The sequence below is a fragment of the Vigna angularis genome, chromosome 10 (assembly GCF_016808095.1).
Source record: "Vigna angularis cultivar LongXiaoDou No.4 chromosome 10, ASM1680809v1, whole genome shotgun sequence".
NCBI lineage: Eukaryota > Viridiplantae > Streptophyta > Magnoliopsida > Fabales > Fabaceae > Vigna > Vigna angularis.
Genome location: NC_068979.1, coordinates 27,484,807 through 27,544,083, shown reverse-complemented (window position 1 = coordinate 27,544,083; position 59,277 = coordinate 27,484,807). Strand labels below are relative to the sequence as shown.

Below are 59,277 nucleotides of genomic sequence, written 5' to 3'. Positions count from 1 at the left end.
AGACTTAGACTAGACTGTCTGGATATGATATGAATGTGAGCTATGACCGGTCATGCATTTGTGGTGGCCTCTATTACTCTGTAGAGCCATTGTCAATGACTTTCACCCTATCATATTCACAAGATTAGTCTGTATCACGTCTTAGACCATACCAGAAGCACATAGACTAAGACATTTTGTTACTTTCACCACATGTATCACTCCTCTCTAGTTGAGAATGAAGGATCATTAGAGTGTCAGGATAACCCCCAAAACTGAGCTCCCTACATTCATACCAAGAACACTTTGATACATTAAGAATTCTCCTTAAAACTCTTACAAACCTCACATTCATCCAATCATATGTTCCAAACCATACCACTGATCTTAACATAAACAATCATATCCTTTAACACCATGCACTAAAGAGAAAAGAAGTTAAAACACCCAATCAAACTTAGACTCACTCGCCCAACTCTAGAAATTGGATTCCTAGTGAGCACAGGCTCACCTAACGACCAGCCTCCACTCGCCCAACAAGAGCAAAAATAGCGAGCTCCACAAGCCTAACAAGCTGACTCGCTTAATCAATGAAATTCATTGTCAGAACCTTTAAATATTCACCCAATGAGTCCAGCCACTCTACATAACTCTGCATAACACCAATTTTATAGAATTTATACCCTTCCAACCTAACCGGACGTATTTTAGACACTCTTACCAACTTATACCACTTTATACCACTTCTATTTGGTGTTTTAAGCTACAATTAACATATCTAAAAATATGTAACCCATTTCTATTCTTCTATAATCTTAGTTTTAAAATTATGTAAATGCTTCAAATTTTTTAGTACTAATATATCTTTATTAAATTAATAATAAAAGTATATTTAAGAAAAGAAAAGATTAATTTTTTTACAAATATACCTGTATATTAAACTAATTATAATTTTATGTTTGAGAATAAAATTTAATTAAATTATTACCAGTGTCTCTTAATTTTTATTGATATTAAAAATGATATTTAAGGAGTTGAAACCTATTTTTTATAAATTATAAATTTGTTTAGGAAAAATAAAATAATTAGTTAATTTTATTCTCTTATAAATATTTTAATTTATATTTTTTTTCTTTTCAGACTTCTCATCGATTTATTTCACTATTTTTCAATCCCTGTTTCCTTCTATTTTAGAGTTGTTCTTTTGAAAATGGTTTTGGCATATTCAATTCCTTGAATATCATGAGTCTGTGTGTACTAATATTTTTTTTTGTTTTTTTTTTCTATTTGTGTTGATGTTGGTTTTATTCTATTTGTTATTTATAAACATAGTTAACTTCTAGAAAGTGTTAGATGTTATAAAACTTTTTTGAAAAGAAGTGTTAGATGTTATTGCGGGGATTAAAATGGTGTGTAGACATATAAACTTATTTTTTATACGGATTCATTTCAAACTGAATTATTTCTTGTTCTCTTTTGTTAAACTCTATTAAGGAATTCCATTAATTTTTAAAAAAGATTACAAATAAATTTCACCACTCCTAGTTTATAAAAGAGCATTACCACACTCTTATTTTTATATTAGTCCAATTGAATAGATCTTTTAATTTAAAGTGAATTAAACAAACAAATATTTTAATTCATTTCTAAATTTACAAAACCAAGAAAGTGTTTTTATAAGACAAATATAAATGATAACTCTCTTGAAAATGATACATTTTCAATACAAAGAATATTTGAAAACTTATAATAAATATTTTCTCTTTGAAGAAGAGTTGGACAATGTAAGCTTGAGAGAAAAAAAAGAGAGACTCCGTAAGAGTAAGAGATAATTATAGTTATTATTTTCTCTTCTCCCGATTATCTTTGTATAGGCAAACATGCTGCTTGTACGGATACGTCAAAGAGAAGACATTAAGGAAACATTCCTAGAATGTCTTTCTATTTATTAATGTTCTTCTGATCCAATGTAGAACTTTGAATAAAACTTTATCCTTCTTATAGTTTGCACAAATAAAGAGAATACAAGAGATATAAAAATATTATTTGTACATGTATTTAATATGTTGGACGTTCATTAGTCTCTTTAGAGTAATGTTTGACAATTCATTTTAATAGATGTTATTTCGTTAGACACTACTATTTAAACTTTAAAACAAGAGTTGTTAGGTAATCTTATCTTTTTAACATTTTTTCAGTTTGATTTATAAATTTTCTTAGTAATTATAACTTTTGCTTGGATTGAATCACATAATTATTAGTTAGGTTAATGTTTAGTTTTTTTTTATGAATAATGAAGATGAATTTTTTAATGAAATAAACAATGAAACCGAGTTGAAATTAAAAAAAATTAAGTAAAATTAATTATGACAATTTAATGAATAATCTTATATAAAAAAAAGGCTAAAAAATTTAATTTTAAATAAAAGGTCTTAAGTTTGTTTTGGACCTATCAGATCCTTTAGTCGTCCTGATAATATTTTTCTCATTTTCTTTACAAATCTTTATACAAATACTAATTTTTTTAAAAAAAATTTGTATCATTTTTCATGTTAAATTACATTGATTTCCGGTTTGCAAATCTGTTTTCACTGAGTTTCGATAGTTGGAATCAAACAGTGTTACATCTATGATCACAATACTTATCAAAACAGACAATAATATATCAGATTATTTCTATATTTTATTAAAATTATATAATTTAATGAGTTATTAAAAGAAGGTGAACGATATATACATATAAAATATATGCATGTAAAAGTTTAGAATTTAAATTAATTTATTTTTGTAATTATGTTATAGGTATGAAATTTCAATTTTCTGGATAACTATTTCATAAAGAACTTTAACTGTCCACATTTAAGGGAAGTATTTCTTTGCGGTTATATTATTATTTTTTATCCATAACTAATACTTTGTTTAGAAGTACCAAATCTAATACTTAGGTTTGAGTAATCAGTAGAAAAGGTTTTAATTTTTAGGTGAAAAAGTTTTATATGGAAAAAATGAATTTTATAGATATTTTCAAGACATAGAATCAGAATATTTGTATCATTTATTGTAAAATGTAAACTATACATTATAAACAAAATTTTACCTTTGTTCATATTTTTTTATAATCACTTTGTTCTTTAATTTTAAAATAAATTAGTTTTCTTTTGCCTTCTAAAGTGATTTAAAATATTATTTTTTAGTTTAAATTTAATGTTATCAATATATTTAAAATATCGAATAAAATAAAAAGCTCCAGTTTTTTATTCCGCAAGAATGACTGTGAGGAGGAGTTTACAAAAATTTACATATCTTTCTCCACCCAAAATTTAAACTGATTTGGAAATTACTTAAAAAATATAAATGAATAAACTGAATTTTTATACCAGTACCCACAAATTAAGGATATTTCCGTGATTTTTTCTCTTTCATCGTATTCGACCATCACGAACAACCCCTCTAAGTTACTCACTGCTCATTAATTTCAATGTCACAAAAACATGAACTATGCAAAAAAGGTTACCGAAAACTACCAAAGGAAAGTGAAAGAGAATTATAGGTTTCAGTGTCAATTATAATTTTAATTTCCATTTACGTTTTTCTCAGATCCGATTTTCAGTTTTCCCACTCAATCGCATTTCCACGCCAATGAAACTCCTTGAAAACCTTGCCATTTTTTATTTGCACTTTTTGATTTCCGTTTCGTAAGGGAAACGAAGTGAGGATGTTCAGATTGGAGCAGGAGAAGATCCGCAAACGAATTTGATTCTCAAATTGTTCTTCGAATTTCGATTGCGAAGGTGTTGCCATGGCCGAAGCTCTCTCGGTGATTCCGCCCGCCGTGCTTCGTAACCTCGCCGACAAGCTCTACGAGAAGCGCAAGAATGCAGCACTGGAGGTTGTTTTCTGTTAAAAAAAAATCGTGACTTTTGTTCTTTTTTTTCCCTCCTGTTTTCAATTTGGTAAGTTTTGAGTACATTGATGATTTTAAAGGTTTTGTGATATTACTATTATTATTATAGGTTGAGGGGATAGTGAAGCAGCTTGCTTCTGCTGGGGATCATGATAGGATAGTTGCTGTGATCAGTTTGTTGACTACTGAATTCACTTGTTCGCCCCAGGCAAATCACCGTAAGGTAGTGCTAATTATGTTTTTTTAATCTTTAATTTGGGTTAATTCTAGCTTGAATTTAATAACTTGAGCATTTTTTTTTAAATTTAATTTATTGAAGGGAGGGTTGATAAGCTTAGCTGCTGCCACTGTTGGGTTGACAATTGAAGCTGTTCAGCATCTCGAGGTAAGGGGATGCCCATCACTTGCTATTTTTGTCATATTAAATTACTCAAATTTCATTTTGGGTGGTGTACCTTAGAAGCTTGGTACTGTTCACTGGTTGGGATTAATTTCCTGTTACATGGGATTAAGGATTTCTCAAATAACCTTTTGATGCTCTTTAATTTTGGATTAATTTGATTTTATCTTGGTATTATGGGTATGGGTAATTTATTAAAAGGTAATGGTTTTATTTTCTGCCAATGGTTGAAATAAAAATAAGATACTTGTTACTTACTTTGACTTGATAAGTTATGTCAGAACTGTATGTATTTTCATCAGTTCAGACCTATGAATCAGAAGCTCTCTAGGGGATACCGTTTTCAAATTTGCTATATATGGCATAAAGTTAGTAACTTTTCAGCTTCGAAGGTGTTTACATTTTAGATGTATATCTATATCAGTAATTTTGGATATATGCAATAATATTCAGCAAAACTATTTGTCCTGTAATTCATAAGCAGATATGATGACCTTTTGCAGTAGTTTTAAACATTCTTTAGTCGGGATTTTTCTAGCATCTGTAGCACTAGGCACTTTGAAAACCGCAGCACTATGAAACTGCAATTTCAAGCATGCCACTGAATGAAATATAATAGGTGTAGCTTCACTGTAGTTATTGACATGAAACATCCTAATTACTTTTGAATGCTAGTTCTCTTTTTTATGGTTAAGCTGATCTTCCCATGGGTCAAAATTTTAGGATGAGGTTTAATAAACCAAAAGTTATTATTTAAACTAGAATGATGAAATTGATGTGTGTATACATTTTTGACAGCTAATTGTACCTCCTGTATTGAATTCCTTTGCCGATCAAGATAGCAGAGTTCGTTATTATGCTTGTGAAGCATTATACAACATAGCAAAGGTGGGGATCAATTCTGCTTACCTATATAAACCGTCAATACTCTAATGTACAATTCTCCAATGTCATCACGTTTTGATGCTAGGTTGTGAGAGGAGATTTTATTATATTCTTCAACCAGATCTTTGATGCCTTATGCAAGCTTTCTGCAGACTCAGATGCCAATGTACAAAGTGCTGCACATCTCTTAGACCGACTTGTAAAGGTATAATAAACTTCTCCTGAACTTGAACAATCCTTTGGCATATTTACTCGAGTGCATAGCTGTGCATATCATATGTTTTCTGAATATGTATTATTGATCTAATAATGATTTGAATTACTGTTCCTTTTGATCAACTAATGATTAAATGCTACTTTATTCAAACAGGATATTGTGACTGAAAGTGATCAGTTCAGGTGCACATCTTACATCTGTGCTGTATGTTTTTCTGCACGACTGTATCCTGTTGGGTTTTAAATTTCGAAAGAGCCATGAATACCTAGATTTCTGACTGATTTGTAATGCTTCATGCTCCCCCATTTTAATCTCCTGATTATCAGTATTGAAGAATTTATACCATTGCTGAGGGAGCGCATGAATGTTTTGAATCCATATGTTCGTCAGTTTTTGGTTGGATGGATTACTGTCTTGGACAGTGTCCCAGATATTGACATGCTGGGCTTTCTTCCTGATTTTCTTGATGGTAAGTGTATTGGTTGAAGAATCATTTTTTACATTTTTATTCTCTTGACAAACTCCATGTAAACTAGTTAATCTTCATCAACATCTCAGGTTTGTTTAATATGCTGAGTGATTCAAGTCATGAAATACGTCAGCAGGCTGATTCAGCTCTTTCGGAGTTTCTTCAAGAGATTAAAAATTCACCAGTAAGGCTTCTGACAATGTATCTTTTTTCCTTTTCATTTGAATATATTCAGATCGCAATTCTTTGCTTTGGGCCCTGTTTTTCTGCTTTTAGTTTCCTGGTTAGGGTTTACTACTGCCATTTTCTGCTTTTATATGTTTTCCATTGTTTAGGTTTCATTCATGTTGATTGTCTTTCCCCATCCTTGCATTTTTTAGGTTTCATCTATTTGCTCACTTCTTCCTGTGTTGTACAAGTGTGCACCATTTTCACCTAATATATTGAAACAAAAGCAACATGTTTTGTTTATTTGTCATTTTCTGACTCAAGCAGTGGTACTCTTAAAGTCTGTAGATTATGGTCGAATGGCTGAAATACTGGTACAAAGGGCAGGTTCTCCAGATGAATTTACTAGGTTAACAGCTATCACGTGGGTGAGTTGTGTTGCAATGTTTTGGCTTGTTTAACAAGTTTTTATTGTAATCAAACTTTTGTTTAGTGTTGACATCTTGTCAAAGTTATTATGAATTGTTGTTCATTATTATTTTCCTTAAACTGTGCTTTCTTGTTTTAACAGATAAATGAGTTTGTTAAACTTGGTGGAGATCAGCTTGTTCCATATTATGCTGACATTCTTGGAGCCATTTTGCCGTGCATATCTGATAAAGAAGAGAAAATTAGAGTGGTAGGCTTACTGGAGTTTTCACTCTTTCCCTGTCTTTACCATTTTTTTTTGGTAATTTACCTTTTTTATTCTCTGTTTTGTATGATGTTTAATTTTGGTGTTGCCTGCATTGGAAAGCAAGGATTTAGAACTCTTTTGTGGCTTATGTATAAGGTTGCTCGTGAAACCAATGAAGAGCTACGTGGAATCAAGGCTGATCCAGCTGACACATTTGATGTAGGAGCAATCCTGTCCATTGCTAGGAGGTGTAGTTTTTTCTGAAAATTGCTGCTTTTCAATTATGATTGAGGGCCTGTTTAGTTTAGCCGACTCTATTTTGCTCTGTTTATTCCGGAGAATGATTTTGGAAATGATTTGACTGGTTAGGCAACTATCTAGTGAATGGGAGGCTACTCGAATTGAAGCTTTGCACTGGATGTCGACCCTTTTATCCAGACACCGTAGTGAGGTGATTTGATTGAATTCAGCTTTTATTGTTATATTTTGAGGATACTATTATTATATGGAATGAATCTAGTCTCTTAATATGCTTATTTGGAATCTTTGTTATAGATCTCAATTCCACACCTGTTTGGATATTTCAGGAATCTTTAGAAACATTGTGTTGTTTATGTCTTGTACCATTATTAGGGTTTAGGGTCTAGAGGGCCTTGCCGCACATCTTACATCCCATTTATGGCACTCTCACTTTTTTCTTTGTTTATCACTCTTAAACTCTAAGAAACAGAGAAACATAGAGCTAAGACTGTATCACAAGATAGCACGAGGGCTTTATTTATATTTGATAAAAAGGAATCAGTAATACATGTATAATCAAGATATTCTTGATTATATTGGATCAGTTTCTTATTTTTATAACTACAGCAATCACTCAAAAAACACAAGTACCAACTTATTTTTTGGGCTGTGAAAGCATGATAGTTCTAAATAGTAGCTATGTTGTGTTGTCCGTGCGTCAAACATGTATTTGTGTTGGACACTTGACATATTTTTTCTTATTGCACAACAACACACAAATACGTATGAGGCGAACTTATTTTTTGGTGTTATGAAAGCACTATACATCTAAATATTGGCCATGATATATTATCCATTTTTCAAACGTGTAATCATGTTGGGCATGGCATGGAGACTCAAAACATCTTTACCTGCATTTTACAACTCTTATCACTTTTAGTTTTTACAACTTTTATACCAATAGAAATTGAAATACTACAATATTAAGATAAATTGTAACAGTTAATTAATTATGTTTAGAATAATTCAAGTTCATTTTTAGAATAAATCCTCTTGTGTTAAGAATTTTATTTTATGTTAATTTTAATTACGTTTATGGTTTTGTTAACCTTATCCCTTTGCTAATTTGAAGCAATTGCAGATGGAAAGTTGTTTGTTGGACAATAAAATATTTTTTATAGTAGATATACTAAATTAAAAATTATTTTCCTCCAAAGAGAAACCATCCACCTGTAATTGCTGAAATCAGTTATAAGGACTGATGCCAACAAAAACTGCTAATTTTATGCATATTATATATTGCCATGACCTGCATTGTTTTTATAAAATTTTGTCTCCATTTTGTGTTGTATCCTTGTCCATGTATGTCCCTTGCAGTACCTGAGCCTTCTAGTTTCACAATCTTTTCCTGTTCGTGTAAAAAATATTCCTCATTGACATCTCCCTTTTTGAATTATTACTTTTTCAATTTGTGTGAAATGTTTTTAATTGTGTTATTCTGTTATGTCTGTGCTCACTATTGGCTTTCGTTATCTGAATCAGGTTTTGATATTTCTGAATGACATATTTGATACCCTACTCAAAGCACTTTCAGATTCTTCTGATAAGGTAGCGTCCTGGTGATAACTTTTTTGTTTCTATTTCTTTTTCATCAAATCATAAAATTGATTTCTTGTAATCTTTGTGAAAATGTCTAATGAAGTTGTGTTTCTAACTGTACCTTTATAGTGTTAACCAACATAGATAAGTTATAGTGTGCATATATCATTTCAACTTGAACAATCACAATTAGTTGAGATGCTAAGTTGCTAACCACCCTAACTCAGGTGTGTGGTGTGACCTAGGATTTCTGTTCTCTAATGATCTCTCAAGCCCTTTATATACATAAGAAACAAAATAGTGCATTTTTGGTCCCAATTGTAAGAAAATAGACTCACTTTCAGGTGTATTAATAGTTAAACTCCTTTTATATCCCTAATTTATTGTGAGCTCTATTAGTAAAACACCAAGTCTTTCCCTAAACCCTAAACCTATGCAAGTGGATGTATTCATTGATGGGAGAAATTATATCTCAAGTTATGTATAGTGTTAGTAATTATGACGACTACTTAAAACCATTTAGTTGTGTGCATTTTTAGAGTAAATTAACTAAACCAATTTCGTTATTCTTGATGGATTAAGTATTTGTTCTTTATTCATATTAAGGGCTGAGGAGAGTATTATTTACGGGTCAAAACATTACAATTTGTTCTAGAGTAAATTATATTGGCATCCTTTGAGATTTTCTCAAATTAAACTGAGATCCTAGTTTTTATTTTTAAAATCTACAAAAGTATCCCCTTTGTTTTAAACAATTATATTTCTCTCCCTTTTGCATTATACACGCACCTCCTTAAGTTTTAGAATCATACTGTTGCAACCCCTAATAAGGGAGGTCATTGTAATGGTGAAAAAAGCAGGAGGTGAAAGTGTAATTTGAGAAAATCACAGGGGGTTCATTCTATCTTACTCAGACAAAAGAGATTGAGCAGTTTTCTTTTTTTGGTTGGGGAGACTTCAAATCCCTTTTTAGCTTCTCATCACAGTACATTCTCAGAACAAGACCATTCAGCACATACCCTACTGGAGGAAGGAGTAAATTATCATATGGCACTGCAAGCCATATTATAATGGGAAAACATGATGTTTGGTAATGCTTCAGTTACCTAGATAATGATTAAAAGCTGGCAGTTGCCCTTTCCCTTTCCATCCTCCAATGGTTCTCATGTCTAGTACTAGGCCATTGTGTATCATCATTTGTCTAAGATATACATTTTTCTAGAAAGAGAGAATGTGGATGATTATAAAATAAAATTGGAGAACATCAGAAGGATGAGTGCAAAACACTGTTGCTTTAAAATTCAAATTTTATTTTTCACTTTTTCATATGGGAAGCTTGTCAGTTACAACTCTGCTGCATAATTGCTGATTAGGAGCAGTAACTTCTAGCAAGATGTCCTTACAAATACTTTGAAGTGATTTTTTTTAATTGAAAAAATTGTGCGTTAAAATAAAGTGTATACTTGGTTTTCCTCGGAAGGCTGTATATATAAATATCTAGTATGTGCTGTCTTGACTGTTAAACAATATTTTAAATTTTTTATCAAATCATCCAGTTAAACTGGTTGAGATCGAATCAGCTATGTGTATGGTTTGAATATTATCTAGTTCAACCATAGTTTGATCATGATCTAACCGCAAATTTGTGGTTAAACCAATTGAGTAATTACTTGGAGTTGATCTGACCAATAGTTTGAACATTGTCAGGTTCTTTCTATCTTTTGTTTGATCTTTAAAAGATTGCTTGAGTTTTGACTGGATAAAAAAAAGTTGTAACTTTAGACTTTACCTTGAATGTTATTTGTGTAATTTGGGAAATTAATAATTCACTTGAATTGTCCTTGATTCATTTCACTTCGGTAATATTAAATAGGTTGTGCTTCTAGTTCTTGATGTTCATGCATGCATTGCAAGAGATCCCCTCCATTTCCGGCAGCTTGTTGCTTTTCTAGTGCACAGTTTCCAACTAGATAATTCCCTTTTGGAGAAGTAAGCTATTTTCTTTTATCCTATGAATTCTAGTTATAATTTCCTAAAATACGTTCTTACTACTAATATCCACTTTTTCATTCATTAAATTTTGTAATTTTATATTATAAATTCCAGGCGAGGTGCTTTGATAATTCGTCGCCTTTGTGTTCTTTTGAATGCTGAGAGAGTCTACCGGGAACTTTCTGCAATATTAGAAGGAGAATCTGATTTGGAATTTGCATCAATTATGGTTCAGGTTTGTGACTTTTCCAAGTGCTAAACACTACCTGCAGTGTATTTTCTTTGTTTTTATTGTGAAATTCGTTTGATTTTATTCAGTCTTACACATCTCACTGATGGAAAATGTGGATTTACTGAGCATTCATGCTTAATAGACAATACCCTTAATTTGATCCTCCAAAGTTGTCTGTTACCATAGTAAACCTTCAACAAATCAGATAAGTTTCTAAAGGATTTTCTTGGTTGCAAAATTAATCCCCAAAACTTCAAGTTGTTACTCAATCCCTCAGATATTTTTTTAACCCTGCTTTAATCATCCATAAAGACTGATATGGTGACGCTTTAGTTTTTTCCTTTAATATTCTTGTTTTGAACCACTTTAGTCCTCCATAATGACCAATATGATGACATTTTAGATCTCATGGGATTAGTTGGGTGATAGATTAGATCTTTGAAGCTCTAAATTGACAACAAAATGTTGAGGTCTAATATTTTGGTAATTTTGATTTTTAGTGACTGAATTACTGACCCAAATTTAAAAAAAAGTAATATGGTGACTCATAACTTTGGAGTACTAAATGGATGGATTTTACTTTTTAAAATAACATTGTTTTGTAATGGAATTTTAATCTTGAGATTTCAAAGATCAAAGCTTATGCTATTTGGCTGGAAAATGTTTTTGTTTTATTTTTTTCCAAAAATGTGCAATGTTGGCTTCAATCTATTTTATGGAATTGAAGTTAATAACTTATGTTAAGGTTAACTTCCTAGATGGTGTTGGGATGAACAGTTTTTGGATGCTATTTTCAATATTATTAATTTTTGTTGCTTGTTTCCTTTTCTGTTCCACTGTATTTCTTTTTCCTTTTCTTTAGTCTGAAGGTAAACTGTCCCATGTAATGAAGCAGTATTCATCTGCATTTATTTTTCCCCTTTCTAAAATATTTCAGGCTTTGAATTTGATCTTACTTACATCATCAGAATTATCTGAGATTCGAGATCTTTTGAAGCAATCACTTGTAACTCCTTCCGGGAAGGACCTATATGATGCTCTGTATGCCTCCTGGTGTCATTCTCCAATGGCAATTATAAGTCTATGCTTTTTAGCTCAGGTAGGTCTCTCTAATGAGATTCTGATTATATGCCCTCCAAGTTTCTTTCTTTCTCTAGCAAATGCACAAGTGCCTCACACACTCATTGTAAACAGTTTCTTTTTGTTGATACTATATAACATTTTAGTAAAATAAAAGTTGTCTTCCTGAACAGACCTACCAACATGCCAGTACTGTGATTCAGTCACTGGTGGAGGAGGATATTAATGTCAAACTTTTGGTCCAACTGGATAAATTGATCCGCTTGATGGAAACTCCTATCTTTGCCTATCTTCGATTGCAGGTGCATATTCAATACATTCAATGCATGTTTCGTATATTTTGTATCTTTTAATTCTTGGAATAACATATATTTTGTACTTGATCTGGTAAAATATGATAGATATGTAATAGAAACTGAGAAAAGTTTCAGATAGAGGAGAGAATGCAGACATAGAATCAATTGTTCATAAGATTGGTAAACTGAGAGTACAAGTATCAGTTACATAGTATAACATAACAGACAGAACAACTGGCTGACAAACTGAGCAACTGACTAAACTTATCTAAACGGATAGATTCTATATCTCTAATAACACGGAGTTGTTGAATGGTGGAATATGTTTATTATTTTTTTTTTGTTAAAATTTAAACAATTATGTTATTCCAATACCTGATGGTTTTTCATTAGGTTTCATTTATCTTATGACACTCCAAATACTAAATGGTTTTTGTTTGTATCAAACCTGCGTTGGCATTTATCATCCATAATATTACATCTGATGCGGTAAGTTTTTGTTTTTAACTTGAAAGGTGAAAGTTAACATATTATTAGGATGAGTTCCCTAAATGGGCAGTACTCATAATTTATCTCACACTGTTTATCCTGTATGTTGAGCATTCCATATAAAATACGGTAATTGTAACTCCTAAATATTATGGATTGAATACCAAAGGGTGCATACTCAAAAGGAGCCTTGCTGTTTTATTTATCAAATTTTAATTACAGATCCCATTTTTGGAGTTTATTTACCATGCTATACGCCACTCTAATAACTTATCACAATGGAAATTGCAATGTTGTCCATATAGCATTTTTTGTGATGTGGAACCCTTTGACTTAGTGTTTGGTTCCCCTTTAAGGGAAGGAAAAATATAATACATCAGTTGTTGTAATTTGAAAGCCTGGTTGTTTCTATAAACATAAAATCGTATATAGGAATTTTTAATATGGTTCTCAATCCCTTTGTAGGTGTCCTTTATTGACAGAGGCACCTTATACTATTCATGTGCTCTTCCTCGTGTAAAAGTCTTCCATTTCCTCCCTGTTTGATATGATTAATTTTCTCTTGCATGAGATTCTGGTAAGGGATAATTATGTTTTAAATGGTTTCTCTCATGCTCTGAAGTCATTGTTTTGCAGCTTCTTGAACCTGGAAGATATATTTGGTTATTCAAGGCATTGTATGGTCTTCTGATGTTGCTTCCTCAGGTATCTCTGCAAATATTTCTCTTACCTGTTGAGAAGTTGTAGTTTCCTTGTATATATAGGATGTGTTCAAATATCCTTCTAAACATAGTATCTTGGAGGATCCAAAGAGATACTGTATTTTACTGTATTTTTTTTTGCTTATTTCAATTTCTTTTTTTCCATGCATACGGATTTTGTTCCTTGATAATAGGATGACTGATAAAAATGTCATTCTTGTGATGCAAATTAATAAAAGACAGTATCTTTTTTCAACTTGGTAGCTGAGCTTGATCTTGGAGAGCTTTGTCATATCTTGGATGTTGGTTGGATTTAAACAAAATTTTTTGGACACTTGAATATGTTTAGTAATTACATTTTAATTGGGAAAAGAAGATTTGCACACCATGGTTGCAGTTTGCAAAAAACGAGACCTGTTTAAGATGGGTATACTAGCAGACTGTTTTCAGTGCATATTTGTTTTGTGGGTGCAGACTTAAATGAACAGGCCACTTCTACTCCCAGTGTTTAGGTCATGTGCCTACTTCCTGCAGGTCCCACTTGCCATTGACCACATTTATAGGGTTGCACACCATCTATTCCATTCAAAGGGCTGGTGTCAAGTAGTTCAGTTCCAAATTTGTCCTCGATCTACAACTTTTGTGACTTTGTTTTTAGTTGTGTTTTTGGGTATGCTATGTTTCTCAGTAATGGTTGACTGTTGCATCCTAATGATTTTCACTATGTGGTGGGTCGATATGTTTGTAATTATCTATAGTGGGGCAAAGGCCAATACATTCAAAAAATTTCTTAAGGACATTTGAGGTTTAGTCATATTGATGGAGGGGGTTCTCTCCCAAATCACCCAAAATTTGAGGGGTGGAACAGTGAAGATTCGCCTATAATGACCTGGGTGTGGTATTCTTTGGTTTTGGAAATAAGAAATAACTAAATGTTTTATCCTTTTGCACAAGAGATGTTGGATTGAGTGCAACCTTCTTTTTAGTTATATGTAACCGGCTTAGGCACATCTCTTTGTGTTTCTTATTAATAAATGCATAGCCCTGTGTGCTTTACACACATTAGGGATTCAACCTATGCCTCTGTTTTATTATAACATTTTTGAAGAAGGATTTTGTTGCATGCTAGCAGGAGTTTTGGTAAAACACAAGGTACTGGATAGGAATTTGGGTATTATGAGGTGCCTAAGTGTCACATCGAGTAGTATGAGATGCTAGCTAGAGTATTTAAATGGTTGGTTTTCCTCCCTTAACTATTAGCCTTTGAGGGTGGGCCTAAGTGCTTGGTATTTATTAGTCTTTGCGTATCATTGACTAGAGATATGATCAAATAATGATACATAATGGTTGTAAATCTCACCTTAACAAGTCAGTTTTGTGAGATTGAGTTAGACTTAAATTTTATTTTCTTAAGACTTATGTTGGTTAATCGCATCTAGGAAATGTTTTTGGCAGAAAATTTGGTGACTTGCTGGAGTGCAAAAGATAATCACTTGATCTTGTGTTGAAGTTGAGTGTCAACCTATGGCATAAGACATGTGAAGGGCTATGGATGGGGATCATTCTTGGTGATCTTAATTAAATTTGAGATCCCTGTGAAGTTATTTTGTGATAATAAGTCAATCATTGCACACAATCTAGTTCAACATAATGCAGCAAAACACGAAACATTGAACACTTTGTTAGAGAGAAGCTAGACAAGTGTATTATTGTTAAAAGTCATGTTCCTGTCAGATTCCAAGTGATTGATATTCTACTATGGGGCTTCGTACTATTATATTCCAGGAACTTATAGACAATCTGAGAGGTGTTGGAATAAACTTAAATGGGCTGTTTTATGGGTAATAAATGTGTTTGGGGTTTTGTGTGTTTACAATTGGAGTGCAAAGGTCAGGAGTTTTATTGTCATTAGTGTGTTGTGTTTTTGTAATAATTGTGTCTTGATAGTAGAGTTTAAAGCTTGGAGATGAAAAGCCAAACTGAAGTCTATATATTGTAATGATGTTTTCATGAATAATACACAAGACGTGAATCGGAATTACTCAGGTAGAAGCTTGTTGTCAACAAGAGGGATTGATATTCATTCACCAATTTGAGAGTGTCCTTAATGCTAAAGTATCAAAGGAGATTGAAGATATTGTACTTTATTTCCTTATTTTCAAATTTCCACATTTCATATTTTAATGTTTGAGAAAATGTAAATTAATAAAGGTAGTATCTTTTGTGTCAGTAGCATTTTTTCATAGAGATGTTTGTCATGTCGGTAAGAATTATGATTTTTATGATGACTACTATTGTTGAAGATATCGGTAAGAATTGTGATTTTTATGATGACTATTGTTGAAGATATCGTATTGTCTCTTAGACTAGATGATTTTCTGGAGTACATGCTTTGATGTTTATATATTAACTCTTTCAATACTATTTTGCAGCAAAGTGCCGCCTTTAAGATACTAAAAACTCGTTTGAAAGCTGTGCCTTCGTATTCAAATAGTGGTGAGCAATTGAAGAGAACATCTTCTGGGGATCCCTACCAATTTCATAGCGTGCCTGATGGATTTCGAACCATTGAGGATGGTGTTGTTGTAGCCGAAGATGGTGGGAGCTCACGTAATGGAATAAATTTTGCTGCAAGGCTACAACAATTTCAGCAAATGCAGCGCCAGCATCGTGTGCTTGCCAAAACACGGGCAAAGTCACGCAATATTTCCACTTCATCGACAAAGGTTGCTGACCTCTTCATTCTGCATGTTGATTTTGCTCTTTTTGTTTTCTTGTTTCACTTAAGTTATTATGTAAAAATTCATAGAAGAAAGAGAATATTGGAAATGACGGTGAAGAGGCGATGGTGCCTGCTTTATAATCTCTTGACATAGTATATTTTCCTTCGTGTATCATGTTTGTCATTATTTGAGCTGTTATGCAGGAGCCAAAAAGAGAGGAAGAACCAATAAGAGCCCAGTCTGTTGAACGTAATGTTCCTTCAAGATCATTTAAGAGAGGTCTAGGGAAGCTACGCTTATAATTTTAATATTTTGCTTCTGCTCATTGAGTCTTGTCTAGAGAGTATGTGTACTTTGAAGGGGTTCGGTTATGATCTGTAAAATTGTAAATCATAGTAAAACTGTTATAGAACATGATCTGTAAAATTGGGTGTTTATGATTCAAGATAAGCCTGGGCTTTTTTCCTTGGCTATTCTTTTGACTTTTGTACAACATGATACCCACGTGGTTCTGTTATTTTTTTTAATTATAACCACGTGGGCTAGAGGGAGATAATTTATATAGTAAAATAATTTATCTACCTGCTTATCAAACAAAATAAGGAATTAGCTACTTTCACGAAGAAACTGCACAATTAGGTAAAGTGTACTGTATATATAGTCATATACTTTTGTTTAATTTCATGACATCAAGTCTCTAATCTGGGTGAACAAATACAATTTTGTATTTGAGAAATCTTAAAAACAGTAAATTTTAAGTTTAATTTAATTTTATAAACTTGATTGAAGATATAAAATTTGTATTTATTTTTATATTATGATTTGATTTAGTCTTTTGTTGATATGTATGGATGATTTGGGTTTAACCAATAAACCTTTTACTAGGAGTATGGGTTTAAGCAATAAACCTTCTCTAGCTCATTTTCCGTAGATAGGTTCTACCTTTCCAGGAGGGGTGTTGCTCTCTCCAGCACCCTTTAAGTGTTTCTGATTTTTCCATTATTTTTTTTTATTTCAAAAAGATTCTATACCTTTTCATTATCTTTTTTTTTTATTTCAAAAATACCCTACACTTTTTCACTATCTTCAACAATATTTTTCTTTCTCTTTCTGCATTAATGGAGCATTCATATTACTTAGATTTAAACTTGTTATATATTACAAAATATAAAATTCAGAAGAAACTTCAATATTAGTGTTTCTACCACTTTCATTTTATAAACTTAAAAGTTAGATGCAAATACAAAATAATAAATATAATAATATTAATAGTAAATAATATATTATTATTATTATATACTAACTTTATAATGATGAAAAAACTAAATAAATTCCAAATCTTTAACAAATAACTTTTCTTTATATTTTAAGTATTTAATAATATTTTTATATTATTTATCTAATAAATTAAATACTTTATTCAAGTTATTTGAGTCAAACATGTCGGAAAGTTAAAACATAATATAATGTTAAAAATTATAGATATTAAATGTAAAAAAAAAACACACACACATATACATATAAACATTTTTCTAGAAAACAAAATTTTACCATTTATTTAGTAAGTTTGAGAAAAAAAATATATTGAACAGTGAAAATAAGATCGAATCAAATTTATTTAAAGAAAAGTGTAAATAAAATTTTGCAATATATCACAAGTTTAAATCTGAACCATGTGAATATTCCATTAATGTGGAGAGAGAAAGAGAAAGATTGTTGAATATAGTAATGAGGTGTAGAGTATTTTTGGAATAAAAGAAAATAGTGAGGAGGTGTAGATTATTTTTGGAATAAAAGAAAATAGTGAGAAAGTGTATATTATTTTTGAAATAAAAAAAAATAGTGAGAAACTACAGGAGTACTTGGGGCGGTGAAGAGAGCATCACCTTAACCTTACACCACCATTGAACTTATTTCACTTATTATACATCAATACTTACTCTGTTTTCATCTTCCGTTGCATTAATCATCGCGTGTTTGATTCAAATGAAAATTCCAATTCTTCACCAAGTGGTATAATAGTTGTGAGCTACCAAAGCTGGACTGTCACCAAATTGAAATTTGTGTTCCATCTCGAGAAATGCAGGGAGCTAAACAACACGGTCACAAAAACAAATTTATTGGTGCAGGGAAAATGAAGGTTAATGGTGTTTGAAGGTTGAAGAGTGGTGTGTGTGGTGGATTCTAGCTCAGAAGGCCGACCAATCAGGGAAGGAGAAGAACTCATTTTCGAAGTGACTTAAGAGCAAGGTTTTGGAGTGATCTCAATAACATAACATCTCATTGCATTCAAAAGTGATGTATAAGGTGATTTAAAACCATTGCATGAGAATGAGGCCCTACTAATCATCCGTCATCATTCACATATTAAATGACATGTAATCAAGATGTGTTTTCAATGCAAAAGTCGAAAAGAGCACAAAATACTATGAGTTCCTGCGCATTGTTGTTGAGCATGTCTTGATCAACTAAGGAGGATGCCATAAAGAATGGACGATTACATTTGATCCTCACTTGGAACAAGGGAGATGAGTAAGCCAAAGCTCGCCCAATGAGTTTATCTTAGCGCCTACTGAGCTCTCACTCAACAACATCTAAAGGCGCCCAACAAAGATGTTCCAAAGAGCATCCTTGGCCCCTTTCCCTTAAATAGGTTCTACCTTTTCAGGAATTACACCAACACATACTCTGTTTTCATCTTCCGCTTATTGGTTTAAGTAAGATTCCAATTCTTCATTATATACTCAGGAAAGATGTATTTAAACCATGAATGTTTGCTTCTTTTGTAGCAATTCTTTAGGTTAATTCATTCCCCAGCAATTCAAGTGGGGCACAGTATGTAAAAGCATTTTCTCTATCATCCAACTTGCATAATTGCTGAGATGATCATTGTTCACTTATTTACTTTTGATACTGACTTGACTTTATGAGCAACAAATATGATGAATAATTTGTGTTTGGGTCCTAAATTGTGTTATCTTTTTAATAATAATAGTCATGCAAAAATATTAACGCATTGATATTGGATTTCGATTCCAAGTGACTAATCCACAAATTTTCGATATCCAGTTTCTTTTTAAACAGTAATTAATTACAATTTTAGTTCTGTTTTTAAGCTTATATTTGATTTGTCCAAAACAATTTTGAGCTAACCTAATATCTATTTTTAATTTTAGTTAGCCCCTTCTAACTTTTCTTCCATTTCGAACTCTACTTTTCGTTCTCTTAACCAAATTTTTGAGGGGTTTATGATGGACTTAGGATATAAAATATATAAGCTAGATATTTAGTCCATATTTAATAGAATTTCAAGGATTTTGTAGAATGGAAATCAAGGTTTAGATAGGAATTTAATTTAGTATCCAATTTTTGTAAAACTTGACTTTTGGTTACTAAATTTTGACTTTAAGTTGAAATATGAAGAATGCCACTTTAAAAGTTGTGCATCCCCAAAGTGTCCTTATATCCGGATGACATCAAATCATATCCCACCATGTTGATCAATGAAGGAACACTTCTCTCTTAACCTTGATACATTATAGAGAATTAGCAATATTCCTCTACAGGTTATGTTCAATCAACCATGATTGTTATAACAAGTTTCAATAGCGAGCAAAATATCATTCCTAACTAAAGATTTATTATACACTTATATAATATAATGTTAACCATATATTCAAAGGCCTGTAACATTTTTTGAGGATCATGGGATTTCACTCGGAGATAAGTTTCTCGGTATTCTATATGCAAGAATCATTATTCAATAAGAACTAAAAACCTTAACTACCCTTTATTAAAATGTGAATTATATAAATCTTAACCTTTAATTTAGATTTTTGACATGATATATATGCGTGCGTGTGTGTACAAGTGATAGCTTTCTTGTCCAACGAAATTTTAAGACTCAGAATGACCAGATTAAGGTTCTAAACAACTTTCTGTCCATATCAACTTTATAGAAGAGAAACGTCACACAATTATGCATAATGCGTCATAAGTCAACAAATTAGAATCTAACACAAACCAAATTATGGAGCAGGCAAACCATTATAAAAAATCCAGAGCTGGATGTAAGCCTTAAACCGAACTTTCTTTTTATATTTTTATTTCCATGTACATAAATCTACAGCCGACTTCTGATAATCAGTCTCATGTATTAGCATATCCAACTGATATTCTTGTGTAAGGCTTGCTAGCTGAATCCTAGTGAGTTAACATTTCACTTTCCACATGGGTGGAAGGATATCAACTAAGTTAACAAACTCACTCACAGAGCATATATCTTCTCATGATCAGAATCATATTCCTCCGCATCTGATATGTTTACTGAGTAAGACCATGAGAAAGATTTGCTTCCACTTGGTCTCTTGACTAGTCTCTGAGAATCACCACGGAGTCCAAAACGTCGCCTAAAAACAAAGTAGCACAAGTATGCTAGAGTGCCAAGTAGAATTGGTGCTCCTAAAAGGGTGACACTTATAGCCAGCCATGTTTCATCTCCAACCACCACAAAGCATATAGCAAGAAATGCCCCACAAGTGCAAGCACATGCAGCCCACATTAGCTTATTAATCACTGACACAACCTGCCTTTGAGCCCTTGTATCCCAAGCCACCAAAGTGATTTGAACAACAACAACTGCAAGAGAAATGAAAAGAGCTGTTGCATTCAATAGGCAGAAAGCACTGAAGGCAACATCATGGGCTATGTTTGCCTCTCCTGCCTCCGGTTGCTTCTTTCGGTATTGACCGGGTAAGCTGAACAAGGCCATGAATGCTATTGAGCCAAAGAGAACAGATACTACTGTGACAGAATTGATGGTGTTCTGAACTGCCTCTCTATGAATTTTCTTCAATTCCTTGGCAATACTGGAAACTCGTCTGCGAGTCTTTTCATTCTGTATAAGCTGTGATTGCACCTCATGTTTGATATCACTCACAGCTCTTTTTAGTTCCATGGCTTCATTCACTTTCCCAATATGCCTGGCATGCTTGGCACCACATTCTGTAAGGGCCTCCTTGATTTCCAAAGCTGAATCTCCATATGGCAGTTTATCTGCCAAATCCAAGGCTGTTTCCTTCTGATTATTGATGGCATTGACATCTATAGCTGTGTAAGTTAACAAAAAGCTCACAATCTGAAATAAGAAGAACCATGTGTCAGTGGAGACAGCACAAATTCATTGCAAGAGAGGCAGGCTACAATTTTGAGAGGAAGAACAGCTGTACATGTATTTTGTCTATTATAACAGGGCAAATATGAACCTCATTTTGGATAACATGAACTGCGTATTTGGTTGTGTTATGTACACACAGTTGTCGAACAAATTGCACCAAATACAAATAAGTGATGTAGAAGCTACAGATTTCTGTTTGACTTGGGTCCAAAAGCGTTGAACACTTAACAAAACATGCACAAAGACAATTTGGAGATACACAAACGAGTTTGCATAGGGCATTCCTGAAAATCCAAGATTGGGAATGTGGTGCTATTTTATTGTTACTGTTTTACTATTTTACATCATCACAGGGTTAAAATCCCTTTCCGAGTCATCTATGACTGAGTTATCAATATATGTTTGAATTGCTTCTCCTTGAACTAGATTTTGCAACATATCACTGTTAGCACTCCTGAGTTCAGGGCATCAAGAATATATGTCCGGCTATTGCTAGCTGAAGCACCAACAATCACTTTAAAAGGTATAAACAAATTTTGAATACAAGTATCAGGTAGTTTACGGTTTCAAAAATGCTTGATACCGACAAATATCAGCATACGTCAAACTGAGCATTTATGCTCAAGAATAATGACCAAATGCAAGAATATATAGTGTGCAAGACAGCACTGCGACCTCATATTGTTTATGGTCAAGAAAACTAAGAAGCTAACATAATCATAACAACGCAAGATTGGATGGACCAATTTATACTAAAACTGAAGAAAGCTTGGAATAATGGAAATCAGCTATGGTTCAACTGACCTGTGAACGCACTTTCCTGGTAGCCATGTGAAGAGCAGTGTTTCCCTTCTTATCTCGTTCATTTAATATCGTAAGGTCTGCTTGTAATATCTCTTCCACCACTGAAGTACTTTGTCCTTTCACAGCCATATGCAGTGCAGTTTGACCCTTTTTATCTTTGATGCAGACTATTCCAGAATCACGGGTAATCAGTGCGTTTACAATGCGAAGGATGCCATACCTAGCAGCATTATGTAGTGCAGTTTTGCCATTTTTCCTTACTATCATCATTGAACTCACATCAACATCCAATATTGCATTCACTACATCCAAATGATCTTGAACAGCAGCCAAATATAGGGCACTAGTGTTAGAGGAGTTGCATATCTTACAAACCTCAGGCCAGGTACTCAAAATGTCTTTTACAATATCTGGACAAAGATTCAGACTCAAATATATCAGAATTGAAATCCTTATTTTCATCAACATGGCAGGGAAGTAAATTGCAATGTGATAATTCTCCCTTTGTCTCAATTTTTGTACTTTTTTTTGTTTCCCTCAGTACCTTGCACTCATAAATGAGACACTAATCTCAGTGTCAAAGATGGAGACCTCCCAACATAGGTTTTCTTTCCATTTTAGGACCTATAAATACTATAACAGAAATTGTAGCGAGGAATTTGATAGTGGTAAAACGTTTAGTAACACACTACAGATACTATCCTGAAATTTTAGAGGATGTGCTATAATTTGACCAATGACACTCATGGTGAACGTGATCAATTTAAAAGTATAACAAAAGAGAAAATAAAATCAATATCAAATAAGGCATATATGTAGCAATTCATGGTTCTAGTATAATATTTGATCTTTCAAGTTGATATGTTGAAAAAGGAAAGAAAGAAAAAATGGATCCTAGAAGGTGGAATATGAGGTCTGGAGGGTGTATACCATGAAGTTATGTATGGAAGCTGAAAAGGCAATTCTTAAACACTCCAATTCGCAACATTTGAGAATGGTTTGCCTTATTTTGGATAAATAAGTCTGACAAAACCTTTATGAAGCCCCAGGCTGATGCTAGTGATGTACTTATTTTTCATCCCTGGGAATCTTTACATTAGAAGGCTACAATTACCATGTTTGTTCAGAAAATTCCCCAATCAAAATTGATTATTGGGAATAAGTGCTATCATATTGGGATTAGGGTGCTGTTCACAGATTTATCAAAATACAAACTATAGATTTCAACCCTTTTGAATTCCCTCTAACATCAAAAGCTGCGAACCAAGAGAGCTAAATGCATTGATACCATCTAACAAAACTACCAATCTCATTCTTTTTTAAAAGGGTTTACAGTGAATTGATTCAACAATCCTTCAACAGCAAAATCCATAACCAACTCCAAGAAATGACACAAACCCAATTTAAAAGCCAAAAGGTAGAAATCGAAACTAAAGAACCAGAAGGAAAAACCTACCCAGATGGCCACGTTTGGCAGCGACGTGAAAGGCGTTCATGTCAGAGTTGGCCCTGATCTTCAGCACCTCCAAGTCACACAAACCAAGCAAGAAGCTGAACACCTCACGATGACCAATCTCAGCAGCTATATACAACAAAGTTTCCCCTGCATCGTTCTGCATAGTCATCAACTCCGAAATCACCCCTTCTGACGTGCCCTCACCCTTGCAATTCTTCAGCTGTTCCTTCAGCCCTTGAAGGTCCCCACATCGAACCGCGTTGAAAATGGCTTGGTGGGTTATGAAAGTCATCGCCTTGGTGTCCATAATATACTCCTCCTCCTCCTCCTCCACCTGCACCACCCAGGATTCAACTTTCACTTCTTCTCAACCTCGTTGCGTTGTGATGTGTTGCACTTTATGGGGTGAACCAAAATAGATAGATTTAGATAAAGAAGCAAACTTGAATGAAGAAGAGAAGAGAAGAGGGAGTATCTAAGTTTTGAAGAGACGAGAAGTTGGCAAAGACACGGATTTTTAGTATTATTTGGTATTTATTTGTTTGGTGGTGGAATGGTGGGGTCGTGTTGCACAGAAAATGCATGTGAGTGTGAGTGTTTTTTTGTTTATATAGTAAGCAGATTCATCCTCCATTATCAATGTCTACAGTCCCTCTTCCTTGTCCTCTTCTGGCTATTCGCTTCATCAAAATTGCATTTGCTTCTTCACTAAGCTGCTTTCACTGTCCATTTTCCACGAAACCTACCAGTAAGGCTGGCTGAACAGAAAAAATCCTAAATAAATTTGAGCATACTTTTTTTTATTATGAATTGGATTATCTTAGATAAATAAAATTGAACAAAAAAGATAATTGTGGTCAATAATAGATTAGAGTTTTATAAATATCTCACTCATTCTGAATTTATATTTTAATATTTATAAATACTTAAATATTTTAAATTTCATTTTGAACTATACTATTTTATTAATATTTAGTAGTAAGATATATAAAATCATAATTCATTATAATAGTTATTAATAAAATTATATATATTATTATTTTTAGTTAAAGATTCCTCGTATTTAAATCATTTATTTAAAACAAAAATATTTTTTTTTATTAAAATAACTTAATTTAATATAATTAAATTAAGTTTTATTCTATTTTCTTTCCTTGATGGTATATGTGTTTTCCAGTATGTTAATGAAAAGAATGACACCCTTCATCTTTGAATTCTGAATAAGAAATCAGCTCCTGAAGTATCATAAGATAATAGGATAGAAGCAAAGAAATCTGATTAAGCTTGTAGTAAAATTGTGTTGCAAATCTGATTCTAAATCTGGTTTTTGAATCTAATTTAGGTGTGAGAGATTTGTCAAGATGTTTATCTTTGATGGCTTGATTAAGCTTGCATTCTACTTTAGAATTAAAGAAGCGTGAGGCTATGTTCCATTCCTTCTTCAAAGCATTCTAAAGCCTAGTGCATCTATTTTCTAATTTCAATTCTGAAATCTAATTATACATATTTGAATGAATCATTTAAATATCTATATGAACCAAATCTTGTTGAAATGATGATTAAACGTGAGAAACAGATGGAGTAAGTAATGTTAACTTTGGAGAGTTAAAAGTAGAATAAATTATGTTTAGTTTTTTTGCCCTTTTGGTTTAATGGTTGAATAAAACTTTGTTTTTGCTTGGCAGGAAGTTGTGTAGCAGAGAGAAGTGGCTCAGAAGATTGCCCTTCAAGCTTTAATTGCAGCAGACTTGTATGTTCTTCAAATACGTCACTCATTTCTCAAAAATCAATTCTATTGTCACGTGCCACTTAGGTTCATAATTGTTTTAATTTTTTTATTATTTTCATTATTATTGTATACATATATCATATATCATATATAGATCATATTCTTTGTAATGTTTTATTATTTTCATTATTACTGTATACATATATCATATATAGATTATATTCTTTGTAATCAGATCATATTTCATTATTATTGTATACATATATATTATAAAGATGATATTAAAGATTTTTTATGGTAATTAAATAATTTTTGTAACATAAAAAAAAATTATTTCCAATACCAATGATTTTGTGAAAATTCCTGGAAGTATCGACAGATTTGGAAACTTTCGGTAACTATCGATGATTTTGTAAAAATCCCTATAAGTTTTGAAAATCTCAGTAATTACCAATAGTTTCACCTCTGCAAATGTCAATGATTTTGAAAACTTTAAAAAATAGTAGTAATTTTTTAAAATATCACTGGTAATTATTATCGGTGTTGTTTTTCACAACGGTTTTCAAATGTATTTAAATGAAATTAAAATAGTCCGTAATGTAAAAAGAAAAATCCTCATAAAATTGGACATTTTTGAAGTGAAAGGAAAAAATAAGATTTAGAAAAGTAGCTAATTATGTTGCGCTTATTTTTTAACTTTTTTTATGTTTTCAGTCATTACATTTAAAATTACATTAATTCTTTTAACTTTAATTTTATTGATTGTAACTGAAATTAATTTTCTTACAAATAATCATAACAGCATTTAAAAGTAAAACGTAATAAGAATTGACACCAATTTCATTGTAACCCAAAGGAAGCCTTTGTTAAAATATATAAAAGAAAGAATTTAATGTTGTATCAGAAAAGAAAAACTTAATTATGCTTTATTTCCTTTATAAATTTACGTACTTTAAATAAGATTTTTTTTATTGAATGTTATTTTTTTTATAATTGTCTTTTTGTTTCTAACTTCTAAATGTTAAAAAAAAAAAACAAAGTTAAACATTTAACATAACAAACATTTTAAACAAAAGCTAAGTTTAAAATATCAAATTTATAATAAAGCTAAACAAAAATCAGAAATAATTAATCTCCACTTGAGATACTAAAATTAGAGTGAGGAATGAATGAACAGAAATTATATATACTTTGACACTTCCCTAACTCCTACCCAGTTGACAATATACTTTTAGGGTATTATCCAAATTAGGAAAACTATTTTTTTAGATATAAAAGAAGAAAAGAATGAATATTTATAATGTTTGAAATAAAAAAAATAAAAAAAGAGGTAAAATATTATGACGCTAGAAGAAATTATGATGATTAACGTAGTGTTGACCTAACAACCCTGTTCCTGAAAAAGCTGGATTCACGCATAAATGGTTGTTAATATAGAAAAACAAACACTAGCCACTCCTCTTTGCTTTCCAATAATAACATTCACAGTTTCTCCTCTCTGCACAAGAAGGAGTTCTTTCTCTGATTTTCTTCGACGTTTGTTTCCACCACGCGTCCAAAAAAAAACATCATGGGCCTCAGATCTCTCTTCGGCAAGAAGAAAAAACTGCCCAAGACAACCTTGTCAAAGTCGTCATCGTCATCGTCCAAATCATCGTTATCCATGTCACTGCTTTCATCGCCGCTACCGCAACCACCGTCATCATTGTCACTGCTGCAAAATCATTCACGTGCCCCCATCACGGTGGAGTTGGAATATGTCTTCAGAAAGTTCGATGCAAACGGGGACGGGAGAATCTCGTCGTCGGAACTGGGGTCCATGATGAAGTGCCTCGGCCAACATGCCACCGAAGAGGAGGTTTTCAGAATGATCCAAGACGTTGATTGCGACGGCGATGGGCACATCAATTTGCAGGAGTTCATCGAGTTAAACACCAAGGGTGTGGACTCCGACGAGGTCCTTGAGAATCTCAAAGAAGCTTTCTCCATTTTCGACATCGACGGCAACGGCTCCATCACCGCGGAGGAGCTCCACATGGTCATGGCGAGCCTCGGCGATGAGTGCTCCATCGACGAGTGCCGCAGAATGATCGCCGGCGTCGACGGTGACGGCAACGGCATGATAAATTTCGAGGAGTTTAAGATCATGATGACAGGGAACACATAAATGAATGAACATAATCGACCCATCGAATCAAAAAAGGTTTTTTTTTGTTCAAAACTTTTGGTCTCAAAATTTTGTTTCTGTTCGTTCGCTTCTTTCTTTCTTTTTCCCTCGACAAATCAACGTGGATAGATGCGTGTGGGTGGGTGCGCGTGTTTCCTTAGTTGTTGTTTTTTTGTTTTTTATTCATCAATTTATTTCGAGGGAAATCAAAGAGGTGTAAGTGATTCGATTTTATGGTATCATTATTATATGCTGTTTCCTTCCTCTTTCAATATTTTAAACTCGATTTATTTTCCTGAGTAAATTAATAATACAAAATAATGAACAATATAGATGTGTAAAAGTTATTCCTTTTCATTGCGATAAGAAGAACATTTTTTTTGGTGTATTCGAAATTGGTTGATGTAATAATCTTCTGTGTGAATATGTACCAACTACTACTTAAAATGAATATGAATTTGAGTAGTAGTTGATCTTCTGGATGTAACATCGCATTTGAGGATTTAGTATGTGTACTATATGAAATATATCGATCGGAGTTAATGGACATTCATGGATAATTATCAAGTATTAATAGGTCAGATTACTCAACAAAAATCCCCGTTCAAAGCAGGAAGTCAGAAAAATGGCTCCTGCCTCAGGACCGCTTGGGGAGAAGTCAGAAAAATGGCTTCAGAAATTCCCACTCAAAGCAGGAAGTCAGAAAAATGACTCCTTCCTCAAGCCGCTCGAGGGAAGTCAGAAAAATGGCTTCAAAAATCCCCGCTCAACGTAGGAAGTTAGAGAATGACTCTTGCCTCAGAACTGCTCGGGGGAAGTCAGAAAAATGGCTTCAAAAATCCCGGCTCAACACAGGAAGTCAGAAAAATGACTCCTGCCTCAAGCCGCTCGGGGAAAAGTCAGAAAAATGGCTTCAGAATAAAGAACAGATCCAAAGAGAACTCCTAGAGTTTGCCGCTCAATACATAGAGCAATGAAGACTTAAAACATCGAAGATAGACTCCCTAAATACAACGTGAGCGATCTCTTTTAAAGTTCATAATAATCCCTACGCACCTCTTTTAATAAAGAGCTTGCTCGGACTTGGGGGGTTTTTGTACTATATGAAATATACCGATCTGAGTTAATGGTCATTCATGGGAAATTATCAAGTATTAATAGGTCATATTACCTTACGCTCTACAAATATACGGTATTAATTTGCCACAAACTCTATAAATAATACAACTGATGTCAGGTACAATCATCTTCTTCTATACTAATAAAATATAGACCTCTTTATGAAACATATCTGACTTGCGTCGGAGTGTCTTCTACAGGTCAACCACCAATCGGGAAAGATTACTTGAAGAGTTGGTCGATCGGAGCATAGCAACGAAGGACGACCTACCCTAGACAAATGTAACCGAAACAGTATGAAATTTGGACAAGTAAACATAAACCAATAATCTTCATTTCGTAGGGGATGAAATTGGACTTGATAAGCCTTATTTATGTTGTCGAGGTTGCAAATATGATTAGTAAATTCCATTAGTAGTATATGAGAATATGCACAAATAGACAAGGGAGACAATTTGCTTGAAAGTGAGCTAAGTGATGTGAATCCAGAAGCATGAATTTGTTTTACGAATCTATCTAGGTTGGAATGCTAATAAACAAGAAATTTGTAAAATTGTTTAAAACAAGAAAACGGAAATAGATAATGAAATTAAGCGAAAATTGAAAGATGTCACACTTCCAAGGATCTAAGAGTTTAAACACAAAAAGAAATGAAATACCTTCGATAAAACTCAGGGAACAAAGTTGCATGATATTTACCTATTAAAAAGTTCCACCAACTTAATGAGCTTACAATATTTGAAGCCTTCAATGAATGTTTCGAACGACCAAAAAACTTATTTGAGAATATAGCAAGATGTGTTCCTGACTCCATCAACATTAACAGGAGAACCAGTGCATTGGAAAATTGTCTTTTGATTAGTGTCTTAGACAGCTTGTAACTACCTTAGAAGTTCATTATATGATTTTTTCTAATCACCACACTTCATTGCAAGCGCTTTTTGTTTTTCTATCCATGCTTTTCTATAGTACACAAATACCTAAAATAAGTTTTGAGCTTTGCAATCAAACTTTTTATCGTAATTGATTTGTTGGTCCTTACAAAATTCAACATGATACACGCTATTTGATTTGAATCAAGATTGGTATGATCTTCAGAGAGTATTGTTGACAAAAAAGTGTGAGGCACTTTCTTTGTTTCCAAATAATGTTGTACTTTGTTATAGCATGCCCGTAAACGCTATCGATGAAATACCTGAAAATTACTAGAAGGGGGAGGAGGGTTGAATAATCTTAATGAAAATTTTTTTACAATCCTTCAGACATAGCACATTATCGAGCTTTGGAATTTTCTTTTAAAAACTTAAACGCTCAACTTGATAAATATGAATAAACGATAATGATTTTTGACATGCTATTCAAAATATATATCCTGCAGTGTTTTGTAAGAACTTCTTTATGAAAATTAAATGTTTTAGCTTGGAAGATTCTTGTGTTTAGAGGTAAAGCACAGGTGTAGGTTTTTGTAAGAGGACCGTTTGGATAAGAGAAGAGATAATTGCATAAGTGTTTTTATAGTGGTTCGCTCCAACTGAGCTACGTCTAGTCTCCTCCACAGAGGGTTCTACTAGAATCTTCATACGATTACACATGAGTATTAGCACCACTCTTGGTCTCTGAGTGCGAAAATGAAGGGTGGGGAATGAAGCTTAAGTGTCTCAATTTTGTTTTTCTATGCGCTCTCTCTTATTTTTCCTCGTCCCTCTTCTTTTTCATTTGTTTTTTTAACCTCAAACACCTTGGAAGGAGGTAAGGGATGGAGGATGAACTTATTTTCCTTATGGTGGAGGGTAATCTCATTGGTAAGGCCATTATGCATGATTTTCTCATTGGTAATCTCACAAATTATTTTATCTTTATAGTTCCCTATACAAAGCTTGACCTCCATTTGTTGGTTTACTCTTAAATCCCCTCCTTCATTGAGTCATTGAAGCTTATAAGGTCTTGGGTGGGGTTTGATAGTAAGGCTCAACTTTTCTACCAACCTTGTGCTACAACAATTGTAACACGACCCACTATCCACAATGAGAGAACATGTTTTATTGGAAATTTTACATCTTGTATGAAAGATGTTCTTTCTTTGGGTTAGGGTTTGAGGATGAGATTGGTTCTTGAGAATTTTTCTTATCATAAGAAGATCTCCTTCACAAGCAAAAGGAATCTTTTCCTTCACTTTCTTCCTCACTCTCACTTGTACACTCCCTTAAGATGATTGTTCTTTTTGTGGGGCATTGAGATGCAATATGTCCTCTCCTTAGACACATAAAACACTTAATGCCACTTGTGCTCTTAGAGGATGTTGATCCCTCTTTTGGTTTCTCAAACTTCCTAGGGGGTTCCTCTTTTTTCACTTGTTTTCCCTCCTTCTTGATGTCTCTCTTGACATTACAACTAGAGTGGATAGTTTTCAAACCTTTTCTCAAAAGTTGTTGCTTTACCTTAATGCAAATTTGTACCAAGTCATTTAAGTCTTGGTAGGACAACAATTTCACTTTATCTCTAATTTCAAGGTTGAGACCACTTAGAAACCTAGAAAATGTGGTCTCTTCCTTCTCTCTAAATCTCGCCTTCATCATGTAGAGCTCTATCTTTTGCCTATAACTTTTTATGCTCATGTCTTTTTGTTGGAGCCTTTGGAGTTTGTTCATTAGTTCTCTATGATAGTATGAGGGAATGTGCCTTCTTCTCATGGCACTATTCAAGTCATTCCAATAGGTGACTTGCGGAAAGTTAAAGAGTCTTCTTTCTCTTACAAGGAAGGTCCACCAATACATGGTATTTTCTTTGAAACTCAAAATGGATATGGTGACTTTTCTCTCCTCACTCACACATATAATGACTTTCAAAGAGTTGTTTTACTTTGATTTGCCAATCTAAGTACATACATTCTACATACCTTAGTGATGGTTGAGTGTATTTAAAACTTTTAATTTGAGTTTTGCGTGCATGCTTATTTAGGTTGCATTTTCCATCTTTTCTTATCATTTAAAGCTTGTTCCAATCACTGCATCTGCGTGAGCACGGTAAAATCTGATAAGCTGTTTTGATACCAGTAAAAGATGCTACAAAATTTGTGACTTTTAGGTTTGCATCATGTTCCTCCATTCACTCTGCATTCTAGCTTCGTTCCTTCCTTTAGCAAGGTAATCTAGGCTAGTTACATACATAACATCCATGTTACAATGTTCATAACCCAACATCGTGGCAGTCTGTTTTACATTATGTTTTTACTAATTTGAATTATGCATTTTAAGCATCCTAGTTCACCTCATCCCATGCATTTGCATTGCATTGATCACTTAAAATTCTTATTGCATAATAAAATAATTTCAATCTGCATTTCGCATTCACATTTGTAAAGTAAATAAGCTGTTAGGTTCCAGTGGTGTGTTAATATAGAGCATCATCCATCTTTCATTATCAATCCTAGGATTAGCATCCTGCACTTAATTAGTTCATTTGATAGCTTAAACTAGGTTCGCTATATGTTTTGCATTTCAAATTCATAATTCAACATTTGTCCTCTACATTGTCTAAAAAGAAAATTTATACATGTATTGCATAATAGAATACATTGTTATAGGCATTTAAGATTCTGCATTTACTATGATATTTTTGACCGTGCATGAATTTAAGTTTTAGATAGAGTCATTCATTCATTATTTTTTTTCTTTTTCCTCATTGCATTTTCTTAACAAGGTTAAGTATACAAAAATAAAGCTTAATATGTCCACGGATTGATTTTGAGTCTTTTCACTATTATACATTAATTAGGAGGATTTTCTTCGTTTGTTAGTCTTTTTGCGACTATAAAGCAAGTTAACAAGCACCCATTAAAGACACGTCAAGTTGTGTGTTAGTCAAGAAAAACTCACTCAAGAGAAAATTTAAAATAATAAAAATCTTGACTCTCTTCTCTAATCTCATAAGGAATCTCTCTGTTTCACATTCTCACTTTCACTACTACATCTCCTCAAAACTCACTCAAGACAAAATTTAAATAAGAACAAAAAAAGAAAAGTTTAAGTTTATTTATTGTTAATATGTTGATAATCATTATTAATTATACAAATAATTAGAAATTGTTTACTCAATTATTTATTCAAATGTTAATTTTCAACTTAAGTAATAATAATAATAATTATTATTATTATTGTAATTATTATTAGTATTATTATTATATTAATGATTGTTAATCAATTGTATTATTTACCTTTGTTTTGTTAAAATACAACTTAAATATATCTTTCATTTAGGATGTTTTAATTTGTATAACAAGTCATGATTAACCAAAAAGCATACTCAATATCAAAATAAAAAGCATACCGACTCCCATCCCTCATTGTGCTTTATTTCCTTCTTCTTATAATAAACATATAAGTACGCAAGAGGGTCATTATTTTATGATTTAAATATATTTTTAGTTAGGTAAAAATTATAAAATTTTAATTTTAGTTTCCATGATTTTTTTTAAAGAAGCTTTGGTTTAACCTTGGCAGATTCCAAAAGTTTTAAGTTTCAGAACCAAATTTAAATCAGTATTTTAATTTATAGAAGATAGATGATAACTAATAAAGTAGTAATTTTTATCACAATAAGTTTTTTTTTTATAAATTTATCTTTAAATATGAACTGAAACACTAATTTGCAAAGAAAGTAACTTTAATTATGATATATTTTCAACTATTAATTTATTTTGAAGAAAATAGTAACATTTAATTTAAAGATAAGATAAAGAAGATAAATAAATATATATATATATATATATATATATATATATATATATATATGTCTATATATATATATATATATATGTCTATATATATATATGTCTATATATATATACACACACACGAAAGATAATTTGAAATAAGTAAGAGATATTTCTTTTGTGAAAATAATGTTTCAAATATAATCTATAAATAAATAAAATTATTAGGAGAATAGTACGTAATTATTTATTTATTTTATTATATTTAAACTAAAAATAATAATTTACAATTACAGATTGCATAAAAAAATTTAAAATACTTCCTGTAGTTACTACAGTCATTAACAATAAGATTAAGATCCAATACAAGACTTGATAATTATATCTTATGCTGTGTCAACATTTGATACCTAAAAATATTTCACATCCCTTCTTAAATATATATTATTATTTTTCTATTTTAAAATATTTTAAACAACATCATATAATAATTTCAAATTTTAGAAGATCAAAATAAAAGAAAAGTATTCTACAAAACTAAAACCAAAATTTACTCATAAATGGTTAATTTCAAATTTGATGAAAGACAAAACTAAAACACATTTTTTGTATTTAAAAGTATAGTGATTATTTTATTTTAATTTAAAATTTTTATAACTAAAAGGATGCGTTCAACCATATGGACCACGTGTGAACGATGAGATTAGTTCCATTATTCTTTTCTGGCTTTTCTTATTGGCTATTTATTATTGATCCAAAATTGTGTATATATTTGTTCGTTATTTAGATTTATCCATAATTGTGTATATATAAAAGAAAACTTTATTTTTGGTAAAAATAAGGAAATAGATGAAATGTTTATTCATCATCCATAGTTTAATTTTTGTTTACAAAATGAAACATTTAAAAGTGAAAAATAACTCAAATAAGGAATGTATTAAGATAGATTAAAGTAAGAATAAGATTAAGATTAAGAAGACGCAATTTTATTTGAATATTTTCTTATTCCAAGTTGAAATTAAGATTTTTTTATTAAAATAGTAAATTTAATGTCAAAATTATAAAAATAGGTAATTTTTTTAAAAAAATATATATGAAAATAAGTAAGTCATACGAGGGTAAGACCACTTTAAATGAAAAAGTTGTATACTGTCCCCGCAATCTTCTTAATTAATTTATCATAATTGAAAATCATTCACAACTTAAACTTGGAAGTTGTTAAGAAAGTGCATGAATTTCATTTGGAAGTTGTCAAAAGGTACACAACTTCTAATTAAATTATATAAAATGCTCTGTCAAACTCTGCACATACTCCATCAAATTCTTGGTATGCTCAAAATATCCATTTTTATACTTCATAAGATAAGTTCGATTACAATACGTGTTTTACTTAAACTTATATATTCTATTAAATTAATTAGAAATCGTTAAAACTTTGATTATTTTAAAATTGATTACGGATTAAAAAACAAAAATCATATAAAAAAATATATAACTTCTTTATTTAAAATTTAAAATCGTGTAAAATAATGCAAAACTTACCTATCTTTATAACTTTTTCAAAATTTGTCTATTTCTAAATTTTTTTATCAAATTTGCCTACTTTTGTATTTTTTATTTAAAAAAAAACTAATATCAAAGATGGGTTCTAGGAATGTTGAGAATCCTACGTAATTGCAGACGCAAAAAAGTCCAAGATTAACACTTTTAAATACCGAAGCCAAACTTCAACAAACCACAACAGCATCCTCATCCACTTCACTCCACACTCATCTTCACTCTCACTCACTCACACAATGTTGCCACCTGCAGGAACCGTCGTGTTCAACACCGTCGGAAGGACCCAATACGGTTTCGACGTTTTCACCGTTGACCTTCACCACCACCTCCCTCCACCCCACGCCGCCACAGACCACCGCCTCACTGATGGTCTTTCAATTAATTTTAACGGCCAATTCATCAGTCCCCAAAACGACGTCATCTTCGTCTCCGAACGAACTGGATCGCCCCGTTTCTATGTTACCCGACCCGATAATAAACCCCAACCTCTGTTATTTCTCCCCAACGCCCTTTTCCTCGATCGCCCCATTTTTAGAAACGGAAAGCTCTACTTCGTTTCCACGCACGACCATCGCGATGACGTTTTTACTAGCTGGAGCGCCGTTTACTCCTCCGCCGTCGAGGAGGGCGCCATCGCCACAGTCACTAGACTCACCCCGATCGGCGAGGTGGACTACAGTCCCGCTTTATCCCTCACTGGGAAATTCCTTGCTGTCGCATCTTACCGCTCTCGCCGGTGGCAGAGCAACGATTTCCGCGAACTCCAAACGGAGATTGTGGTTTTCCCCGAGGCCGACCCTGGAAGACGAGTCACTGTGAGCGAACGTGGGAGCTGGCCAACGTGGTCGGGAGATTCAACGATTTTCTTCCACAAAATCGCCGAAGATGGATGGTGGAGCATCTTCCGCGTCAATTTAACCGATTCAGATGATATATCTGTATCGGAAAACTCGAACTCGCCTATTCGCGTGACACCACCGGGGTTGCACTGTTTTACTCCGGCAGCTTTCCACGACGGGAAGCGAATAGCAGTCGCAACTCGCCGGAAAGAGACCGGCTTCCGGCACGTCGAGATTTTCGATACCGAATCGCAAATGTTCCAACGAATCACTGAAGATATAAATCCTACTTTCCACCACTACAACCCGTTCGTCTCGTTGGACTCTCGCCAACTCGGGTACCATCGATTCAGAGGCGAGTCAACTCAGGGCGAGTCAAGCTACCCGCACCTCGATAAAGTTCTCTCTCCGGTTCACGATTTACAGTTACTCAGACTTAACGGTTCGTTTCCTAGCTTCTCCCCTGACGGCGATTTCATCGCTTTCAATCACAGCTTCGATGTTACGGGCGGAGTTAAAATCATTAGATCAAACGGTTCTAATCGCTGGACTTTACTCAAAGGGCGAACGTGCTTCCACAACGCGTGGAGCCCAACGGAAAAGAACGTGATATACACCTCCATAGGTCCAATCTTCGAGTCCGTTTCCAAAACGGTTCAAATCGGTCGTATTGAATTCGATCCGGCTCATTTAACAAACGACCGTGAAGAGGTTCCGTTCAAACTAACGATGCTCACGAGAGAGGAGACAGGGAACAACGCGTTTCCCTCGTGCTCCCCTGACGGAAAGAGTGTGGTGTTCCGGTCAGGGAGGTCGGGGAACAAGAATTTGTACATAGTTGATGGCGTTGAGGGGGAGTTCAACGGCGGGTTACGGAGGTTGACGGAGGGGCCGTGGATCGATACGATGCCGTGCTGGTCACCGAAAGGGGATTGGATAGCGTTCTCGTCGAACAGGCATGAGCCGGAGAACAGTGAGGTGTTTGGGATTTATTTGGTGAGGCCGGATGGGAGTGGGTTGCGGAGGGTGGAGGTGGCGAAAGGGGTGGAGGGTGAGAGGGAGAGGTTGAATCACGTGTGCTTCAGTGGCGACGGAGAATGGCTGGTGTTCACAGCGAACTTGGGTAGCGTGACGGCGGAGCCGATTGGGTTGCCGAACCAGTTTCAGCCGTATGGGGATCTGTACGTGGTGAAAGTGGATGGGAGTGGGTTGAGGAGGCTGACGTGTAATGCCTATGAGAATGGAACGCCCACGTGGCACCATGCGGAGTTAGTTCTGTGTGGTGAAAGTGACGGTGATGATGAAGATTGGGATAAATTGAAGGGTGAGTTTGCAGAACCACTTTGGATAACGTGTGACCTTTGATTTCTTTGTGTTCACCACTGTTGTACTGTATTGTAGTGCTAATGTTTCATGTCATGGGAAATAAATTTGGATTTCTTTTTTAACGTGTCGCAATGAGGAATTTACCTGTATGTCCTTGCTTTGAATTCAACATGCAAGATCATCTTTGAATGCCAATGACTTTTACTTTTACCTTGGACAACATAGTTTATAACTTCCGGTGATAATAATTTTTTTATAATATTTTAATATTATTTACGTGTTATTTTGTAATTGATTCATATTAGTGTTTATAATTATTATTGATTGTGAAATACTTTTTGTATCTTACCTAGTAAAGACCGAACGGTTAACATTCGGCACTGTTCGATCTATTCAAGCTCGTCCGATTCATCCGCTACACTCAACCAGATTAAAGATTGGGTTACAATTGGGTCAGCGTTTAAGTTATTGGGCCAATAGTCCAGCATATGATAAAATAATCAAGAATATCTAATTAAAGATATTGATAAGTTGTTTATCAATAACCAAGAGCTGAGGCTCTTCAAATCACATGTCTAACTTGAGCGTCAGAGTATCTTTTGCATGTACCTCCCCCTGGAGCACGAAGGCAACCGATCGGCCAAGACTGAAGTGACCGAATGGCCTAGACGGAAGTCGAGCGATCTAAACGAAAGGAGCAAGTGGAACTCATGATTCAAGCGTCAGAAAGGTTTGTGTCTCAGTTACAAAAATATTTACGAAAACATTTTTAAACCAATCACATAATGACACATAAATGATATTAAAATGTTATCAAAATTAGTACTGTAACGTGACAGAAGATTCTAACATCATGTTGTGCATAACTCATGCTCTCGAGATTATAATTGTGTTGATGTAGCACGATGAGAAATATTGGAGATAATCAATTATTCATAAACACAATTATTACATTCAAAAGCAACATAATTATGTATATACCTATAATAATTATGTAACTCTTTCCAACACAATAATCAATTATGTTTTTCAGTCTCTGTGTTGCATAAATTATTTGAAAGATGTGTCTATTATTGGTATGAGTGATTTTTGCAGAGATTGTAAAGGTCTTTTTTCTTTTATTAATTTGAAAAAGCTCTATTAATCTCACCATCTTTGATTAGGATATATTTACATGGTTTAAATACGTACACCACAAAAGAGTACGATAATAATGTCACTTAAAATTATAAATTTTAACGACTAAAAATCGTCAAATGAAATTTTAGATAATTAAAATAATTATCAAAGCTATATATGTCAAAAATAATTTATGATAGAAATGTTTTAACTACTGATACTTTTTATTAGAAAATAATAAAAATTCTATGAGTAAAAAACTACTATAAAATTATTCTTTTATAATCTTTTATTATATTGAAACAATTAATTTTTTTATAAAATGTATTATATTTTATTATCATTTAACAACACTTATTAAAACTTTAGAAGCGTGACAAATTATTTAAATTTATTTTATCTTTTCAATTATTATTTTGTTTACTAATTTTATAATAAATAATTAAATTATCTATTTTATTTAAAATTATGTTTTTAAGATGATAAAAACAGTATTAATAATTAAGATAAACATAAAATCATAATTAAATGTTTTAAGTTTTGTCCTAAATAAACATAATTCCACTTTGTAACCAAAATCAATTTACAAGATAAACTATATAACAAAACAATAAATGTAGACAAGATAAACTATATAACAAAACAATAAATAGAGACAAGGTTAGGGATGGCTAATGTTGAAGGAAAACTTTATCATGAGTAACAACACAAGAGAAGTGTGTAGTTTTAAAGTGAGTGGCATTATTTGATAACCACCAATATGTAAAGTATGTTCCTTTATACATATTGAAGAATGATAATAATAATAATACGATACAAGGTACAAGAATCTAGGAAATCATGGAAAAATTAGAAGCCCAAACCACTACAAGTGTGTAAGACAAATAAGTTATACTAGGAACTTTTAGTCTCTAAAAATAAAAGTAAAAGTGAAGGTACTGTGTACTGTTTGATGGCATACCCATTATAATTATATATAGCTAAATATTTTTTTAGAAGAATTGAAGTTATACACAAAAGATGGGTTTAGACTCTTTCTCTTGAGTCATCACGAGGCTTTTAGAGTAGGAATAATTTTGGGTCTTATATTTTGTATCAAGTAATCTAAAATTTTTTTAGACTTTGTATTATAGGTCAGGTAGTGTATGATTTAATTTGGGTCTTGTATTTTGGATTAAGTAGTATAGATTTTTTAAACCACTTAAGTCAACAAAGGTTAATGTTTACCCACGTCCATAATAGGTGATGACCAAGTGGTCAAAGTTTTTAACCTAACTTGGTGGACAAGAGTGTGAGACATCCCACATATGTGAGTATAACCATATATCATGCCCTCGTTGGAAAATAGTTTTCATAGTTAATCATGTCACCCTAAGAATGGAGAAGATTTTTCACAAGTAGTGGTTACACGTTTTGATAGTAACCTCCTCAAGCTAGGTTGAGCCAAAGCATGAAGAAATGTTATGGTGATGATGAAAGTGCAAAAACAATGGTGTAAACGGGGAAGGATGCACACAATTTTAGTGATTTAGTGATGGTGGGATGGTGTTTGGTGGTGCCCTTAGAGATGTTAGGTCAACTCTTAGAGGAAGGTGACCCGAGGAGACCATATGAGATGTTTTAGCCTTGACTTTAAAGACTTTAGAGACTAAGAGAATGACTCAATATTTTGACAATATTTCATTACTAATCTCAAAGTGAGAATACAAGAGTAGTGATACCTCTATTTATAGACTAAAAACTAAGTGTTATCTACTAAAAACTAAGTGTTATCTACTAAAACTTGGTGTTATCTACCAAGATTTAATTGTGCTTGTCATAGACATTGACAAAACACATAACTTAACAAATAAAAATTACACATCACCACAAGTAAAATAATTATTGAATCAATGAGTTCATATTCAAACCTATTCAAATAAAGACTTATAATTATTAAAATATTCCTATAAATATAACTGTATTTAAATTTTTGACTTTTACTTTTCACATTAATTATATTTTAACCACTTTTTGACTCTTAAGTATTGACTTGAGTATACGTAAGTAAATCAAGAATGAAAGACTCAAACATGTAAAAAAAAAAGAAACAAAAAATCAAAATGTCAATGTGAACTTGGATTTCGACGTCTATGAACTGTGGTTTCTTCTGAATTTGAGAGTTTCATATTGATTCTCGTGCTTTAGCAGAATTCTTCGTTCTAAGCTTCGACCATTTTCTGCTTCGAAAAATGTGAAGATAACAAGAATAGGGAAAGTTACTGGCACCCGCACGCGTTCTTGATGCAGTTCGTTCATGGTGAATAAGTTTTCCTAACAAAAAAATCAAGGTTTAATGTTTCAATAGGTCACTATTTTTGTTTAGAATTTGAAATAGGTCCTTTATTTTTTGGCGTCTCAATTAGGTCCTTATTTTTGTTAATTTGATGCAAATAAATTCTTTCCGTCAATTTCATCAAATGACGTTTAATGAATGTGTGACGTGGCTTGAGAACAGTATTGACACGTGTAAGGCCACGTCACATATTCATTAACGCTGTTTGATGAAATTGACGGAAAGGATTTATTTGCATCAAATTAACAAAAATAAGGACCTAATTGAGACGCCAAAAAATAAAGAGACCTATTTCAAATTCTGAACAAAAATAGTAACATATTGAAACATTAAACCAAAAATCAAACTTGAAAAACAAAACAATTAAATGTATATAACTAAAAAATTGTAGCGGTTAAAGAAACTATCAGAAATAAAAATATTTGTAGCAATTTATTGTAATAGCTAATAAAAATGCTTCTTTCGATTTCGAAAAGAGAATTGATCAAACTCTAAAATATCCATGAAACCTACCTATAGAACTCATTTAATTTGCAGGTTTAATTGTCAGACTAAAAAAATCTACAATTTGAAGGGTTCTAAATTTCAAGCCCTGTGTATGTACTTTGACTCAGGAACCCTAACCAAGATACCCACCAAAAACTGTGTATTCTTGGAACTTTCCTAAAATAAGAAGAAGATTACCTTTGAAGAATTCACAAATTGAATTCAAAATTCATAATGGGATACCCTTTGACAATTTGATGTTTAAGAATTTCAAAGAATCTTCCTTTGTGTAGGAGTCAAATTCGGGTGGATACGAATCATAATTTTCCAGATACATGAAAATTTATCTCATTCTTATTACATGTACTTACTGAGCATAATGGACTTTATAAACAAAAATGTACTTTTTCAGAGTTAAAAAATCGAAACATATATTAAGTATAATCTCTTACACAAATATCACAGTTAAAATATTCTTTTTTTTTTCTTTCCGTCGTTGGATCTATTAAAACTAAAGTTGTGAACTGAGTTTTGGCCTGACTTTTTAGTCTTTTAGACTTCGACAAGTTAAACCTTTTGATTGTCATTCTATTTTGAATTGTTTCATCTTGTCCGTCAAATTCATGCATCAGACACGAGTTGAGACGAATTCACTTATCAATACGTTTTTCTAAAATTACAAATTAAAATAAAAAATAATTTAAAAGATTAATTTTATGTATTATATTATTTAAATGATACAAATATATAATATGACAATGACTTAAATTATTAATACTTAGATATTAAGTTCTAATTATTTGGACTAATAGTTTGGGAGAGAATAATACAAAAATTGGAAGTGGGTTATAGTATGAATTAATAATATCAAAACTTGATTGTTGTTATCTTCCATGGGAGAACCAAATTGCAATGCAGTCCAAATTAATCGATTAGCTTCTTTTCCTAACTCTGATTCTGACAAAAATCAAATTGTCTCTAAGCTCGTGAAGATAAACTATAACTAATTATATTTAGATATAATAATTATGTTTAGGTTTTGGGGCACATAATTATGTGGAGTTTGAATAATACATGACAACAAGAATCTATCTGAAATATATGCATATGAACATTCAGAAACTACACTACAACATGCTCATGATTTATTTTCTTATCGGGTACTTGTTTTGGAATTATGCACTTGTTTTTTTTTTAAGACAATTTCATTACTTTTTTATTAGACGTTGTATGTAAAAAGAATTGAAACATGAATCCAGAGGCATCATCGTTTCAATCAAAAGAAGTATCTAGTCGTTTCAATCAAAAGAAATATCCAGTTTAGATTTTCATGCTTTAGGAATCATTGTGTGTTCATAATCTAGGTTTAGGTCCTTGTCCATTTAAAATTTTCAAAGTCAATGCTTGTTATTATAGTGGATCATTTTTAGCTTCTCCTTCTTATGTTGAATTACAAACTCAAATTAATGAATATTTTATCAATATTTGGTTGGTTCCTTTTATGATTGTTATGTATAATTTCTTTTACTTTTTAAATAATATTTTCTATTAGAGGTATTCACAACTGAATGAAATGAAGGCAATGATGACATTTATGTTGCAAACTTATTAGAATCAATTGTCTCCACAGTTTGTAGGGCTGAGCAAAAATAACTGATCTGTACTGTACTATAGTTAACTATACTATATTATACTTAAAAAAACTGATCCACTTTTACTAAAAGTTCAGTATACTATTTTATGGTTTAGTTTTTAAAAACTGAACTTATAACAGTTTCGGTTCAGTTAACTGTGAGAACTGTATCTACTCTTTTCTCTTCTCTAGTTCCAGTTCAATTGCTTCGTCTTGCTAAGAAAACGTTAATATTAATAAAAGAAATCGTTCAAATAAAAAATTAATAATGAATTTTTTAAGACAAAATTTTTTTATCACAAATTTTTATATTTTTTTATGAATAAACGTATATTACTTTTTAAATAATATTATTTTAAGTAATAAAAGTAAAATATATTTTTTTAAATTTAATTTTATTAAATGATTAAGTAATATAAATCATAAAAAAAAGAATATATAAAAAAATAATACTTTAAATATATTATATTCTTTAACATATTATTAAATATGTAAAAATATGTTAAAAAAACTTTTAATGATATTAAAATGTGTGTAAGCGCACACTAAAATAACTATTTATTTTAAAAATCAATTTACTTTAAAATAAATATCAATATTATTATTTTTAAATGATAGTATTTTACATACTAAAACTAAAATATATTTTTTAACATTAAATTTAATTAAATGAATATATAATGAAATATCATAAAAAAATAGTAATGTAGCAAAAATAATTAATATTATAGAAATATTATATTATAATAATTAATAAATATTAGTTTAATTTTTACATAATAAAATATAAATAATAAATAATTGATTAATAAAACAATTTACGAAAGAACAAAATAAATATAAATAAAAAATTATTTTAAAATAAAATAAGTAGATAAAAAGATAAAATAAATTATATACACATATAAAACAAAAAAATATAAATAAAAAATTAAAAAAATAAATATAAAAGTAAAATAATATTCATGACAAAATAAATATAAATAAAAAAATAAAAAATAAAATAAAATAAATAAATAAATAATAAAATAATTTCCATACACATATAATAATAAAATAAATATAAATAAAATAGAAAATAATAATATCAAATAATTAAAAAGTTAATTTGTAAGACACTTATGAATAAAATAAAATAAATATTAAAATAAATTTCAATTAAAAAGAACGTGTATTGTTATACTATTCAGTTTAAAAATTAGTACAATTCAGTTTAAAAACTAGTACAATTCAGTTTAAAAACCAGTACAATTCAGTTTAAAAACTAGTAGAATTCAGTTTAAAATTAGTATAGCTACCAGTTCAGTTTAAAATTAGTATAGTTAGTAGTTTAGTTTAGGTTATATTGTAGTTTAGTACAATTTAGTATAGTTCAGTTCAGTTTGATAAAACAAAAAATAGTTCAATTCAGTTTGTCTGAACTGTTTTACAATTCAGTTTAGACAAATTAGTTTTTAGTTCAGTACAGATTTTAGTAGTACAGTTCAGTTCTATTTGCCCACCCCTAACAGTTTGTCATATCTCAACCATCAACAGTAATAATTACTAAATTTATTTATTTGATTTTATTTTAAAATATATTACCAACTAACTATTATATTATATTGTAGGTATCTGATTAAGGAAGCGTATCAAACGATGAATGTAATGAAGAAGAAGAAATTATACAGTATTATTGAACATCTTTCTCATTAATTTTTAGTATTGAATAATATTTTTTTTATGTATGAACAATTAGTTATATGAACAATGTTAATATGTTGAAAAATTATGTAAAACAATAATATAATTTATTTTATATAATAATACTCAATTTTAGTTTCATATTATTTAATTGTTTGTAGTCACGATTTTCAAAACTTCGGTTAGTTTTGACAGAGAAAAATTGCGGCGATTAGTCAAAAATCACTGATAATTACTTACCAATATAGCTTTTTCCGACAATTTTCGTAACCACAGAAAATATATTTTCCAGGATTAAAACTACAGGTAATGTTAAAAATAACCCTTAACAAAATTATAGATTATAATTTCAAAAGAAAAAGTTTCTTATAGAATGTCTTCGTCTTTAACAAAAATAAATAAAAAAATTTATTTTGATGAAAGAAATAAATGTGAAAAAATTTATTAACAATAATTATTTTGCAACATGAATCTTTGAATTAACAATAATCCATGATTTTTATTATTTATCAAAAACACACGAATTTATAACAAAAATTAGTGTTAACTTTGGTAACATGAATTTAAATAAATATCAAATATATAATATATTAATTAATGTTGGTTTAATCTAATTTAAATAAACAATCAAATAAATAAAATTGCAATAACTTAAATAAATGTAAATATTAAAAGAAATAAAATTAATGTCAATGATAATCTTATTTATTTTAAAAATTATATTAAATAATTACTGTTAACTAAACTAACAATAACACAAATATTTTTATTTATTTTAAAAAATTAAAAAAAAGTTTGTATTAATACTTTTATTCATTAAAGTTACATTGTAAAAAAATATAAAATTACCAACTGAATTTTATCAATGGAAACAAATTCGTCGATGAATTGATGGTAATGCATGTTTCATTTATCGATGAAAATATTATCGATAAATTCGTCGATAATGCATATTTTATTTATCGACAAAAAATCCATCGGTAAATCTATTTGTAAAAAGAATGAGAAATTTTTCCTCTAAATCTTGTGACCAACATTATCTCTTCATCTTCATTTTCTAAAAAAAAACATGAATGTGTCTCTTTATCTCCATTTTCTCGCGGTCACAACATATAGAATCTTCATCTTCATCTCAAAAAACAGAACCATTAGCAACAACTCCAACCATGGCACAACCAGCAACATCTCATTGGATTTCTCATGACCACACCCTGCAACACCTCCAACCACCACCACCAGCCCAGATTAAACCTCTAACCGATACTGGTAGCTTTTGCGTTAGCACTCAGCGGAGACTGTAAGACCCATGAAAATATATATATATATATATATATATATATATATATATATATATATATATATATATATATATATATATATATATTTATAATAGTAAATTTTAGCATTTTATTAGTAATAATAATTTTAATGGATAGAAAAATGTAAATTTTTGTATATAAAATTATAGTAATTCTAGAGGGAGAGCTTCAAATTTTTGATAACATATTTAGGATTTTTTTTAGAAAAGTGAATAGTAAATAGTGAATAGGGAATAGTGAATAGTAAATAGTGAATAGTGAATAGTGAATGGTTAAAAAAAAAATAAATATATATATATATATATATATATATATATTAAAATAAATTGTGGAAGAGAACACTCCACGTAGAATTAATCATTCAGAGATAAGAATGGTGAATAAAAAAATAATTTTTGAATAGTAAAAATGAATAGTAAAAGTGAATAGTAAAAATGAATAGTAAAAATGAATAGTAAATTTTTTGGCTATAAATAGCCAAGGGGGGGAGGCTGAAGATTTACACCAAAATTCTAGAGAAATTGTGAGAGAAGAGAGTTGGAGGAAATTCTAGTTGAAGAGGGGAAATTCTGGAAGTTTCCGGAGAACGGTTTGAGAAGAGGAAACTAAGTCTGGAATAGAGGTAAGGGGAGCTAACTTTGAGTATTTCTTTTTGTATTATCTTGAGTCTAGAATATGCTATATTCTGTTTTTTTCTGATCTTAAATCTTGAATATGGAGTATTTTGTTTCTATATGATCTTGAAATTTAAATAAGAGTATGCTTTTGTGATGACATCCAAGTGTGATAATTGTAAAATGTGATATTGATTATGTTATGCCATTTGTATGTTATTAGTTGTTTATTTTTTTTCTATTTTGGAAGGATTAGAAATTGTCTAACCGGCTCTGCCAGATTCAATTTCTTGTTTCCCCAATCATTTTATTGCTTTCCTTATTTATTTTTATTGTATTTTGGAAGGATTATAAGTTGTCTAACAGGTTCTGCCAGATTCAACTTCTTGTTTCCCCAAACTATTTATTGCTTTACTTATTTATTTTATTGCATTTTTGGAAGGATTAGAAGTTGTCTAACCGGCTCTGCCAGATTCAACTTCTTGTTTCCCCAGACATGTTATTGTTCGTGTTATTTAATTATATTGTATTTTTGGATGGATTAGAAGTTGTCTAACCGGCTCTGCCAGATTCAACTTCTTGTTTTCCCAGAAATTTTATTGTTTTATCTATTTTTTTTATTGCATCTTTCTGGAAGGATGAGAAGTTGTCTAACCGGCTCTGCCAGATTCAACTTCTTGATTCCCCTAAATTTTTATATTAATTTGATGGTAATGAGAGCTAATTATTTTTGTATGAATTTATTTTATAAAATATTTGCATATGAATGTTGAACTGGTGTGCTCTTGTGAAACTATTTTATGACTTTTATTATATTGGGTATGATAACTGAAACTGTGAAATTGTACATGTTGTGATGTGATGAATTTAATCTGTTCTGAATGAGTTTGTTGGCTGAAATTGATCTTGTTGGAAGGTCTGAAGTAAGGGTTCTGAAATAGCTTATATATGGGTATTAAATAGATGTACAGATATTGTTTGAGGTTGCTATGAGAGGAAGTGAACACATTAAAAATTGGCATTTCAAATTTAGAGCATAAGAGAACATGGTAGATAATTTAAATAAATCAATTGTTAATTATTGAGGGCCTTTCTTTGTTGGTAGGATAGAGGAACCTTAAAAACCTGAGTTGGCACATCCCTGATCATAGAGCAGCCCTGGCCTGGTCCAGTCAGTTGTGACTAGTCATATGTGCTGGCGTCGAAGGTGAGTTTGATGCGTTCAGACATCTGGGTCCTCTCCGGTGACTAATTGGAGTAAAGAAAAATCTATACTAGGATGAAAATAAAATAAAACAAGTTGATTGTAGATGCATAATATTATCATGGTAAAAATTTCATATATATTTTATTACATTGAGCCCAGACTTTAATATGTAGTTCCTAAGATATGTTGATATATTTTGGTTGATCCATGATCTTTGTTTGGTGAAAATACGTTGAGTTATACTCGTTATGGGCAAAATGAGTTTATAATATGAAGCATGATATCTGGCAATATGTTTAATTTATTGATACCAAAACGGGTTATTATGAATTCATGATTAAAGAATGAACATGATTGAGTTAGGTGGATAAGAGGGTATGAATTGTTGGTTTTATGAAATGTTGGGGTGGATATGAGAAATCATTACTTATGAAATGATGTTACTACCGGGAGTAGTATGTTCGAGTTATACCATGAGAGTTTGGTATGAGCAAAGTAACACCTGAGGTTTATGAAAGCAGGCAGAAAGTGGTCTGACCATAAGGCTTTGACATAAACATATGATTCGTAAGTTTTATAAAAGCAGGCAGAGAGGGGTCTGACCATAAGGCTTCAGAAAGTAAGACATAGTATATAAGTGAGGCTTAAGGAAGCAGGCAGAGAGCGGTCTGACCATAAGGCTTCATGAGTAAGCATGGTACACTTGTAAGATTTATGGAAATGAGAAAGATGATTTTGATAATGATGAATTAATGACATCGAAATAATGATATTTTATCAATTGCAGAAATACATGATTATAATATTTTTATTACAAGTTTAATGATTTTATGATATGGTTGGCTTACCCTTATTTGTTTGTACTATGATCATATAACTCATGTTATATGTGATTAGAGAATGTTGCAGATGCGGTTGAAAAAGCTTAGAGATGAGAGAGATGCGGAGAAAAACTTTCAGGGATTTTTATAAAAAGAATAAATTTGTATTGGGAAGATTATGTTGTGTAAAATTTATAAGTTGAAATTTCAATGGTGAAGACTATATTGTTTAAAGTTTGTAAGTTTGGTATTGTACTTTGGAGTAATTGAAATAAAGTTTGATTGTTTATATGAGATATCAAATTAATTTAGTCTCTACTATCAGTAATACCCTTTAAAATATTTGGGTGTTAAACGCACCACGAAGTCACCAGAGAGTTTCCATCGCGCCATTAACACAAATGCAGATCCACGAACTTCACCATAGTTCAAGAACCACACACCTACATCTCCATCACTAGAATCTGTTTGCATAATGGAACCAACAACTTATCCGTTAGCTCGCGCACTTGAAACAAATTTGCATCATCAAACTGAAAATTAAAAAAATTAGGTAGTGAATGACAGTAGGGGTAGGCGGATTTGATTTTGTTGGCTTGAAAAAACAAAAATAAAAAAACTGAAACCCTAAAATAAAGAAAAAGAAGAATACATGAGGAAACCAGATCATAATATTTACTGACAATTTTTTTTATGATGAAATTTTTTTGTCGATAATTATCGATGATGTAAAATTTCATTAATAAATATTACCGATTGAATTATTACTAATGAATTTAGATCTATCGGTAATTCGTTAAAAAAAACTATTACTATCAATTTTTTTGATGTTTTTGACAAATTTTGATTGGTAATAATATTTTTTTAATGTGAGTGTAATATTATAATTAACTGATCCGACTTTATTTTTATTGTGAGTATAAATTAACTGACATACGTTTTACATATTATGAAATTAAATTTAAAATTAAATGTATATGGTTTTTTAGTTTAGAATAATAACAATTGTGTCCCAGAGACAACTTAACCAACTTGAATAACATATTTTGATCAATACTACCATTTTGAAAACTAATTTGACATTTTTCGTAATGCTACCCCATAACATGGACAACACTTGGAAGCCATATTGATACCTTTCAGTTGTAGAATGTCTTTTATTGAAAGCTTATTATTTAATAATTTCCAAATGATAATAGATTTTGAAAGATGGACATAAACATCCCGTATCATATTCCCACGTAAGATTAAGCCAAATTCAGACTCAATTATTAAGAAATGAACATTAAATTTACCCAATTTTACAAAATTAATTTAATAAGATAAATTTTATATCAACATAAGCCATAATTTTAGATAATGTGAAATCTGCAATATACTTTTTCTCGTTGATGTTTAAACATAATATTATATATTTGTGAATAGAGCTATCAAAATGGACAACCCAGCTCACCATGGGTTGGTCACTTTGTAAGCCAACTCAAACCGACTTACTAATTAACGAGTTGAAAAAATTCGAACTCGGTCTGACCGACCACGGGTTAGTGGGTTAAACCGGTTGGCTCATTGGGTCACTTAATTATAAGTTTTTTTAAAATAAAAAAAATTATAATTTTTTTAATTTAAATCTAAATAAAATTCACTTTAAAATGATGTTAAACTCCAAAGACAATTCAAAATAAAAAAAATATAACTTTTATATCACTTATCCATTTATAATATTAGAGTTTTGAATAGATAAATCTATAATATTTGTCTCTTAGAAACATCTTTTTTTATCCTCATCTACAATATAATAAAAAAAATGCTAATTAATAAAATAGAAACACAAAATAATAAATAATGAAATTAAATTAGGTGGGTTGGTAAGCCAACCCGGCTCACCACGGATTCAACTCGGTGAGCTGGGTTGAAAACTAACCCCCATAAAAAAGTTACATTTTTTCAAATCCAACCAAGCTCAAACCTATAGTGGGCCAAATTGACTCGCGGATTACAACCCATTTTGACTGAACTATTTGTTAATGGTTTATGTGGAGTGTGATAATGATAATATATAATAGTCTCAATAAATCTTGTTATAATAAATTTATAACATGATTTTGATATCATTTTAAAAAATAAATTTTAAATCTTAATTCAATATTATAAAATTGATTTAATTTTACTTATGATTAAATGATGAAAAATCATATTAATATCTTTTATCATTCATGTTTAAAAGTTTTAGATTAATTGATGTAAATTGAATGCTTATAATATTTTTAATTCATTGAGATACTTTGAAAAAAAAAGCGTGACAAAATTTTAAATTTTATAATTGCCTCAAATGGTGGTTAATAAAAATATTCTTAGAACATTTCTGTTGTCCTTGTCCAGGATTATAAGATTAAGACGCGTTTTACAATAATTGACAATAAATATGAACCATTAACTTAATTCTTAAGATCCTTGGAGAAAAAGTAATCATGATATTTGAATGAAAAAGGATCTTCAAAAAAAATTAAATTAAAACTTATGTTAAGACAATAATTGCTATTAAATTTCACATGAGATTTGAAATTAAAATAAATTTTACAACAATAAGCAAGAACCACTAAATGAGTTATTAAGATCCTTGAAAGAAAAGTAGACATGAGATTTGAGAAAGAAATAACATACTCCAAAAGTAAATTAAAACTCATGTTAAGATACTTGCACCGAAAATTCTCTTACACTACTTATTTTTTAATTTATTTTGATAAAAGGATAATTTATTTTCTCTTAGCAAATTTTAAAGTTTTGAAAGCATAATGGATCTACATTAATTACATTCCAATAAACTTTAATAAATATAAGAAATATCTTACTGACCAAAGTATGAAGTTGTTAAAAAATATAGGTGGCGTTCTACCAATGATATTATGGCATAACGTTGACATAATGTTTGAGGAATTTGACGTTTTCGTGTTTCATCAATCATTGCATGAGTTTTGGTTGGCGCCAAGATAAGTTAGTTTAGCCTTTGAAAACTTTCATAGTCAATTATGATAATAAATAAATAAGTAAAACATATAAAAATTATCTAAACTAAAATTTGATTGATCTCATGTTAAGATAATAAATTTTTAGATGTTTTATTATAATATATTTGACTTTCTCATTTCTATTAGATTATTCTCAAGTTTGAAATACAAAAAACATTATGAACTGATAATTAATGTTAAATGTTCCTATTTTTCTGTAAAGTGAGTCGTTCAACAAGGATGTCTAATGCTTCCTTCATCCACCAATGATGACAAACTTCTCGAGCTTCATCAACGCACATCTGCATAAACGATCATAACAAAAACAGAATTAGTAAGAAAGTTTAACTGTAATTTAAACAATCATTAATATTGTACGTTTAATTTTTCCAAGGTGCAATCTTAATTATGTTTCAATCATTGTTCACGATTTTTTTAATATGATGCCACCACTTAATTTTAATTGGTATGTGTAATTGTCATCATGCATGTTTTTTTTTTAATAAGAGAATGTTTTATTATTAAAAGATTTTGATGACATAACATAATTAGTTATTATAGTGATCAATTTGTTTATAGACTAAAAATTAAAATGATTTTTAAATTTATTTTTAAATTAATCATTATAATGAATTAGTTTCAAAATTGATATTAAAATTAACTATCACAATATTTTAATTATTTAATAAATTAATTTTTAAATTAGTTACTATTAGAGGCTAATTTAAAAATAAATTATTTTAATAATTAAAGTTTTGATAACTAATATCACTGACTAATTTAAATATCCGAATTCACTGTAATAGTGATAAATTTAAAAAGTAGATTTTCTTGTAATATATTTAATAAGCTATATATAATACACATTTTAGAAAGTGACTCATTCTCCAAGAAACTAAATTAACATCTTAGAAAATGATGCAACCATATGATGAGTGTATTAAACTAAGTGTTTCAGTATTATATATATTGTTTGAAAATGAATGGACCAATTCAATAACATAATATTTAATAATAACTGTTGGACATACCCATGTTCTTCTTCTAAGATCCTTTTCAGGCCACAAGTCAAGTTCTTCTTTGACTAACAAAGGAAACATGTGACCTTCATAGTATGTGCCATGTCTTTTGCTAACGAAGTTCCATTGACCCAATTCATGCTGCCATGTGAAATCAAACCAAATTTTCAGATTTCGCCTACAATTATTTCATCTAACAGAAGAAACTAATTTCACTTTATATAAAAAAATAAAACTTTATTTTTTTCAAAGAATTTTCATAAATTAAATTATGAAAAAAAATATTTAAATATCTCTAATATATTCAAAAGTACCTCAACTATTCCAGTAACTCCTGCTTCTTCTAAGGACTCCCTGTAAGCTGCTTCTTCTATAGATTCATCGAGTTCCCATCCTCCCTAAAATGCACAAATAACACATGTTAATTAATATTACTATACTTGAATTAATTAAGATGAGGCAAAAAAAAGAGCAATTATAGTACACACCAATTTTATTCATGCATGTGAAGAAAAATCACTGCCCAGTTGAAGAAACACACACACACAAAAAAAACCCTTCTACTTTTAAAGTAACAATCCTTTTCTCATAAGTGTATGCTTTAGAATTTGAAAATTATGCATTAGAATTTCAAAAAATAACTTTTATCTAAATCATCATCATAATCTTTCTTCAACTTCTTACAAAAATATCCCTTGTCAATTTAATATCTTTTGAAAAAAATCATTAGTATGTACTCAACTCTTAATATTAGAAGTAACAAAATATAACCTTAAACGATTAAATTTTTTTTTTCTGTTCAGATGTTATGTTTGGTTTCTGAAATATTTAGTCTATTTGTATAGATGTCCAAGAAACGAGAAAAAAGTACCTTTGGGAACATTAATGTTTGGCCTTTTTGTGAACTAACTACAAGCACCTCCAATTCATTGCTCAGATTGCCATCAATGTCTTCTTTATATCTGTAAGGTATGCAACTGCACAAGTAGACATCGAAAGCCAAAAGTAAGCAACAACACAATTAAGAAGAGACTATACTTAAGTTGATAACATAAGAAAAACAAAAGCCAACAAATAAACCAAACTTATCCAAAATGCAATGTCACCAAGAAGAAAAAAGAGTATCATGCATATATTCATCTGTTAATTAAAACCTAAAAATTTTTAGCTTTCGCTCATAAAAAACCACCCTTTTCGTTTTTTCTTCCAAAAGCTTGATTATGCTTCATTCCCTTTCACCTTTCCTTTTCAGGAAAAGAGAGAGAAACTTACCAAACACATGCAAACTTCAAATGAAGCCATGACAGAACAACATCATCAGAAACAAACCGAAAACTAAGAAACAGACATCCAAAACATGGGAGCCTGAATCGAAACGATGAACTCACCCCACAATTTGTCTGCCACCACTACTGTTGTACCTCTGCATCTCCCTTCCCGTTCGAGATACCAAGCAAGCCATCCTTCTCAGACACACCTAACTTCAATATTTCCACTTTCAGAAACCTTGACAAAGCGAAAGACAGAATATCTATCACTTTCGATCTATTATATAATAAGAACAATTATGATAGGTACGAGTAACTCTCTCTATATATATGTTATGTGTATGTATGATAGATTGAAGAATGAAGCAATGAGACGAAGGATTAAAGGGTTTGTATATATATATATATATATTTGGGTAAGGGTAAGGCTGCTTGTGGAATCGTTTATAAAGCGCGTAATTGTCGCATATGGTTGGATGGATGAGATGGAGGGAGAAAGAAAATTGACAAAAATAAAATAATAATAAAAGTAATAATAGAGAGATATAAGTTATTAAATATTATTATAATATAAGGTTGACTTGGAATTTATTAATGGATGTTGGGTTTGATGCTTTGCCGAGTCAATCAGCTTGCCGAAGAAGAATGTGAAGGATTGAAGTCTTAGCTACCGAGTCCGTTTATAATACAAGTTTGATATATATATATATATATATATATATATATATATATATATATATATATATATATATATATATATATATATATATATATATATATATATATATATAGAGAGAGAGAGAGAGAGAGAGAGAGAGAGAGGGGAGAGTCAATATGAGTTAGTTGACTTTTTGGAATGTTTCATGCATTACCATTCATTTGCATGGTTTCTGAATTTCGTATAGAACCCTCTAGAACATCTGATTAATTCCTTTTTGTTTGGATCAACAATTTTCTGATAATTTTCTTCTAAAACTAAGAATTATATATATATATATATATATATATATATATATATATATATATATATATATATATATATATATATATATATATATATATGGGGTTTGCTAACGTGCGTACGCCTGTTTTTCAGTTGGTACATTTTAGCAATGTGTACCGGGTTTTAGTAGACAAAAATACCCTTATATATCATGGATTCTAAGTTTTAAGATTAAGGGTATTTTAATAATTTTCATTCTCAAAACTAAAAAAAAAAAAAAAAAGAAGCCTCCTAAACCCTTACTCACCTCTCTCATTCCTCTCAACCCTTTCTCTTTCATCTCTCTCACTCCAACATTTTCTCTGTCATCCCCCAATTGAGAAAATTAGAAACACTTGCGATTAAAAAATTTGCCTTTGTAAAGAGTTGAGTCATTGACATATTCACATTCAAGCAAATGTTCATTCAAGATCTCTTCAATTTCATCATCTTCACTAACCTCTCTAATTTCATCATCTGCATATGTTGAATCATCTCTGAAAAAACCCTCCAGGCCAATTACCAATAAATCATTATCTCTGAAAAAACCCTCCAGGCCAATTACCAATTCGTCGCATGTCATTATGCTTGTGAAAATTAGATAAAATTATATACGACAAAAATTATAAAATGAAAACTCATTATAAAATCATTTTTTGTAAGAAATTGTTTAAGAACGAGTGTTTCTGGGCCAATTACCAATTTCTTTGATGTCATTATACTTGTGAAAATTAGATAAAATTAGATAAGACAAAAATTATAAAATGAAAACTCATTATAAAATCATTTTTTGTAAGAAATTGTTTAACAGCGAGTATTTCTGATTTTTTGAATTGTTGGGACTACAGTAGGGATGACAGAGAAAAGGTTGGAGTGAGAGAGATGAAAGAGAAAGGGTTGAGAGGAATGAGAGAGGTGAGTAAGGGTTTGGGTTTTTTTTTAGTTTTGAGAATGAAAATTATTAAAATACCCTTAACCTTAAAACTTAGAATCTATGATATATAAGGATATTTTTGTCTATTAAAATCTGCTACACATTGCTAAAATGTACCAACTGAAAAACAGGCGTACACGCATTAGCAAACCCATATATATATATATATATATATATATATATATTTATGTGTGTGTGTAAAATTTAATTTTAACTTAGCTTCATAAATCAAATTATAATCTGATATTTGTGTTATTCTCACACAACGAGAACTAAATGTCTTGTAACATGCTGAGAACTAGACATCTTAAATTGAAATAAAACTAACTTTTCATACATCCAACAAATCTTATTTATATTAATTTTATACTATTAAAATTAAAATTTAAACTTAATTCAATTTTAAGTACCAATGGATCCGTTAAAGTTAAAAAGTTGGTGATTAAAGTTTAAAATGCTTCTGAAAAATGTTATCGGACTATTATAAGGTTAGCTTTAGTCTATTGAAACTATCAAGACAATCTAGATTATTCACTATCATACATAATTTTTGAAAAATTATCGACTTATATTAACGTCACGAAAACATCAACCAATACCTTATTAAAAATATTTTGATATTTAAGTCAATGGGTTTGATCGATTAAACAATTAATATTATAATAAATACATTTAAAATTTTCAAAAATAATATTTTTAATTTATATTTATAAATTTTTCTATGAATTTTTGATTAAAATCGATCTAATTGTGATCTAATTCTTTAAATCTATTATTAATAATTAAATAAATAATTAGTTGATTTTGATAGTAAATAATCGATCTTAAATGATCAATTAAAAACCATTTTATCAATATATATTAATTAGTACATTTACAATAAATATATATATATATATATATATATTTATTTATTTATTGTTTATCAATAATGTAAAAATTATGCAATTACAAGCCAGCGACGTCGTAAAAGATGCGGTGAAATTTATCTAATTAACTTTATATAAGAATTATATAGATAAAATGAAATAGAAGTGTAAATTTTATCAATATTATTATAAATCATAGAAGAGGGTAGTATCCTTAACTAAATTTATTAAGAAGGAATAATGGAGTGATGTTTTTGTTTTTAAATATATTTGGTATATATTGTTATTATATACATTTAAACTAAAAGTAAGAAGAACTACATTAGCAATCTCTTCTTAAGGGAGAAAGTGATTTTCCCAAATGATTTATATGTATTGTTGGGTTAACACATGGTATGATAAACTTATTAATGCTTTGATTTTTATTTGTCACTTTAATTTTTACTTTTTATTTTTTGGTTTTCAAATCTTTAGAAGCAGTCAATTTGCATAACTCAACAACAACCTTGGGCTGTTTAATAGAGTTATCAATTATTTTTGGTTTGAAAATTGAGTTAAGTTGGATTAGTTGACATTAATTTTAAATACCAAATCCAAATAAATCCGAATAATAACTAGTCCCTTGTTTATTTAGATGTAGTTAGAGTTGAAGGAAATGAAATAAGAAGGAAAGAGACAAGATACAAGCAAGCAATAAAGCAATAAATGTTCATAATTAGGTTGAAAATTAGGGAAAGAAAGAGAAAAGTTATTTTCATGTTTTCCCACCATAAAAAATTAACATTTTCTTTTCATATTGTTGGAATGATTTTTTATAATATAATTTAAAGAAAAATAGTTGTATACTAGAAAAATATGGTATATTAGAAATTGCATTTTAGTTAATATATAAATAAGTTTTATCATTTTTCTCTTTTCACAAAAAATGGAAATTTAATCTTTCCTCTTTGTTATTCCTTCATTCTTCTTTATTCACTGCTCATATTTTCATTCATAGATAAAATAAAGCATAATGTTAAAATAATGGTATATAACTATTCTTATGTGTAAATACTATATTCAATATATAATATAGAGGAGCTTATACATATCTTTGCCCATTACACATTTTGACCTCTGTGTTCACATGCCGTGCAGTTCATCCTAAACTTTGTCTACAAGCATCTTTTTCCCATTTAATAACAGTAGATTTTTCCTTTGAATATATATAAAAAAAAACTTAAATATATTTCTTAATCTTCAAAAACAAGTAAGTTCTAATTAGGAAAAATATGTTTATATTTCTTCTACTTTGTTGGTCAAACTTAACTTTGATTCTTGTATTTTCAAATTGATTAATCAGTCCTCTATTTTTTTTCTGTTTCAAAATATGTAACGTTAATCACTTTTACAGTTAAACTCAGCATTTAGTAACGATTTTGTACTATTTAAAATTAAAATTACATTTCTTAAAAGTATCAAGGACTAATAATTAATTTTGAATCTCCAATACAGAAACTATGATGAAATTACAAGGAAAATTACGGCATTTTTTCTTTAAGTTTGAAGTCCCATGACGAGGAGGAAAATTAAATATATCTTATCAACAAGAATTTGAAAGATGAATTTACTATTCATTATTCACTATGTCTATTTTAAAAAAACAAGCTCAGTCGAAGTGAATCTCGATAAGGAAAACTGGAATATCATTGTTCATGTTGTGAGATTATAGTTTGTTCAAGATTATATTAAAAGCAAATTTCCATTTTGAATGGAGATTATCCTCCAAGACAAAAAGGTAAAAGAATACAAATTCTTCACAAATTATTTAGTCTTCAAAACTGTTATAACTTACAATATCATATATGAAAATCTGAAAGCAGAATGTGTTATAACCCATGTTTCAGTAAGACGTATACTAATATAGAAAATCCCATATGAAATTTGTTACTACCGAGGGCGAACAACCGACCGGAAAAGGTTTAGACAGTGCCGAGCGGGTAGAAGCAAAGCTAATATATCTGATCGGGTGTCTCAGCCTGATACGTTCGATCGGATCTCTCAAGAGCAATACGACCGGTCGGGCGAACACCTAAAACTATGGGCTGGAGACAGCAGTTGAAGGCTCATGAATGATTAGTTAATAAGGTAACGGTCATTGTCGAGTATTTAAGATGCGCATTGAAAGCCATTAAAAAGTAAATTAATGGGTAATATTCTCTGAAATCATATAAATAGCAGTTAAAGGAGAAGGTAAACTCTCTGTTTGTGATAATTACATAGACTTGCTAAAGCCCATTCTGACTTGAGCGTCGGAGTGTTTGCTGCAGGTTAACCCATTTGCGTGGAGAACGAGCGTGAGGAGAGCGAAGGAAGAAGAACCGATCGGACAAGGAGGAGTGTTTCCGGGTGGAGGCAGCAGGAGTTTTCCCCAGTCCCATTCAGCAGAAACAAAATTAGTAGGGATAAGGATTACTTCATTTAATCAATCATTTAGTGTTTCATGTAATGGTAGTTGTTATAGAACAACACATCACCGTTATAAAATAAACTTTCAATTTCGAATGAAAGTTATTTTAGTTGGCTATAACTTAGTCCCAAAAACAAACGCTACACACATCCATTTTTTCTACCATGGGTTGGACACTGACTATTTAATTGCCAAGTTTAATTATTACCCTTTGACAATATCTTTTTGAATCCATGTTTTGTATTTTGACAATATCTTTTTGAATGACTTAAATAATGTTTGGTTTTTAAAATACCGCTTCCGGCCATATGCCTAAAGAGTTTAAAGGCCTCATTGATAAGATTTATATTTTCAAAGTTGAGTGCAAGAACCACTCTTCCATATTTGATCAATCATTTAGAGTTAAAAAGGTTTGCATGACAAAAATGTTTTGATATTTTGGTTATTTTGAACAAGTTATTTATTCTTATTCAATGTTAATTTCAATTATGTATATTTTGAAAGTGGAGAGAAGTCTACAAACTAAACAAATTATATGTCCTGTGATAGCATTGTAGAGGTATTTCAACGTTACGGAATCATTATTTCAACCACTTT

At 30.8% G+C, this 59,277-nt stretch overlaps 5 protein-coding genes across 7 annotated transcripts; 3 read left to right on the top strand and 2 right to left on the bottom strand.

Annotated features, from left to right (window-relative positions):
- The first annotated feature begins 3,393 nt into the window (after positions 1–3,393).
- LOC108335967 (protein VAC14 homolog) lies at positions 3,394–16,543 on the top strand. Of its 2 annotated transcripts, XM_017572209.2 has the most exons (21): positions 3,394–3,868; positions 3,993–4,106; positions 4,203–4,268; positions 5,082–5,171; positions 5,254–5,373; positions 5,539–5,567; positions 5,712–5,854; positions 5,944–6,038; positions 6,364–6,450; positions 6,594–6,701; positions 6,855–6,946; positions 7,068–7,149; positions 8,481–8,546; positions 10,411–10,526; positions 10,644–10,764; positions 11,699–11,860; positions 12,015–12,143; positions 13,092–13,142; positions 13,263–13,331; positions 15,760–16,053; positions 16,254–16,543. In XM_017572209.2, the coding sequence occupies exons 1-21, from the start codon at positions 3,779–3,781 to the stop codon at positions 16,350–16,352; spliced, it is 2,223 nt and encodes a 740-aa protein (XP_017427698.1). In that variant the 5' UTR covers positions 3,394–3,778; the 3' UTR covers positions 16,353–16,543. The 2 variants fall into 2 exon arrangements, with proteins under 2 accessions (XP_017427698.1, XP_017427699.1); XM_017572210.2 differs by lacking the exon at positions 13,092–13,142.
- A 3,578-nt stretch (positions 16,544–20,121) lies between these two features.
- On the bottom strand, positions 20,122–24,063 carry LOC108335960 (ankyrin repeat-containing protein At2g01680). 2 transcript variants are annotated; one of them, XM_017572198.2, is made up of 3 exons: positions 23,487–24,063; positions 22,031–22,440; positions 20,122–21,187 (listed from the first exon to the last, which is right to left on the bottom strand). In XM_017572198.2, the coding sequence occupies exons 1-3, from the start codon at positions 23,791–23,793 to the stop codon at positions 20,318–20,320; spliced, it is 1,587 nt and encodes a 528-aa protein (XP_017427687.1). In that variant the 5' UTR covers positions 23,794–24,063; the 3' UTR covers positions 20,122–20,317. The 2 variants fall into 2 exon arrangements, with proteins under 2 accessions (XP_017427687.1, XP_052726055.1); XM_052870095.1 differs by having other exon boundaries at positions 22,031–22,197; positions 23,487–24,048.
- A 2,596-nt stretch (positions 24,064–26,659) lies between these two features.
- LOC108335543 (probable calcium-binding protein CML25) lies at positions 26,660–27,727 on the top strand. Its single transcript, XM_017571580.2, has one exon. The coding sequence runs from the start codon at positions 26,786–26,788 to the stop codon at positions 27,380–27,382; it is 597 nt and encodes a 198-aa protein (XP_017427069.1). The 5' UTR covers positions 26,660–26,785; the 3' UTR covers positions 27,383–27,727.
- Positions 27,728–34,936: 7,209 nt separating this feature from the next.
- Positions 34,937–37,147, top strand: LOC108336090 (uncharacterized). Its single transcript, XM_017572415.2, has one exon. The coding sequence runs from the start codon at positions 35,009–35,011 to the stop codon at positions 36,974–36,976; it is 1,968 nt and encodes a 655-aa protein (XP_017427904.1). The 5' UTR covers positions 34,937–35,008; the 3' UTR covers positions 36,977–37,147.
- Positions 37,148–51,356: 14,209 nt separating this feature from the next.
- Positions 51,357–53,799, bottom strand: LOC108335542 (nudix hydrolase 18, mitochondrial). Its single transcript, XM_017571579.2, has 5 exons — positions 53,567–53,799; positions 53,050–53,155; positions 52,493–52,576; positions 52,191–52,319; positions 51,357–51,461 (listed from the first exon to the last, which is right to left on the bottom strand). Exons 1-5 carry the CDS (start codon positions 53,638–53,640, stop codon positions 51,357–51,359), a joined length of 498 nt encoding a protein of 165 aa, XP_017427068.1. The 5' UTR covers positions 53,641–53,799.
- Positions 53,800–59,277: the final 5,478 nt, after the last annotated feature.

Excerpts from the sequence above, each read along its gene's own strand:
- LOC108336090 (XM_017572415.2), top strand. The coding sequence starts at position 35,009 with ATGTTGCCACCTGCAGGAACCGTCGTGTTCAACACCGTCGGAAGGACC.
- LOC108335543 (XM_017571580.2), top strand. The coding sequence starts at position 26,786 with ATGGGCCTCAGATCTCTCTTCGGCAAGAAGAAAAAACTGCCCAAGACA.
- LOC108335960 (XM_017572198.2), bottom strand. The coding sequence starts at position 23,793 with ATGGACACCAAGGCGATGACTTTCATAACCCACCAAGCCATTTTCAAC. Across the intron at positions 22,441-23,486 it reads TGCCAAACGTGGCCATCTGG|ATATTGTAAAAGACATTTTG; the intron begins GTAGGTTTTTCC and ends ATCTTTGTCCAG. Across the intron at positions 21,188-22,030 it reads CCAGGAAAGTGCGTTCACAG|ATTGTGAGCTTTTTGTTAAC; the intron begins GTCAGTTGAACC and ends TTCTTATTTCAG.
- LOC108335967 (XM_017572209.2), top strand. The coding sequence starts at position 3,779 with ATGGCCGAAGCTCTCTCGGTGATTCCGCCCGCCGTGCTTCGTAACCTC. Across the intron at positions 10,527-10,643 it reads GATAATTCCCTTTTGGAGAA|GCGAGGTGCTTTGATAATTC; the intron begins GTAAGCTATTTT and ends TATAAATTCCAG. Across the intron at positions 13,332-15,759 it reads TTCTGATGTTGCTTCCTCAG|CAAAGTGCCGCCTTTAAGAT; the intron begins GTATCTCTGCAA and ends ACTATTTTGCAG.
- LOC108335542 (XM_017571579.2), bottom strand. The coding sequence starts at position 53,640 with ATGGCTTGCTTGGTATCTCGAACGGGAAGGGAGATGCAGAGGTACAAC. Across the intron at positions 52,577-53,049 it reads AAACATTAATGTTCCCAAAG|GGAGGATGGGAACTCGATGA; the intron begins GTACTTTTTTCT and ends TGTGCATTTTAG. Across the intron at positions 52,320-52,492 it reads GAGTTACTGGAATAGTTGAG|CATGAATTGGGTCAATGGAA; the intron begins GTACTTTTGAAT and ends TTCACATGGCAG.